This window comes from Neodiprion pinetum, chromosome 1 (assembly GCF_021155775.2).
Source record: "Neodiprion pinetum isolate iyNeoPine1 chromosome 1, iyNeoPine1.2, whole genome shotgun sequence".
NCBI lineage: Eukaryota > Metazoa > Arthropoda > Insecta > Hymenoptera > Diprionidae > Neodiprion > Neodiprion pinetum.
Genome location: NC_060232.1, coordinates 26,662,885 through 26,723,832, shown reverse-complemented (window position 1 = coordinate 26,723,832; position 60,948 = coordinate 26,662,885). Strand labels below are relative to the sequence as shown.

General features: G+C 40.6%; 2 protein-coding genes across 2 annotated transcripts; both read left to right on the top strand.

The window, feature by feature from the left end:
- Positions 1-1,440: 1,440 nt before the first annotated feature.
- Positions 1,441-8,324, top strand: LOC124224804 (ATPase family AAA domain-containing protein 2-like). Its single transcript, XM_046637008.1, has 10 exons — positions 1,441-1,594; positions 1,820-1,968; positions 2,941-3,210; positions 4,328-4,519; positions 5,666-5,851; positions 6,400-6,553; positions 7,003-7,101; positions 7,245-7,366; positions 7,458-7,945; positions 8,261-8,324. The coding sequence occupies exons 1-10, from the start codon at positions 1,441-1,443 to the stop codon at positions 8,322-8,324; spliced, it is 1,878 nt and encodes a 625-aa protein (XP_046492964.1).
- A 4,491-nt stretch (positions 8,325-12,815) lies between these two features.
- Positions 12,816-34,793, top strand: LOC124217488 (uncharacterized). The gene is made up of 4 exons (XM_046623188.2): positions 12,816-13,698; positions 24,230-25,453; positions 31,997-32,743; positions 33,137-34,793. Exons 1-4 carry the CDS (start codon positions 13,531-13,533, stop codon positions 33,953-33,955), a joined length of 2,958 nt encoding a protein of 985 aa, XP_046479144.1. The 5' UTR covers positions 12,816-13,530; the 3' UTR covers positions 33,956-34,793.
- Positions 34,794-60,948: the final 26,155 nt, after the last annotated feature.

Sequence of the window (60,948 nt, the reverse complement as noted above, 5' to 3'; positions counted from 1 at the left end):
ATTGAATAAAGAATTCAAAATTTCACCACGCTAATGGCAAATCAAGCCGGAACGTTATTGAAATCAAGAAGGCGATAGGTCGAATGACTATACTTCGAACGAACAAGACCTGCTTTTACATCTGTTACAGTGAGTGGAAGAGATTCACGATACGTGCGATTGAATAAACGTCCATAAGAAATTCGGACGTAACCAAACACGAAACTTCACAAACGAGTCCAAAAATCTGATGCATCCTTTCGTGCATCGCGTATCCAACACATTTGGCAAGAATACTGATGGCGCCAGCCGATGAGATGATAAATGAATAAGTGAAATGAAGTACGGCCAAGTGAAGTGCGCAGTCAACATAATTGGTTCGATGATTTCGGCACGTAATCTAGGTAGACACGTGGATAGCTCGAGCGTTTAGACGAGCGCTCCAGCCTCGCATTTAATTTCAAATTCCATTCAAAGAGTCAACTCCTCACGTTACACCGAAGCGCGTGTGCTCGTTGCATAATTCACGACCTCTGAGGAGAAGGTGGCTGCAATTAAGATCCGTCGATCGGTACTTGGCCGGACCATATGACGGTGTGGCTGTCTTACCCCATCGACCTGTGTACTTCAAATGCATTACTACGGCTCTTCAGGATGTAATATTGGAACACTACCTACATACCAGCCTCTGCTCGATTAGATATATGCCTCGTGAATATATTAATTAACCGGCTTTGAGTGCGAACAAATGCGCGTCATAGGTCGTATGTAACAATAACCCAACCTGATTGGCTACAAGGGGCGTGGCTCAGATGGTGGGATGTGATTCTTTGGATAAAAGATCGTCAGAAAAGGTCCGACGAATAATCTACTGGGGTTTATACGTAACAGCAGGTTTTTTCTAGCACAATATGGAACGATCTTTTTCCCAAGATTACTTACTACTCAGCTGCCATCTATGTACACATATGCAGCGGTGTGATGCAGCAACTGCTGCGAGTCTTTTTGTATAGGTTGCTTTGAAGAACGGTAAAAAACGAAGTAATTGTTCAAACCATTCGAATCAATCGGAGCATCTATCGATTTCTTTTATTCGAACTCGATCGTTTGATCTGACAATTGACGGCTTCACAGTGAAGATAGCCACTGGCGAATGATGCGAGAGTTATTATACCGCTTTGTTTTTTTTTTTTTCCCCACGGCTTCTTTTCACGTGTGGTATTACACGCACGTTTCACGAGTTGTCAAAAATCTCAAGTTCCCACCGTGAATATTGTAAAAATTTTTCGGTTTAAATTCAATTTGTCACGGTATATAGATAAGATACAGTGATTGAAACTCCTAATAAGTTTCTAATAATCACGCTTTCGTAAAATTAATTTTACGCTTAATGTATCATTATCGTTCACGATATTCGTGCCCCGTGCATTTATTGAGGTGCAATATCTACATGTGACTGCAATGGCAACGATAAAAGATTTCAGTTGCGTCGGTGGCATGGAAAATCATATAGAGACTCTAAAAGAAACGGTATTATTCCCGCTGATGTATGGAGAAGTTTACTCTAGGTTTAACATCAAACCACCACGTGGACTTCTGTTCTACGGACCTCCAGGTAATTTCAGCGATTTGTCAAGTGCACTTATCATTCTTCCATGAAACCAAAGCAATTTCTGCAAACGCGGAACAGCAAGAACCACGGGAGCAATTAATAATCCTACTGTAAGATCTGTCACTGTCACTCATTTTGATGAAATACCGGTGGAACTTGTAGATTAGTTCGGTATCTCATATCTGTTGCTTGATTTATTAATTACAAGGTTAACCGCGTTTTGCGTAGGAACTGGAAAAACTCTCATGGCCGGTGCTCTGGCATTCGAGTGCAGTAGTGCCGGGCGGAAGGTTTCCTTCATATCACGAAAGGGTGCGGATTGTCTGAGCAAGTGGATTGGTGAGAGCGAAAAAAAGCTGCAGGATATTTTTCTTCGGGTAACGAAAGTTCGTTTCTTCATGATTTGAAAACAAGTCAAACAGATGATGTGGGGTGGATCTGAGCGAACATTGTGCAAACAACGTATAAGTTCAGGTGATCAGCTATAGCGCAGAAAAACAGGGAAAAAAACTGCGAACAGCGGCTTCCGGATCAACGGTAAACGCGTGACTTTGCACGTGTCTGATATAAATCTGATAATATATACCGATACTTATATTATTTTGAATAATTTTAGTCCGGTGGCAACTAAATGGCTCTCAGTGAGTACCACTGGTTTAAAAGAGGCTAGTAATGTTTAGACGTGTGAATTTTGAAGCTGTCGAGCAATACTTGAAACATTTAATATAGTCGAGGACTGAGGAAAAAAAAAAATTAAAAAAATGATGGGTACATCAACAAAGTGTTTGCTGCATAATTTATTCATCGTTGAATGAACCGCGGGTATGGTTTACGTTTTCAAATGGCGACATTTGAGTTATCGTTACGAGATTTCTCTAAGCTTCTGGGTATGAGCGGTGCTACTCGTTTCAACTTTGTATATAGCAACGAGATTCTTTAACTGTTTCGGATGTATCGAGGTGGGAATATTTGTGCCGGTGTATCGAACGGTACTAAAATACAAGCGGGCACACGTTCTTCGTTACACGTTTAAGTACTTGAGCGACAGGGTCGAAGAACGATGACAGTAAAGTATGATAGATGTATAACTTGGTTAGTTTGCCTATTCACTTTTTGCAACGTTGAGTCGGCACGCCTTTCGAGACTCGACGTATCGGTTGTCTCGTCGACGACTGGCACCTGACAACCCGGGGTCACCGCGCGAGATTGATAACCGAGAGAATGAATAATTATTTTAATAGGAAGGAGATAGACGCCTCTTTCCCGATAGACCGATTACCTTTAATTAAACAACGACTTTCCCTCTTTTATCGTACGACCTGTCTGATCCGCATCGTGTAATTTACCAGGCAAAACAAACGAAACCCTGTATTATATTCTTCGACGAGATTGATGGATTGGCCCCGGTTAGATCCAGTCGTCAGGACTTCGTTCACACAAGCGTTGTGTGTACCCTCCTCGCCTTGATGGACGGACTGGATAACAACTCGGAGGTCATTGTTATCGGAGCTACCAACAGAATCGAAGCTATAGACCCAGCTCTCCGTAGACCAGGAAGATTCGACAAGGAATTGTACTTTCCATTGCCGTGTTTCAACACTAGGAAACAAATACTGTCGGTATAAATTTTCTTTCTCCCTACAATGCTTGATCTCACGATGCTCGTTCGATTCTACCGTTTCTATTCTAACTTCATGTGTAGTGCGGTCTTGCGTCAATTCTCAAAACGTGCGTCAGATTATTGTGCTGTTACGATATTCCTGCGATTTCATCCTCAATTTAATGGGTGCAGACTTATTTCAACAGCACATAGAATGCCTGAAAATATCAATTGTTGAATTCGCGATGTCACCGATTTTTCTCACGCTAGACTCATTATCAGCTTGGCATGCCTTATTGTTTTGAAATACGTATAAGATTCAGAATCAGGTCAATTTTCTCCAAAACCTTAGAACATCAGAACGAAAACGTACCCAACCATCCTTCATTAGTATTACCAAAACTGATACTTTTTTGTTTTTACCTACTTTTGTTTTTATTGTTTAGAAATAAATCCAGTAGATCTATTTGAGCAATGAGAAACGGTATTTATAGATAAATGGACATTCAACAACCGTGGAAGGTAGGTCAAGATTCGAAAATTTCATACGGCGGCTTGCGATAAAAACCGCTTCGTTATATCCGGGGTCAAATGTTCTGGGGTCACAGGCTTTCTGGATATATTCTGAGGATCCACGGTTATCCTAGTGTTGGTCAATGACTAACTTGATGTTAGACTAGCCAACCATAACGAGGATATCGAGGGAAAGTGATAGGAAATTGAATTAGCAAGGAAGCGTTCCTGCAACAGAACCTCCGTAACACGTCAGGCAATCAATGTTGAAACTTTCTTGCACCGATGATGTAACACTGCGCGTAATGGAAAATTCACGTATAATACTGCCACTTCGCGTATACTCGTTTCTGAAATGCAAGCTATGTTATCACAAGCATCCAGAGACGATCCATCGTGAGTCTTGCACAGCACAATTTCTCAATTACTATACTATTATTGTGGCGGTATAAAACCGTAGGAGTGATCGCAAGTTTACATGTAAAGGGAGAGATTGATTGTCACGATTTCCAAATAAGGTTCTCCCCGTGTATGTTGCTACGTATGGTTGATGGAAGACCCGAAGAACAAGAAACCCAAAGAAGCCTTGACCATGATTACCAATAACGTTTCATTAATTACAGGTCCACGTCAACAGCTGGAAACAGAAACCAGCCAAGAGATTCCTATCGTACCTAGCCTCGAAGACAATTGGATTCTGCGGTAGCGATCTTCAGGCTCTATGTGCTGAGGCAGTTATGTGCTGCGTCAGAAGAAATTATCCACAAATTTACACATCGAAAAAAAAACACCGTATAAACGGCAGGTTTCTTCAAGTAAGATTATCATACAAACGACGGAGTCTTTCATTAATTGACACTGCGCAGGCGAGGCAAGTGCCATCGAATAGCGGAAGTTAACTCCAAAAGTCTCATGTTACGCGTTTAGAGTCGAGAGTTAAATGAACCAGCCAAACTGATCGCTCGATCCCCAACGCCGCATCTCCGAAACCCGTCTCATACGCACGTGTCGTGTCTAACCGTTAGCATAATTAACTTTGGCTTTACTGCACGCCACGATCACAAATATGTCTAATACCATCATATTGTACCTATCTATATGCGCGAGCATCTTTCCACGTCGCGTGATCGAGCCACGCGTAGAATTCGTACGTACGGGTGTCAAAGATGTGATACGTGTTGATAAAATGAATTTCAAACATGCGTAAAAAAATATTATGTCCCTGACGGAACGCGTATAGGTGAACAAGCAAGACTTTTTGACAGCACATCGGAAAATTATTCCGGCTTCGAATCGGATCGTCGAATCACCGGTGAAATGCTTACCAAAAAAAATCGGACCTTTGCTAGAGCAAACTCTCTCACTCGTGATCGGAAGACTCGGAGTTCTCTGTCCTCGGGGGATGTTATCCTCCGGTAAAATGTAAGCCATCGATAGGATGTACCTACCTGGGGCTTGTGTTTATGCATGTTGTACTAACGACTCCATCAATCAACGTCGACGCTCGACTCATCGCAGTTGTCAATCAACTCGATTGAAATATAGTTTTTTGGGTGATTGTACTCGACTCTTTTTCGTACTCTAAATACTTTCGAACAACTTTACGGTTAGATAGTAGGCCTTACGTATGCATTTTCAGCACGGGAAAAGCCACCTCGAAGTCTTCCCGCTGTCCAAGACTAATAATCACTGGAAACGGTAATTGTCACACGCGGTATATCGGTCCAGCGATTTTACACGCGTTGGAACACCTGCCATATCACGTTCTCGACATTAGTACCCTCTACGAGGTGACTGGAAGGGCGGCAGAGGAAGCCATAATCCAGGTATTTTCTCTCCTCGGACGTTAGTGCGTTACTTCCGTTGACGCTTGTCAGCCATCAGCCGATTCATCTCAGTCTTTACTATTTTTCATTCGTCTCGTTTTACTTTCAACGTCCACGTTGACGTCGTCTATAAAGCGGATTAAGGAGGCGCGACGCACTCTTCCTTCCCTGCTGTACGTCCCAGATATCACGGCGTGGTGGGAACTGGTAGACGAACGAGCACGCGTCGTCTTCGCATCTCTTATGCGGGGGCTTGACAGAACCGTGACTATACTGATTCTGACAACCGCCAATTGTCCACACGCCGAGCTTCCCGAGGAGGTTAGTAATTATAGTTAATACAGATTAGACCCTGTGCTACGATCTTCTCAGGATACCAGAGGTTACCGAATTTTTTCTTTCTTTCTTCGGCTGCCACATTAGCCAGTCACGCTGTGTCAAATACGGGGAACAAAAAAAAACATTCATTGTAACAAACGTCATTAATCAATATTCGATGAGAAAGCTTTACCATTAACCTTGGCACCGTGGAGAATATCTGCCGAAGATTTTTTTCATCATTTTGTTACACACAGACACTGTAATAGTCGGCGTCGTTTACACAAGTACTACAGTCTCACTCTGATTGCAAACAGATTGTTGTTGTTTTTTATCCTTATCATGATGTAGCCGAACTTAGTGCCGTTTAGACCAGAGCTATTTGATTACATTATTTTATTGTGGGTCACGAACAACGTGCGCGCAGACATTTTTCATTAACCCAATAATCAGGGACCAAGGAAATCTTGAGTAAAATTAAATTATGATAAACTTGCGAAGATAGTTGCAACCAATTGTTTTTGTCATTACGCGAAATAATATTTTGGCAGATACAGCAATTGTATAATGAGCGCCAAGGCGAAGTGTTCGAGGTATCTGCACCGGAAGTCACGGAACGAAAAACATTCTTCGAACAACTGTTCTTTCCCTCTGGGTCAACAACGTCAATCACCGAAAATCGATCACAGGATTCGTCTTCTAGCGGTATATATAATATTCTTATCATGTACAGTTCCCCAACTCATCATCAAACAAATTATGCTGTCAGAGAGACCTATAATATACGGCTCTCCAATTATGTCCATAACCGTCTGAATAAATGCGTTGCTTACGACGTGTTGGATGTAAGCGATCTACGACCACTAAAGGTACCTGCATCACGTGCCAACATACATTTTCTAAAACGTGTTATACAACCGGATTTAAGTTGCATTCCAGGCTTTCAGCGCATAATATTTTATGATGCTGTGATGGGGAGCAAAAATATAATCACGAATCTGACACTCCACCGATTTGATTGACTGCTAAGTACGCCGAAGATGGTACCATTTCATGACTCGGCTATTTTCCGAAACTACGTTTCTATTACCGCGATCGATTGCTTCTTGCTTCTCATATACTTTTTTGCTATTTTTATCCGCGATCGAAAACAGATGTGATAGAAGTACCGCCGGGCAAGAGAGTTTCTACGGAGATCGACCTGAGGGCAAAGCCCAGCAGGGTTCAGTCTGTCCATTCAACATCACCGTTTGGTAAGTCAGTCAGACGCAAGCCACAGTAATCCAAGCTACTGATAAGATGCCATCAACTTACTCGCCATACTTGTCAGTTGAGAGTAAAATAAAAATGCACATCCCAAACACTCGCAAATGGATCAATGTGTTCCATTACTCAGTTACACCAGCTCTACCCGGACTGCAAAGACACCTGATAGAACATCTACTCTTACATCACGCGTGCATACTTGTCTGTACACATTTGACGACATCGCACACCCAGACACCAGATCACATTACAGTTCGCTAATAACTACACTTTATCATGTATCACCTAGAGAACATTTCGCAGGTGTTTCATCTTGCTTACCATATGCATACGAATGACCTAGGAATCAGGATATCCTGATCGAATAACCGATCTAGATCGAAGTTCGGAATTAATGACATTAGCTTTAGATAGGCTAGACAAAATAATGAGTCAGGCAATTCCTTTTGAACTTGACTTGCACCAACCTTCAGGAACAGCTTTGAAACGCGAGTATAGCGCAGCCGGCGAGGCCTGCAGGGCATCGAAACGTGCCAGGATGAAATCCGAAGCCAGAAGTATGGATGAAAAGGTGAAGCCAGGTCAAGTTTTGGAGAACATGCCGAGCAATCGAACGACGGAATTATTGCGTAGGACGGTAGCCGTGACCGCGAGATCCAATAGTCAACAACTCGAAAGCCTCTACGCGCTTCTTGAAAGGGCTATTCAAAACCATAAGAGTGATGTATACGCCACCGTCATTAGATGTTTGGACAACTACAACGGGAGTAGAAAGTTGAAGCGAAAAGCCCGCAAGAAAAACGATTACCCTGGGGGTAAATGCAGCAAAAAGTTGGTTTCAAATTGACGTATGCAGTGTAATGCTGGTCATGTAATCTTGTAAGAGACTGGTCATTTCATTGGCCAATAAAGCGTATCGAGTTTAACCGTGTATGTATATCTTCAACATGCTGCTTTCAATACTTGTATGTAACACGCCACGAGAAGTTCCTGCGGACAGAGCTGCAGAGGTTCGACTGATATTGACACCGGTTATGGAGTGTTAAATTTAAGAGTCACCTTTCATTGGCTGTGGTAAGCGGCATGGCCGAGTAGGCTGAGTTTTTGTTTGTTACTACGACAAAAATAGTGATTCTCTGCTCCTAGAAAGGAATTGATGGTGGTCTATGACAAAGCCAAGAACCCTGCAGGTTTTCCGAACAATGCTTGATAATTGTTCTTTTTCCCCATATTTGTTAACTCTTTCAGTTTCATCGTATGATTCTGTTTTGTTCGTATGGTTGATTGCAGAATATGTAGGTACGATAATAAACAAGGATAAAAGCGAAGACGCATAAATTCAAATGATTTATTATCAATTCATACTTGGTTCATATATACCCTTAATTGTCCATTGACGCTTGAGTCGGAAGAAAAATAGCTGCGTAATGCGAGTGTGAGAAACTTTCGAGCGAAACTCTTCTTTTCCGTTTACTAGTATTCTTAATTCGCCAGCTTTGTTACTCTGCTTTATGAATTATGATTCGCGACGAGTCGGCTTAGGTATTTACCGAAACAAATGAGTTTTGAACAACGATTTATTTTCTCGTAACAGGTTGCTGCAGTGTTGCAACGGTACCGGAAAGTTCGAGCTCGAGAACAATTGACAATGGATGCTCGATCTCTTCAAGTCTAAACTGCCCATTTTATACCCCTTGGTACTGTGTTAAATTTAAATCCCCGCTTACAGCTCTGCGTGAAAGTAAGGAAAAATTATTAATAAATAAAACAGCAAACGGTAGATTCTTGAGAATCGTGACCAAAATCGTGGCCATCAAGTTTACTTCTAATTCGTTCACCTCAAGAGCAAACCACGTGGGTAACAATGCGGTTTACGATCGCCGTATTACGTCAGAAGATGGAAACTGCGTGAGACTGGTGATGCGGTATAACGGCATTAGCTTAACAATGAAATTTCAATTAAATTTTTAACCGCTAACTCTAATGCCGTTCCGGAACGTGTAACATGCAATTAGTTCAAATTAATATTTGAATTAAAACTACACAGTTAAACGATCAAAAGTTACGTAATGAAATTTCGGTTATCATAATTCCTTAGTCAATGTACATTCCAAAATGTAAATACGCGCAAGTAAGTGACTGTGGTAGTTTAGATTTCTTGAAAAAAGTAAAAACAAACTCCTTTTCATTCGTTTGCAATTTTCCAACGGAAAATGTGTTGCGTAAGGAGCGCGTCGTTAATTGATTTTCGAACGATCCAAGGAAAAGTTGTCCGTCAAATTATTCCTTCGTTTGACTACCTCAAAGGCGACCCGAAGTCAAGTAGGCATACAAAGTTCCAAACTTGGTATGTGGCGTGGCTAGAATGAAAAATAAAGCAATCAAAAGAGAAGAGATGTAAGAAACTGGTTTTCTCGAACTGGTCATGCTTATGTCGTCAGCTATTTTTAATTACTGCCAAATAGGCTGTATCGTTCTCCGCTTGGAGTGCAGACTTGAAGGGTCGATTGTTTAAACATTAGCGTGCTATTCGATCTCCCCAACACAGACATTATACGTGAGGCAAAACTCGGACAATAAGTAAGGCGCGAGTTTGAAAGGTGCATAAAACGGTACTAGCATGAACCACGCTCGAAATAACATCGCACCGATAACCAGATCGGAAAACGCAAGGACGACTTGCTAACAAACTAACAGTGCCTCAACCAGCGCTACTTTGGCACGGTAAATTTTGTTCGGCACGCGATAAAAATAACCGACGAACGAATACATACGGTCATTGATTTGAAAATACTGATACACCATAATGAATGAACGAAACCAGGTTGCCCAGCTCTTCATGAAATTCAGATTCAATCCATTCTAACAGTACATGTTTTCTTGTAAGCATCTTTCAAGCGTTTAGAAACACAATTTTTAAGAAATACACGCACACGTGTGCCGTGATAATTGTCTTTCCTGGCAATAGAATTTTTTGGTACTTTCTAACATATATGATCAACATGCTTGCAAATTAAATATATAGTAAATATTTCATAAATCCTTGCTGCAATCTGTCTAAAACTCAGGTTCGATAAATCGAAGTTAGGATGAGCCAGACTTTATCTTCATCATAAAATCGATATGCGATGCTTGAAGGCATTTGTAAACGACACCGTTAGACTCTTATAGCATAAACATAACGCTGTCCGTTTATAGTTTATAGCCTCTTTGACTGGGATAAACCGTACCTTTGGTTGAACTTGACTAGCCGCCGATATATTCGCGGGAATTTCCTTACCTGAATTACAAGTAAAATAAACTCTAAACCTACCGTTGCTGTCTTTGATAATCGAATCACGATTTTTTGTGGGACAGTTTAGTTACAGAAAACGTTTAACGCTTCTGGTGAATCATAATTTCTCGCCTGAAATTTAGCTCGAGACTACAAACCCGTAATTATACATTCCATGACGATCTTGAAACGATAAGCGCTTTACGACACAAAGATTACCCAACGCAACATGAAACGAATATGTGAAGGTACAAATAAATAATGCCCCCGTTAACTTGCGTCCTAACGTAGGTAGAAGGCACGGTCTATATGTAAGACAGTTATATATAAACAAAATCAATGCGATCGAAAGAAGTGGTCAACGAAAGACCGCAACGAAATCGAAAGTACAATGTAACGCTTTTCGAAGTTGATTCAGCCACCTAATCCCAGCTTGAAGTACTTCTACGTTTTCATTTAACAAACAGAATCGGCGTACCGTGCATCGAAGTTTGAATTGAAATTGACAAAAGGTAGGATGAAGAGGATTGAAGAAATAAAAAAAAAAAAAAAACTCCTGCCGGCAACAAAACCAGAATAATCATTCGATTTCTCTTCACGATCAATTGCGGCAACGTGACTTCCACTCCACAGGTTACACGATTCGAACGTCCTTATACGTTACACTGTCTTCTGCGATGTTCACGAGAAATTTAAGATTCACGACAGTTACAATGGTGACAGAGGCACGACGCTACATTTTACGATACACGGGAATCCGTCTGCACGCATCAACAAAATTCCTCGCAGTCATCGACACGGTTCTAAAGTTTGCGCTGAATTTTTTTTATCGAACTTCAATATTCTGATCTCGAGGATGGAATGAGAACGATAGACACTTGAGAAGATCTAAGGCACTGAATTTATAAAGCGTACAAATTTTCAACGCTTCATTGCACGTGTCGTTCACATTCAAAGGCAGTCTTATCGGAGTAGCACATCTTTAAGGAGGTGCTCTGACCGATTTCGACGTTGACGTATATATCTCCAAATATCGAAGTCCACGTATCTTAGATGCGAAAAAAGGCTTAACAGCCTCGTTCTACATGCAATTCTGCACAAAGACACTACAATAATGTATTTTCATTTAACGCAGGAATAAAGAAAATTGCAATTGTAAATTCGTAGAGTTCATCTCATTTCTTTGTCTTTGAGTCAAATGAAAATGGGAAATGAAATGTTTTTGATCAGAATTGCATACAGAATGAACCTGTCAAGCCATTTTTCGTGCTTGAGATACATGGAGATTGGACATCGATATTTGAAAATATATATGTCAACGTCGGAATCGACTGGACACCCCCTCAAGTCCTGCTGAACTGACTTCACTGATGGATATCAAGTTAAGAAAGAATGAAAATATAAGTAAAAATTGCCAATTTGTATTTTTGCACAGATCTGATGAGACATACAAAGTTTGCAAAAATAAGTCCTGTACTGCTAGTACAAAATTGCGTAACTAAACTGAAAATTTTGAGTTTTCCAAAACGTCGTACGTACACTTTGTAGGGATGTGATACAAACAGACACTGCAGAATTTGTGCAGTTTCGTATAACTTCGGAACGTTTCTGTGTCACATATAAACAGTCGCGGACTTTTTTCTTGCCTCTTATTTTCTCCCAAGGCGAATTCGTACAGCAGTCCTCGTCTTGACATACCGCACCTAAAAGGTAAGTGACCATCTGAAAAAGGATAAAGAGAAAGAAGAAGAAAAAAAAAAAAAAGAAACAAGTTGACCGGCAGGAAATACCCAAGCTTATCAACTCATGAGAATTAAAGAAAATAAGAGTAAAAATCAGTCACGAAAAAGCTACTCGGAGAGAAAGTATTTTGGTGAGACAACAGCTACTTATTTCTCTGAATGAAATTTGGAGATAAAACAGTACAAAGCGAGCATATCTCATCAAGTAAACCAAACGTCGTCTAATTTGAAAATTAGTAAAAATATAAATAACGTTCGTAGGTATACGTTAAGACGTGATTTAATCAAATTCATCCGTAAATTAGTATTCGGTGAATTGAGCGAGTCCTTGTTTTTCGTATGTAGGTATTGTCATGGCGAAGAAACGGGCAGATACTATCGCGGATGAAGTGGAGGGGATACCATGCGGGCCCCGAAACTTCACAAGTGGTGTGATAGCCCGGTATAGAGGAGGAGTTGAAATCAAGCGACACAGGGAAACAGCCAAACGAGAGATCCGGTTCTGCTTTGCGTACGTAGCGTAGCGGCCGCGATGCGGCACTGAGAAAGAGGCACCAGGCATAGAGAGCAACAACAAATCACCGTGGAGGTAATAGGTACCTATCGCAGGTGAGATACACCAACTCCGGTAGTGGTGAGTGACGGTGGAGAGGGGGCCCGATATGGGAGGAGTTCTTTTTGTGTTTCCGAGAGAGGCTGCAAAGAGTAGAGGAGGACTGCTGCTCACCTGAGGTAGGTACACTCAGGTGGCAGTTGCCCTGTCGCGAGGCATACCGTGTCGGCGGCTCTTCGGGACTTCAATCCCCAGCTCGCCACTCCGTTCTGAACACTCCTCTCTCTAACCGATGTGTGTGAACCACGTGCGCGATGTCCTTTTTAAGTGCCGCAACCCTTATGGCCGGACGAGTTGCTCCGTCCATAGATTAACGTGCGGGGACGACTGAACCGCAAAGTAGAATAATTTCACTTCTATCAAGGAATGACAAACTATTCTTCACATTTATCAAAATACCACTGCGGCTCGATCGAACTTTTCAGATTAACTGTAGTGGTTGGTGTTCTCTACGTTGACACTGTAATCGAAGTCAACTCGAAAGTGGCTGTGTTTATGGGAACTAGAAGCAGTGCTCGGCTGTGAAGTTATTTTTTTTTTTTTACTTTTTACCCTTCAATTATCAGCTTCAGGAAGTTACTGTTTTTCTCAAAGTGAGCCGTATATGCAACAATTATAAATCGCACTCTGGAACGTTCGAACCGGAGAACGGATTTAAAATGACTTTGAACCGACCATCGTCTGGCCTCATCCACAAATACTCAGCCACCTTCGCTGGTCGACAAATTTCTATCAGCTGGATTAAATCATAACTAGTGTTCACGTGTTGTACACGACCCGTGTAACAATGATGGGGGAACTAATTCGCGTTTCCGGAAGAGCTCCAGACGTCGCTGAATTCCTTCGGGAAGCTATGCTGTCCCAAAGATTTGCCGATGTTGCCCTCTGCTGTCCCGGTGGTCAGAGGTTTCTAGCCCATCGCCTTGTACTCTCGGCTGCCAGCCCCTACCTTCAAGTGAGTTCTTCGTTCACATCATCTTACACATACCGAGGTGCTCGTAGTTACAACATTTTTATCATCCGCCGCGCCGAATATCGTCTTTCTACTTGAATTTTAACAATCCTCTATCATTATATTATATATATAATTATACACGGAGAAATTTGTGAGTTGCGCCGATGGTTTGGGAAGTACGTTTTGAACATATGTACCTTATGTAAACCGGGAATTTAGTTAAGCTGGTCACGTTTTATTATTTACGTCGAATCTGAGCTCAGATATCACCAAACCAAGGAGCTTGACTGACGTACCGAACATTTTAGACGGGCAACAACGTGGAACGAATAAGTTGAATCAACTCATTTGGTATTCGTGTACAACATTTTGCATAATTCTGGGCGTTCGACTGCTTCTGCAAGTATATCGGTTGATTGGACACATCTGGTTAAGCGTCAAATCAGTTTGAGACAAGTACAAGCTGTTCTGAATTCAGATCAATTAATTCTCGATATGATCAGTTCCACGTGAGTGCTGAGGGTCCACCTTCTTTCAAACTCTAAACGCGACTGCGGGTAATCCGGCGCTTCTCCAAGACTCTCGTCGTCGCTCTTTTTCTTTCTCTCTCATTTCCCGTCCTGGGCAGTACACCACCTGATCGTATCGATTGGCCTCACGTGTCGAGTTATCGATACGCCAAATGTAAAAGGAACTTCATCAGAAATTCAACGTCAAGAGCTTGTAAAAATCCCTTATACATGGTCACAGTGATTAAATTCCGATATTGACACTTCGTCTAACGTCTAGTCAGAATATAAACCTACACATTTGACAGATCGATCATTTCACCTTCGTGTAAGAGATTAGCTTACACAACTGGTAACGAATAGATCCGGAATGAAACAGTAAAAAAAAACAGTGTTGAACATATCCGAACATCGGATACGCGCTTTTACTGCATAGTTTCTTGACTCGTTTTCCGGATCAATGTGCAAAGTCCAACTAAAAACTCACCACCCGACGGCAACTTGGAATTATCCGAAACAATAGTCAATCAGCCACACCTTGATTTTCACCGACAAAGGTGACAAACATTCCGTTCATATCGATTCCGCGGAACATTCGTAGGCGTCTACCTCGTGAATCGGCTGTAAAACAGTTAATCGATGGATGTTCACCGGGCCCCACAAAGCTGTCCGTTTTACGTGGACGCAGCTTGATTCGACCACGTGCGAATTCGCTCTTCACTGGTACTGACAACGAGTCTGCAGTGGTCATTTCAATTCTGCACAGTTTGAAAATTTGAACGCATAACCCTGTAGATTTTCGCTACCATTTCACTATACTCTGACTATGAATAAAATTTAAATACCGGTAATGTATCTTAATTCATCACCAGCTGCCTCGCGTTTGAATACTGAATGAAAAAAGTGCCAGTCACGTAGAGATGACAATGCAGATAAAATGCTCTGTTGACCGAAGCAATCATCCCACTTGAAACCGAATTTACGCACGGACCTACAATCTGTGCATCAGTTTGAAAGGGCGTAAAGTTCAGCAATGAATACTCCAACAATGCAATATTTATGTCAATTTGATAACTGGTTACAACCACCAATTAACACTTGCGTTGAATCTTGTGATTTGTTAGCCATTCTGTAAAACAGTCTTAACGGTAATTCTATCCGGAGAAAACTCTCTCCGCCCACTCACAGTACAAATTATTATACACTTGCATCATAGGTATAATAATATAAAGTGCATGCCTCACTTATCAGATGGGTCGACATTCGAACAAAACTTGTGTTTACTAATCGGATATGAATATATTTTTAATTATTTGTCACATGCTTCCTTCGTATTCTTTTTTATTTTTAAATCGTATACATGAAGAAAATTTATACAGGAAAGTTTTCAATATTGCATAGTAGTCCTGCACTAGGAGGATCTTTACTTTGCCTGTACGCAATGCGTGTAAAAATTGTAATAAGAAAAATCGCCACAGTTCTGGTATAATATTTCGCGACTGCTGTGGAGTATATCTGTATATATGATCCTCCCGTACAAATGAATTCTCTCTGTGTATTAAGGCAATTGATAACCTGTCAGCCCCGTGGGTGTGGCGCAAAACTATTTAAGTTCAGTAATTCAAGATGGAAGATACGTTTTAATTAACAAGAATGTTCTGGTCGCAATGGCTGCACCTCGTGCGTCCGTTTTCCGATCGAGGAGTTCGATTTGAACGGCGATAAATTAAAAGAAGTTTCATTTATGAGCACGTTCTGTACACATACGGGTCTCGCCTTTTGAAAGGACTAGTGTAAACCGTTAATCGGCGCGTCGAAATATTTCCAACCGAAGAGCGGACAAAAAAGTGAGATCGATAGCATAAATCTTCTTCTAAACGTGGCTCACATCGTGATCAGTTGCTGAATATGAACGCGGAATACGGTGGGCATGTGATGTGCCCATCGCATATTCGCGCAGTCTTCTCTCCGAAACTCGCAAGTCATTAGAACGCCTCTCCAGTTTTGGGGTCAGGTTGGCCAGTGGATATTGCCAGTTCGACATCGATGGGCTATGACTTACGAGGTGCGTTACAAGACAGCATCTCAAAATTAATCACCAATAAACAGTACTCGAGTCTCAAATCAAGTTCCGGACGTTAGCGGTCAATTGGCCTAGACTCGGCTGATACCTAATCAACTCTAATCGTATTCATCAAACATCCATATGATACAATTAGGACAGCTTATGGTACAATTTTATTTTTGTTCAGTCGTAATTTGAATAATTCATCATGCATGTGACTTGAAGTGTCGTTTGGGACTGTGCAGGTGTACTCGAACTAGAATCCAACGGATGAATGCGAAAGAGTAGGACAGCAAGAAAAGAGAAGTGATTGATCCATTTATACTCAAGCTTCACTGTAGTTAATATCATTAACGTCAGGAATTGTCTGTTAAAAAGAAATGAACACTAATTTGCAACTTTGTCTTAAAGGACCCAGCAGATTCCTTATGGGAATTGGCTCTCACAATCTGTCGAATTAGCTGAAATTTTAGTATTTTGTAGTACATACCCTCCCAAAGAAAAGTCAGTAGTTGCATTGCATTGATTCCATCCATGAATTCGCTGGTTTACTGGAAAGAGGTGCAAGGTCAGATTTCGCCCGAAGACCGAGACCCTTCGTCTCTTGAAATAATCGACTTGTCCTGTTTTTCATGTGTGTGCGTAGTCTCTACAAATTGGCGGTGCATTTTGTCGCTAATATGCTTCATTTCCCCTTGAAGCTTTGTAATTCGTTAAAATCGCGAAATCCAGAGATACCAAAAAATCCGCGTGCCCCCCTTTCGAAGCCTGTATCGCGAAAACTGCTGATTTTTAACACTTGTGCCCGTGAGAATTTTTTGTCGAGAGGTTATGTACTACAAATTACTAAAATTTCAGCCAATTCGACCGAGAGCCAATTCCCATAAAGATTCTGTGGGGTCCTCTGAAGATGTTCAGTTGCTGAAGCTTCAGCAATAGTTTCATCACAGTATACTGAATTTCATGCAATCCTAAATTTGTGACATCACGATTTTTCCCAACAATGAATTTTTGCATTAACGTAACGAACTTGAAACTCGTCATTTTCTACCGTTTCTACCGTAAGGCCGTATCAATGCTTTGACCAGGAGTGAAACATTGCTTGTCATCCGATGTCAATGACCGCCCAATAACCTGTAGACGAAAGCCAGAGGGGAATGTTTATACGTATATTATATACGTATGCAAAGGATAAAAAAACAACAAAAACCAATGCCAATGAAACTGGACAAAGCACCGTTGAACGGTCATATGTGTAATAACTTATCGTTCGAAATCAGTTACCAGCATCGAACTGTTTGCCACAGTCCGTTTAACATTGACGGTCGCGCAAGGTTCAATGCACTTTATCGGAAAAAAGATCACAGGTGAGATCTGGATACTCTCAGAGCGATATTGCCAATTGCATATTTATATATGCTTCGAAAGAGAGGATGATACCGCGAAATACAAAAGACTCGTGAAAAGCTGGTTAATTTTTGAAGATGGTGCATCATATCCAATTAGTCCGAATACAAACGTTCGTCATGTGAAAGCAAAATCGACGAGGTTCTAGCTGAAACGGTAAAAAATTGCAATTCGCATGTTCGGTGAATGTGTATGTATTTATTCTTAAACAAGGTCAGCATTTGACGTTGTTTGTGTTTTGTGCCGGGTTGGCAGTGTGGTAAGAAACCGGTTGCAAAAATTTCACAGCCCACTGGTACTTGATGTCACCGTGCGTCACGATGGAATCACCGATGTATGATTTACACTTGAAATCAAAACGATTATCCCGGTTTGTTGTGCGACACTCGGTTGCGTCTTCGTCGCGGAAGCCGAAAAAAAAAAAAAAAACGCCTGTAGACCGTGACTGTGGTTCATATTTGTTTTATTCACAATGGAAAATTGTGAAAGTCTTAAGAAAGAAAAAAGCTAGTGCCAGGTGCGAGATTCGGTACGATGACTAATTAATTTTGGTGCCTACCGCGCCTTATTTCATCAGATATAAATTGAATGCTTCCGTTTACCGAATATGCGATGTGTTTGCGTGTAGGGGAACATAAAAGACCTCTAAAAATTGTTTCGTTCAACGGTTTTAGAATTGGGAGCTTATAAGCGATTTGCAAAAAAAAAAAAACAAATAGAGTATTTCGGGTAAAATGAAATACTTCAAATGTTTAAAAAAATAACACTACCTCTTTATCATTTTTGGAGGGGGTTCGTCGTGCCCGGATTTTTTTTTTTTGTTTGTAATCATGGCAATGTAACGATGAATTTCTTCAAGATAGATCGAAACAACTTGTACTCGGTGCTCAAAAACCACAAAAAATAATTAGCGGTTTACGGGGCTCCATCGTGTCCCATGTTCCCCGAAAGTGAAAAAAATTGCATCTTATGATTACATGGCGTTTACTTGATTTCTTTGATTTTTAAAAAATTTGATTATTTATTTGATGGATTCAAATTGGGGGTACTAAACTTTAACAATTTTACTAAAATCAACGCAATGGTTGTTTGATTCAATTTCCCTTTTCTGGCAACAAGTAATTAAGAAGTATCTAAATAATCATTTACACATTTACAAAAAAACATTTACTCGAATCAAATAAAAATTCTTCAATTTGGTTAAATTTTATTCGAAGTAAGTGATTATTTCGGCTATATCAAAACGCTTGTAATTATATGAATACTCTTTATCCGATATTTACTTGCTGTTAGAAAAGAAAAACTGAATCGAACAACCCTTGCGTTAATCTTGGTAAATTTATTAAATTCTAGTACGTCTTATTTAAATTCAGCATTTTATTCCAATGCATAATTCGAGCTAGACCACCAAACTTGTGTCAACGAACGTAACTAATTATCCACGCCTCATTTATCGTACACCTCGTGGTTAAGCTCCGATGCATACATACGGTAGCACTCGTGAGTGTGCTTATTGGAGTAGTTATCGTGCCTTCGAAAGGCTAATCCAAAGTCTGCGTGATACAAAATGAGAAGAACGATTGGACAGTGCAGGTCGGTGCTATTATAATGACGATACCGTTTAGAAAAAGATGCTTTGAACAGCAAGATATTCAATATCCAAATAACATTCAGGCCATAGTTTGATCTCCTATTTCAGAAGTCGATGATCGAATTTGAAGGTATATTAATAGTCAATATGACCGACCCTCCGGCAAGAAATAAAGTAAGCGTATTCAATGAAGATCTGACCGTTATAGTAAAGAGCAATTACAGAGTAATTAGAAAGAGAACATTGGTTATAGATCTCTATTTAACTTGCACTGACAGGTTTACTCAAGTACTCAAGTCTCACCTGAAATGCTTCAAAGACCCGAAATTTTCACCAACTTAATCAGATTTTATCTTATTTATATCAATTTTAACTTGAATACTTTTCCGATCGCCGATTATCAATCGACAATCTTCACGGAGTATTTTGACATTGCAGGTAATACCGAACCGCATAAAGGCCCGAAAGTACGTAATTTCGAAGTGATAATAAGAAAGTGAAAATTGACTAGACTTATACTCGTGACATACTGTTCCAAAATTGTATATTTCCATGCAACAGAAATCAGGTTGAAAAAAAAAAAAATCAAGCGGAGACTTTTATTTGAGCAATCTATCAGGCATACTATCGCCGAACCGACTGGTTTTCAATTTGCCAAGGTCAAGAACGACCGATAATTTATCTATACCCCGACGTTTCGGTGGCTGCTTTCGAAATTAACGAACTTGTCAGTCAAACTCGGACCGTCTAGTCTCGGATCATAGAGTAAAAACGGAGCACCTGATAATCTCCCGCTGCGATACCTTGTGTTTTCAAATTGCTTCGTTGTTTTGCGTGAAGTTATTCAATTTGAATTCACAGTTGGTTCTGAAACGTGGCACACACATGTTCGGCGAACCTATGAGGAATCGGTTTCATTTTAATAGGCGAATAAATATCACACCTCCCCGCCTCGCGTGTCTAACATAAGTAAAGAATTGGTGTAACGGTTTCCTTTTCTCTGCTCTATTACAGCCATGTCGCGTGGAGTGACGGGCGCTTTTTATTTGCCTTCGCCTGTGATCACGTGAATAAAATTGACGAATGTTGAGGTTCGCCGTAGGAGCATTACGTGGATACGATTTGTAATCTACATAGGAAAAAATACTTTCTACGGAAGTTTATTAAGAGCGCGGATCTCGTTTAATTTCTCGTTGTATATTTTACCGAGTTATCGTATGTACGCATCGCTGACATTTGCTGGATCGTAAAAGTAGATTCGGATGAATACTAGCCTTTTGTATTCGGGTAACCCTTCACCCCTGCTCTCGGATCCAGAGACCCCTGACCTCCATTTAGAAAGAATTCGATGGGAATAACGAAGTTGAGTTGCCGTACTTTTGCCGACACGAATACAACCCTGATATATCCGTCAAGTCAGTTTCCTCTGTAAAAGAAATACAGCTAAGGATAAAAATAAAAGTACGGTGAGACGAAGATGAGAGAGAAGAAATGAACCACCATGAGAAATAAGTACCCTGCAGTGAGCTGCTTCATTACGATCGTGTAGCATGGTCTATATAAAGGCACGTACCATTGATGTGTATAATTAAATCGCCATATTTCTGTGCAGCGTTCGAAGGCTTGCTCAAACATACTTGTTTCACTTCTTTTTATTTCCCCATCGTTTATTTGTTGCTTTGTCGGCTAGCGCCTATACAATCTTGTATAAAAGGTATGAAGTTACGCAACGAATGGCCGATGATCGTGTACCGGACTTCGCTCATCACAGGCATGGATCCATCGAGTGTAGTATCGTCGTTACACGTATAAGTATGCGCGTCAATGGACGTGAAACGCGACATCGTGACCGAAGCATCATGCCCGTTGCTCTACGCAGAAGTCAGGTCTCAATAATATAATCTCTTGCATAATTCAGAAAAGGTGCAGGAATACGGTTATATCTCGGTCCCAGCATCTTTCCCACACGAGAATCTCTGCTCTCCGGTTCACCGTTTACAAGAACTATAACTGTATCCAGGCAATTCAGCGCGTTATCGACGTGGTTGTTAATGTGCCATTACTATGTTAGAACTCGGACGTTCGCCCAACTGTCACGTATCAACTTTTCTTTTTTTCCTTACTTTTTATTTCTTCAAGTTGTCACGTTTTAACGCCACCAAATTTAACCCACACTTCTGTAACGTCTCGACAAAGCGGTAGTCTAGGATGGTTTAAGCATGTAAGCATAAAATTGTGTTATCCAAATATTTCCGTAATGGGGATAAAAAAAAAAGGACAACCAAAAACGCATTAGTGTATTCACAGGACGTCGTTAGGATCCATAAATCTTTCAAAAGCAAAACCCGCGTCGTTACGTTGCTATTTCACAGTGTTCATACAACGACCTTAATTCGGTTTTTCCTTTCCTCTCCTTTTTTTTGCAGATTGAGAATGAGAGCCACGCGTTAATGGTTAAAAGCAAGAATGTTAGTGCATAGACACTCAATACCAGATTGGTAAAAGTAGACATTAGGAGTAAGGTGAAGCATGACTAATCTGACTGTAGTGCTTGCGTTATTTCACTACTCACATAAACTTGCACGGGTCAATCATCGGGTAAACATTCACTCGAGTTCTAATATCACCCTCTGCATTATTGAAAATTGTAAAAAGCACAACAGTGTGTCCAAGGAATGACAATCAACATTGCCGGCAGGCTGTGGTCAACGGTGACTTTTCACAAGCGTACGATTGATAGATCACGTTCATAAATCTCGGCTGAAGGATAGGGTCAAAGCCAAGCACCGTGGCAAGCATATAATCAGCCACCATATCTAGCCTAAACATTAGTGAAAAATTTGACAAACTTATCACGATATGTACGGGTTACAGGTAGGTGTAACGTGAGATTAAAATGGGTGTAACAAAAATAATCGCTGGGAGATAAATTACAAACTTGTCTGACAGGCCGGCTTCAATTATAATACAGCAACAAGTTCCAGCGCAGACTGAGATGTCGTACTGTCCGCGGGGTAAATACTACAGCACATGGCACAAAACGCTAGCCGGATTTCGAGAGATCTATCAATTTCACGTTTAATGAGTTTAATAAGCATCCAAGAAGGAGAACGCGAGTCGGGGAAACGCAACCACTGAGCATTGCGATTTACGGTAACTTATGGTCACAGTGGCAATGACCTGGCCATTTACGATCATCGTCTCCCAACGGCAGTCTCGCTGATCTTCCGCAAGAAATTTTCTGCGCGCAGAAGTTATTTATACGTTGAAGTTCGCGCATCATCGATCTAAACGCCGATAGTTTCCGTAATTCTCCCGGACATTTTCGAAAAGGAAGTCTACTCTCGGACGTTGCTTACGTAAAAAACAAAGGAATTCCGTTTAGGTCATTACATTTTAACATCCTAGGATTGCGATTTTGATAAGGCGTATAAAACGCTGTATTAATACATCGCATCGATCTCCATTTTTTTATACAACTGTTACCAAAGTTGTACGGTGATGAATAAATTCCTTCCGTAAACGTATTTCAAAATAGGTATGATAAAACTTTGGACATCGCATACTCGACCAGTTCTTGACGATTTGTCTAAGATAACGAGATGTTTTTGACTAACAATTCAACTCGTGTCCCGTACAAGTAACAAAGTCTTTAAACGTGGGATGAAGCACTGATAAATTGGCAACACCAGTTGGATTAATTTAGTTTAGTTTATCTTTCGTTAGATCGTGGTAGCCAGAGTCTTCTAGCCCAATTTGTGGACGTGTAAATGATGCCAGAAGAGCGTTAGTATCCCCTAATTGAGCAGCCTGCAGCAGAGTTTACAGCGCCATTCCGTTTCTATCGGGCTCTTTTTCTCGCATAAACCACATTCTTAATTATTCGAACCGTTGATTACCGTACGCGCACTTCCGTATATCGTTAGAGTTCAAATCTCACCTTCAATAGCCGTCTCGTAACGAGTCACGCTCTGAACGATACACTATCTAAAAATATATTACAATGTAGGAATTTTGTTCCCCTTCAGTGAAAATTATCTCTGTTTCTACTTTATGACAACGAAATATCGATAACTATCAGAAACATCACCTCAGTCTTCGCAGCTGATGACACAAAAACTTTTTCCTCACATTTCCACGCGCACTTGGAACTTTGAGAAGTCAGTAAATTCAGAGATCTTGTTCTCATTCAACAACAAAGTGCAATAAACCTACCTAACTCGCATTTTCTCGTACACACTACGCCTAGAGCCTAATTCTCTGCGGTGATAACAAATTATCCATTTTTTGTTGTTTTTCTTTTTTTACAATTCTTTGACTAAAGCAACGTTTAGTGTTCGATCATCTTTCTAAGTCTCCAGGTGTTTGGGGGATGTAACCAGTTTACAAATCTACTGACCCAGACCCAGCGTAACCGAATTCGATTTAACGTATCCGTGATCCTCGCAATACAAAAAAAGGCTTGTCCATTACCTGAACTCAAGGGTTCTTTGTCCTTAATTTTCCAACAAGCGAGTATGGAAGCATAGCACAAAAACCGTTGGGTGTGCTAAAAGCGAAACGAGAAAACGATATAATGTAAGTTTCTCGTGCCCTCGAATTTATAGTTCGAGATATAATCTGTGAGCATGCGGCGACTGCAGCGCATACAGATGTTAAATCTTATACATTTTTCTTACGAGAAATATACGTGCGCATCTGAGAAGAGGAAAAAAAAAAACAGTAAATGAAATATAAAAAATTATAATTCAACATCAAAGACGGTAGCATTCGTAGCAAGAACGAGGTACCTTCTGTCGCGCCGATCTGTTCAGAGTCTAAATAGCGTGAGAAATTTCTCCCCGAACGATGCAATATTAATGCTTTTGTGTTGTTCTTTCGATCAATTGGCAACATCGGGATGATTTATAAGGTATGAAAGAAACGATTTGTGATTAAATAACGCATTCTCTGTTTCAGGAGGTGCTGCTAGCGCACAGCAGATCAGCAGGATTGTGCGAGCCAATAACAGTAATACTGGCCGAAGTGGAAGGGCCTGAATTGGCGGCAATTTTGGGTCTGATATATACGGGAAACGCGGCCATAGCGAGACCGAGATTAGACGCGTTTTTGAGGGCGGCGCAAACGCTTCGCGTCAATCTCCCTCCGCTACCGGAAATGATGACGTGCACCGACGACTGTAAGCCGGAAGATATAAAGGATGTGAAGTTGAACACGACTTATCTTCAATGTGATCAATACCCTCTGCTTTCGTACAGAGACTGGTTTCAGCAACACGAATCGAACATTCACTCGTACAACTCCTTCTACGAAGCGGGGCGTCACCGCTACGTCAAATCCCACGAGGTATCGGAAAACCCGAAAATCTACCCACATCGAGATTCCAAGATGGAAACGAGCCTCCCAACGAGTCCGGACGTTCACAGTGAAAACGGCGCATCGAAACTAACGGACAAACCAGTAGACGCGCCACTCGATACGAGATACGTCTTGGACCCGAAGCTCGACCTCGAGTCAATTCAGAAAACAAACGGGCATTCCGGAGTCGAGAAAATATCGCCCGCCATGACGGATTCCCAAAAAATACAACCGGAAGCCGTTGTCAGACCAACGGACGGATGTCCAGCAGAAGCGACTGCCATGAATCTGTGCAAGATATCGAGGAACACCAATGTGCACCAAGCCCAAACCGAAGTCGACGATGGTCTCCGAGCTTCCAGGTTTAGAGAACGTCTTACGTGTGTTGAAAGCGTGGCGAATTGTCCGACCAATTATTCGACGACAAAAGGATCCTTCGCGACAATTGAGCGGCAGGCGGCACGCTCAACGCAATCGACTGACACGAGGAGAGTTTCACACCACGGTGAAAAAGACAGACCACCGTTTCCGATGTCGGGTGAAAAAAGTCACGGATCTCCGAGTAAAAGTTTGGAGAGCTTGTTCGATCTCAGGGTACCTTCGTTGCATCAATCCGGACATACGGAGCCTCAGGCCATTGGGAAGTTTGGTTACGTTCCAGGCGAACAAGGCACCGTATGCAGAGACGCCTGCTGCAGGTGGAGACCACCCAGGAAACACGTGGCTAATCACGTCACGGCTTCCCCATGGCGGCAACTGACAAGACCCCATCATTCCCCGAAGATGCAACCGATAGTGATGCTTCAGAATCATACCGGCAATTGTGTAAGTTTATATTACATGCTTTCTTTGTATATACTATGAAATTTTTCATGCTCGAGGCGTTTCGCTACGCTCGTAAGTCCATAGAAGCGTTCATGGTAATTTTAGCAATTTTCAGTAAGATTGAATATTCCTGCACGAGTGGTAATAAACTTTGCCAATGTTGTTTTTTTCTCACTCTTGAAAAGTTCTTTATTTTTCTCAACCGTCTGCGATGGGGAGATGAATACCTAGTATAGATCGTTAGATACCTGTGAGAACAGGCGTTCTACACGGTACAAGTGATTGTGAAGTTTAGTGACACGCGACGGTTTCCCATGCCTCAAATAATGACGCAGGGACGCAAGTCGGAAAGATTCATCGGCGTTGTTTCAGGCGATTCCTACGTCTATTTTTACTTTTTCATAATTGACTTATTTTGTAGGTACTTTAGCTACGTGTAATTTCGTGTGACACGCAGGTCTTGAATTAATCGCTTATAAGCTTAGCTGAGAAATTTCGATACTGCCATAGTTGTCGTACACATTTAATTTTTACCTATATTCATTATATTCGGATTTCAACATCGCGATGTGAAAAAGTCAAGCCTTCGGTAACACGCTTTGTGTTTCTTGAGAAGGTATCTGAGGAGCTGAATTTGGAAATTATCGTAAAATCTGTTACAGGCCATTTGATAAAAGATTCAATCATCGGCCACGGCCTTTGCTCTGGCGAATGAAATTCACGATAGGAACAAGACACTGGAAGGTAAAAATTATAAGCTACACCGTCAAAGTTCTTCTCACAGGTTTCTTCGACACAAAAGTATAGGATCAATGAGCACTAAATCTCGAATTATTAGTGTAATCATACAAACGTTGAAATCAATTCTTGCTGATGTTCCTTAAGCGGCGAGTGCGAGGTTGACCCAAACACGATAATCTGCAATCTTTATGCAATATTAATGTATCGAATATTATGCCCAATATCATTGCCGTTCGATCAACAATTGGAATTCAGTAGCTGTCACGAAAGGGAGTAGCTGGAAAAAGAAGGCGGAAAACAGAACACATTGATCAATGACGATGAACCAACGGCTACTCAATTCGTTTGAATGGTAACCATTTGTCAAATGCTAGATTGTATACAACTGTTCGCGAAAGACAGAGAATCGCCGCGTGACTCGTAGGCATGCATCACTCGGTGCGCGAGTACCGACCATGATGAAGTGCACAGCCAGTTAGCTATTGTGTGCCATGGGCAATGAATAAATTACAATAATTCATGCGAGTCAATTAAGTGCGCACAGAGTCAAGCGTCCGGTGCAACAAGGTATGACGTATACCCACACAGTGGTTTGCGTTCGTCCGTTTTTACTTGTTAGGAATGACTGTACGAGACCCTATAACGTTATATGTGACTTGAGGGATAATTTGTTGGAATGAGCGTTAAAATTACAAGAGATTGATTTGCGTTAACGAGGAGGAGATATGTAATGCCGTAATTCTTGGTAATCAGTTATAATCCTTACAAACGGCTTTCCTTTTATTACTTTCGCCAAGGCGACAATTTTCAAAGAGTTAAAAAAGTAGTCGATTCAGTGAAAGGGAATCCATCAACCGAAATACCCAAACCTGGCTTGCCGTAAAGTCCTTTTAAAATATTCAACGATGGTAAATTCACCTGGATGGTTAATGGAGCAATTACATTACTCTCGCTGTTTTGTTGCGATACCTTTAGACTGCTCCGTATTTCCGTTATGAAATGCTCGTGCAAACTACAAAAATTTTCAGTAGCACGGCTCATCCCGTATAAGTCGTAAAATAACCAGACGTAATATCTATAATAAATGAATGTACATATTTCGATAATTTTCTAAACTTCGAACATAAATTTTATTTGGATAGTTAAAATCACATAATTACCGATACAGGTTAACGACGTAATCTCCTACACCGACTTCGTAATTGGGTTAAACATATACTCGCACTAGAAATATGCGGAGTAAGCTGAGGAACGTTTTCTATGGCTCACATTTAAAATATCGTTTTGCAATCGGTAGCAATTTCTGTCGTTTCCAGTTATATTCATAAAATAACGAGTGTTTGTCTTTCTCTGTAATGGTAACTATTCCCACGTGTAAAAGTATCGAGCTAAATACTGTTATGGGCACGCTGTTCGCAGGAATTCATAAACTGTATGGTTTCCGTACTTAAACGAAACGCTTGAAAATTGACGATCTAAGTACGCTTATACCTGCCAGCGTTTTGTCGGCTTTTGAAACAACGTGATAGATTTACTTCTAAGTACTCTACGTGTAAAAAAAATTACTTTCAGAGAAGCGTATTTGCCGTCACCGCACACAGTTTGATGTAAATAATAATGCATTCTGGAAAAAGCCCATAAAAAACGGAATAGGTTTTAAAGAAAAAGTAATAAACCAATATAATTTAAAGCTGAAAGCTGTTGTATACATTCCTGAATCATCTCAGGCTGTCGATATACTTTTACAACGTTCGCAAGGCACTGATCATCATTTTTCTTAATTTCCGTGTGCCTGTAATGTACACGGGGTTTTTCTCACTTCTGAATTATGAAGCGCTCGCGGTTAAATTGAAAAACTTGGTTACTCTGCAACTTTCAGTTCGTAACCAGAGAAGCGCAATAGCAACTTTTTACAGCTCCATTGTCAACGCCTATTCAGCTGTAACACGACTATTTCGAATAATCGATCGTAAAGAAACGCACCGTCAGATTTTATGCATTTTATTGGATGCGAAATTGTAAAATGTAAATTTAAACATGCGACGAAGAGAGTGGTTATCAGTTTTAATTGAAATTGATACGACTCGGAGAATCGTTGGCAAGAACTCTTCTCACAAAGAGTATACGGCGCTGGTACGACCGTCAAACTTATCCCATGTCATAGACTTGGTTTTCTGCATGAAAATCCATACGAGCAATCTACACATCACGTTATTCCTACCCAAGTACAAGTCAAAATGAAAGTCGTGTATCATGTTCACCATAAATGTTGTCGTCGCGAAAAGTAATAACGGTATTAAAACGGGATATACGGTATGGTTGTAAAACAGCTTTAGATGTGAAATACTCTCTCGCGAAACCAGAATTCTCGACTTTTATTATTTTATATATTAGAAATTCCAATCAGCTACACCGCCATCCTGAAAATCATCATTAATTTGCATTCCCACAATTTAGTCGCTCAATATTCATATACAGTCTTGAAATATGTCAACGATTAAGAGTTCACCCAGAGTTCAGCCAAGAAGTAGAAATCAGTCGATGCTGGCAGCCTGGTATGCTTGGCTCAATCCAATCAAAGTTATGATTAACGTATTATACAGTCAAAGTATCAACATACGGTCAAAGTGGCGAATGAAATTCAGTCAATACAGCACCTAAGTTATTTCTCCTGCAAGGGGCATAAGAGATGTACTGGCTATACATTCCCAACCAAAAGTGAGACTCGTTGAGAATATTGAATCCTTTACGATAAGATTAAAATCAGGAAAAAATCAACTACAATAAAGACGGTAAGAAAATTAAATTTGAATAATAATATTGTCCAAAAGTTATCAACAAATTGTTTAAAGAAAACGTTGTTCAACAAATTTGCAGAGATTGTTTTTCTTTGTTATGTGAAATGAATTCATTGATTTTCCTGAATACACATGAATTTTTAAAGAATTTACTGTTGTTTTGTTTAAGCAATTTATTGATAACCTTTGGGCATTATTATTGTTCAAATTCAATTTGCTTATCATCTTTATCGTGGTTGATTTTTTCCGATTTTTATCTTCTCATGAAGTATTAAACATCGTCGAGGAGGCTGACTTTTGGTTGAGAAAGTACATCCTTAAATCCTAGCGAGGTAACAAGTTACATATACCTGTTTCCGATCAGGCGGGTCACCTACGAGTCGCTTGGTGAGAAAGAGCGCGCAGGTTGGATAACTGATTGTGAGTTAACCTAACCGTTAGGGCGACCCTGAGGAACTTGTCTCGGTGCAATTCACGCGATTAAGAAGGGTACGGAGTCGCCTCGAGCGAAAACTAGAATACGACATACGAAGAAGAGCTCCCCAGTTCCGTGCATGCTGGTATAAACGGTTACCCGCGTTTCTAAGGTCAGCAGTCATTCGTAGTTGCAGTAATTCAACCGACGTAAAATGGGGATTCAAAGTTTAAACGAAGCTGGTAGCTGCGCTTCAACGAAAGAATGAACGGTACATACTTCAAGAGATATTTGCGGACTGTAGTAAGACGTATGTAGAGTCGTTTTTAATGACTTCCAAACGTGATTAATTTTCGAATCCTAAAAACATTCGAGGAGTACTCTCGAGGTGTGGCGATGTAAATATCACGTGCCTGCACCGCAGGGCATTAGACTCGGACTCCCGCACATAAGTATTAAAGTATACGGCAGTGGTCCGAGCTGTCTGACTGGTAGGTAGGTAATATCGTTGATTATTTGGATGTGACGTATGATTCACGGTCAGTGCCAGGAACACGAAATCGCATTAGCTCATGACCTTATTACAAGGCATGCATTGTGAACCGATAGAATAATGACTAGGTAAATTAGATCGAGTTTTGAGGTAGTCGCGCAAGGAACTATCAGACGTCACAATCTGAACGCCAGGGGCTGAATCAGATAACGTCTGGCCATACCTCTGACGGAAGATATTCAGAAAAGTTATCCAAGTGGGACACAGTCGCTGCTGTGTGAACCGGTAAAGAAAGGACGCGACTCAAGATCGGCGCGCGCAAGCGAGAAAAAAACTTAACTATCGGCCAATGACTTTTATGCTATTTTGAAAATCACAACATTTTAATACTACTGAAACTTTAAAAACCTTTTGGTGGGTTACCGTTAGTTGACATTGTTTTTCAGAGCAGCTTTCTAATGCGAAACATGTTGACAAAAAGATCTAACCGTTCCGTTTGGTACTGAAAGAATCCAATTAAAGTACAGGCACGATATACAGTCGTCACCAAATATAATTTTCATTTTTTTTCTCAACTTCTTTTCATTCGTCCAAGAGTTACCGGGAGTTTCTCGCAAACTTGTGATCAACTTTCATATCCTTGAGGTCTGATAATGAAGAAGAAAAACAAAAAACCCCGTTTGAGACGCATGAACACGATTCTCACTTCCAAAGACGAAATGTGATGGGTTGTCAGGTGCTGGTAAAGTGCTGTCGAATGATAATTAAGAATCTGGTTGATGCATGTTAATCGTGTCAGCTGACTATCCAAAATCGTTGGGCGTTGGTTGTCTGTAACGTCTCATCTGGCATTGATTATACCCAATTCTTAACGAACAATTAACAGGACATGGTTTCGAAAAATGTTATAGTCTCATTCGAATCACTGTACCGTTGATTCTGCCTTGAGAATATAAATGCGTTCAAAAAATAACTCATTTAATGATTCGCAACCAAAATGACCTACCATAATTAGAATATTTGCGTGACGTTAATAGGTTGTAATAATATAATTGAATTAGTCAGTTGGTAAATTGAACCAGTGACAACTTAGTGTAATAAATGTTACCGACGAGTTGCAGCTCCAGCGTAACGTTAATTTTTTCCGACCACTTAGTTGTCATATCCCGTTATTTGAATCTCAGAGAGTATAATATCCGCCCACGATCTAATTTAAATCCCTACTTGATGATCCCCTGAATACGTTGACGTAATTCAGACTTGGGAATAACAAAGTATTTGTACCCATTATGGTTTAGCATCGTGGCTAATCATTGAATAATCACTTCCCAAATCGTGGTTACGCTTATTCATAAATCTCGTTTGTCCTAGAAAATGCTATCATCAATGCTATTATAAAAATTCCAAGGTGCTAATCAGATTCACTCTGATAGGTGTTTACCAAGGTGTGTTTATACCACGTGGTACATGCTTTAGCTTGTAGCAATCACCATTAGACCCACGCTACTCTCAGAGCCAGTTAACGCATCGAAGTTAATTGATAATCGAAATTTCTCAAGACGCTCAAACTACGAAAAGGCTTTCTTTGATAAAGACGTTTGGGAGATCGACAAGTAAACAATCTCTTACGCTTACAAGGTAGTATGTACGATAGATATAGTAACCGACTGTACAAGTAAGCAAGCATTCGAGTTTACACAATGAAAACCTGCGTGGGCTTGCATAAGCGGTATAGGTTATAGCCCTGTGTAAGTCGTATAATTGAGCTCTCTATCAACGAAAACTGACCTGCAATGCTTGGCACAGTTATGCGTGCACAACATTCATTCATGGAATTTTTCAGTATAAAAACGGAGAAAGAAAAAACAGTTAGCTCAACGAAAGCGGCACGTTAGTCCGGCTAGGTCAAAGAGAATACCTGGGCGGTGAAAAACTATGCCTAATCTCTACGCATCAATTCTATTCATATGGTTAACGGTGCTTGTCTTACGGCGGATCCTCTGCACTGTAAATTTCGAACCAGTAGTAGTGTTCTGTGTTTTTGTTTCTCAGCGTCTCTCCTTTCTACTATCAATCATGGTAACGTCATGTTTTAGGAGCCAAATGGAAGATTGCAGCGACTCTTGTCATCGGAGGTAACCCGAATAGAACCAGCTATACCTCCAGGATGTCAGCCCGTCGTAAACGATCAGTACCCAAGGCCGGTCGAGAGCACCAGCGGGTTTCAAGCTTTTGAGATTCCTAACACGACGAATATCTCGTATCCGAGCGAAATGGAGCTGCTGCGTTTGAAAGAGAGAAAATTGGAGGAATTCTACAGAGCGCAAATGCTCTTTCCCGGTCCTCAGCCAATCAGACCGTCTCCGGTCAGTTTCGCGGTCAACCAGACTTACTACCAGAACCAAAGCTCTCCACCTACGCTGCCGCCTCCGTGTGTTCCCATACATCCCACCCCAGTGCCAGGTCTCACAGCCGGGATTCCCATCACCCTGCCAACCGTACAACCCCGCCCACCCGTCGAAATTGGTCAGAATTCCTTACCATCCGCCGGTAAACCGGAACTGTCTCATCCGGTCAGCAGGCTTTGCGATTCCATGAGGGACAACGAACCGCAAACTAATCATTCCGCGAACTTGACGATGAGCGTTGAAGAGGAACCACGAACCTTCTGCACTCTGGGAGAAAAGATCAGCAATTCGATTGATCAGAGTGACTCGAATAATAACGACCCCATGGTCGTTGACGGAGGACAAGGTCGCGTTGTCACGGAATCCCAGCTCACCGTTGACGATCACCGCTGCGAACAGTGCGGAAAAACCTTTGTCACGAGAGCGTCTTTGAAAGTGAGTTTGATAAATCGATGAAGTGAACTTATATGCACGGGTAGCAGTCATTGGTCGTAGCTCTTATTGTTAGTCGCGTGTTCAGCCTTCGGTAGTTCGAATCGAATCCATTCAATCATGATAATTATGAATTTGTCGATAGCCGATAGTCAGGGTATACAAGGTGTGTCTACCGCTATGCAAAGTAAGAGCGAACTTCTTTTATACCCGTTTGAAATATTTACCGAAAGGACACATATCTCCGCTGTTTCTAAGACGTCTATCATCCGAGTAGACACATCGTACGTGGCGAAATTTTCAACGATTCTCCATGCCCGTTTCCGCAGCCGAAGAACAAACCACTTGCATGTTATCACGTGATGACTATAGGAGCCTGCTCATTGCCTGTTTCAGGTTCACGCACGTACCCACTCCGGCGAGAAGCCTTTCCAGTGTTCGGACTGCGGCAAGCAGTTCTCCCAGCTGCGCAACTACAAGTATCATCGTAGCGTCCACGAGGGTACCAGAGAGTTCGCAGCAACTTGCCCCGAGTGCGGAAAGTACTTTAACGATAGAGGATACTTGAGTTCGCATATGAAGATCCATAGGAATCGTAAAGAGTACGCGTGCGGTGAATGCGGGAAGAGTTTCAATCAGAGAGTGGCGTACAACATGCACGTGAGGATTCACACGGGTGTGAAGCCACACCAGTGCGAGCAGTGTGGCAAAGCCTTCTCGAGGAAAATGTTACTGAAACAGCACCTCCGGACTCACTCCGGGGAGAGACCGTACCAATGTCAAGTTTGTCACAAGGCCTTCGCCGACAGGTCCAACATGACCTTGCACACCAGATTGCACTCCGGACTGAAGCCTTACCAATGCACCCTGTGCTCGAAAGCGTTCACCAAGAAGCATCATCTCAAAACTCACCTGAATTACCACACCGGCACAAAACCGTACTCATGTCCGAATTGCGGCCTCAGGTTTTCGCAGAGCAGCAACATGCGGACCCACTTCAAAAAGTGCGCGGTAAACAATCCGAATTCTAATCAAATCAGTCCCACCGCCGATGGAGGCGCTGGTCAAGGCTCACGGGAAATCAAAGCCCTCGCAACCTTGAATGGCGTCGGTCCAAGAACGCCATCAGCCGATCTTACACCGCCTAACTCTGACCAAGAATCTAGCGTCTTAACACCGGTATCCTCTAGGAGTTTACCGTTAGAGATTACTTAAACGTAGCGATTTTTGGAAACGGTGATTGATGTTACATCGTGGTTTGCGGTACTCCTTTGAAACCCGCAATCCGGTTTCAACATCCGTCCCAAATCATTTTACAGGTATAGTTATTTGAAAATAATAGGAATTGTATGTATATGTAATATACATAAATTAGGTAGATATTTCAATATCATGACCGCGAGTAATCCTACTACATGTAGGAGCGGAACAATGAAGAGATCGAAATTCGAGTATCACCTTCGATTTCAAATTACCGTAAGGAAGGTCATGAGTCATAAATTTCGTCTTAGTGTCGCCTTCTCAACACGATGCTCGCGTTTCTCGATAACTCATAGTAAGATAGAGAAGATATAACGATAAACTCACGCATGCAAGTTGTGAGCATAGTCCTATTCATGCAATATTCTTTTCTTCGAATTTTAGTCGAAATTTAGAGATTCACAAAGTAAAAAGTATCCTTATCTACAGATACGTTATACATTAAACTGTCTCTTCGGAGTTATATGATTCAAGGATTGCGAAAAATTTACCCGATTCCTGCAACATAGGAGGCTATTTATTATGTATGTCACGTTACTGGGAATTACAAGACGTAACGATAATTACACAGATATGATAGGCATATCATTTCGAATCAATGATAAGACGATCGATTATTTAAATTATAGATTTATATGTTACTATGTACAGTCCGTGTATAAGTATAGCTGTAAGATATATGACTTTTTGTGCAAATTATGTAATATAATATATTTCAAGCCAATTTTAATATATTTCAATGAAACCATTCGCACAGATGTTTCATCCGCAACGTTGACAATAAAAAAAAATTTTGATTGCAAAAAAGATATCCAAACAATATACATCCACAAATAGAGAGTCCCCTTCATCCCGATCCTCAAGATTGTAGGTTAATCCACGGTTATCTTTTTATATCATAGATAATCGTACAAGTCAAGGTAAGAGAAACGCAGATATAAGTTATTAATCAATTTCGAGAAGGTTTAGAACCGAGTACGAACGAGATGCGATCGTGTTACAATATCCTGCACAATCCATATATTATTTCTTCACTTTTAACTCGCAGCGCGTTATACGGAGAATAAAAAGACCACAAACAGTGAACCGTGAACGATCGTAGCAATATTTCTATCCTGTTGGGGAAATGTTACCGCTGCACATACATACATACATATGGATATAAAGTAATAGGAGAGTTGCCGAGATGGTGTCGAGGATGCTGCTAGTGACGACGATAATGACGATGATGACGATGATGACGATAATGATAGGGCAGAGAGTCGTTCGTGGCAAATGAAATACATACATAATAATAAATCGTAGATACACGAATGCCTCGATTTCAATCCGGGATCTAAACAGCATCTCCAGTCGGAATACTGGGTGAGTATAATAAGACACGATTAGAATTTAACGTGAAATACACCAGAGCAACGTACGTAGGATTCCTGCCTTACTGCAGACGAAGCGTAACGTTCAGACGTTTCCAGGTGTATCAGATTACGGTAGTGAGCATGGTTCATAAGATGAGTACGATGCGACGGTGAAAACTATCACCACCACAGGCAAAGTGTATCTAGCATCGGAGCTCACAACTGAACTCCCGGGGTATTTATTGTCGGGAGTTAAGGAAGTTTACGCGTAACGCGTCTACGTGGGCATAATCTACGAAGGAGCATTGCTAATGTTAAATGGCGCAATTCGTACCTCAAACCGGTATCAAAACCCTTGTCACAATGTACGGCACTAGACCGTGTAAATCGGTGCCCGCTTGTCCATCACCTCGAGAACTGCGAGTAGCTATCTTTGGCATTTCAAGCTCGCCGATATGACACGGCTTGGTACTTGACAGCGTCACAATGCAATTACGGTAATTACAGTGTGGCGCGGGAATAAGCAGAGATCTGCATATGTCGCGGTACGGAACCAGCGCGAGGTGGCGAGGTGCAGCTATAGTCACGAATGCGTGTAGGTGAAGAATGCTCAACCTTAATCCGTACGTTCAGTGTCTACGCCCACCAACGATATCCGTCGGAATACTCGGGTGCACTGACGCCATTAGTAACAGAACTACTGTTAGGAGAATTGTCGGATTAAAATTTCGAATGCTGCAGTCTTACGGACGCGGCGCGACGTTTCGATGGATCGGATAGCCGCCGGATAGAACGATCGTGAAATCGTTCTCGTTGCAAATGAACAACTTGATCGTTGAGAGAGGATATGAAAAATGACGAAGACCGGCGAGGAGATAAATCTAAAGTCTACCAATGACGAGTCACAGAAGACACGAAGAACAAAAACTCAAACCTCGTTGGGGGAAAAAAGTACATTCAAACCCATGCGTCTATTCTGATCCGAGCAATTGTACTGTGACAGTCGAAATGCGATGATAATACCGTAGCATAGAGGCGATAAGATCCTTCTAGCAAGTAATGAACCAGTGCCTACAGCATCATCGGCGAGCAAACTATTACCATGAAGGAAGAAACGAGAAAACAAACACCCCGCACTTACATATCGAGACAGAGATGTTGAAAGAATGATCGGCGATCAACTAAATCACAGGTACCTAAGGCAGGAAAGCCAGGTTATATGTCAGTCACTAATTGGCAAAAAGCGTGTATATAATTACATATCTCTTATCAAATGAATTGAATGTAAGGTATTTACATGGGTTATTACTTGATAAATTGGGACGAGGTACCATCTCGGCACAGTATTCCACGGGCATTAGCCACGGCCTGACTATCCTAATGGTATAAATTGAGGTCGGTATACCTTTCGAGTTGAACGCGATTCGCGACTCCCTGACAAGGCGAGGATACCGATAGGCGATTGGAGTAAATTGCAATATAGCCGGCTGGCGTTCGCACACGGAAACGTTAGCGATTCTGTTTGCGCGTGGAATTGATTATTGCGATTATGGGAACAAATCGTTGCACGGAAAACCCGGACACCTGATCCTACATTAGAGATTCGGATCTCGCGTGGTAGCCGCCGACCCTTACGGCTGCAGATAGAACTTGCGGCGTGACTATCTTTCACTTCGACCACGTCGCACCGAAGTTGCCTCCTCCGCTATTTCGTTCACGATAACGCGTTCACCCGGGTCATAGATAAGAGACGTTGCATAGGCGCGGGAAATAATACCGCGTATGAGACGCGAGGCTCGCTTCGTCAGAAATATCAAGTAACAATTCGTGTCAAGACCCAGACGTTGATAAATTCAAGGGAATCTTGATTCGACCGCGTACCTACTGCACCTCCGCGTACACTCTCTCTTTCTCATGTGTGTACCTACGCGTTCGCAAAGGACCAGTCGCCAGACAACCCCGTCGACTTCAATCAGTGATCAATCTTCGAAAACAACTCCAACATTTGACTACTGTGACATTTAGTCGCCAGACACAGGCGCTGCAATCAATACCGCTTCAGTTTGATCCGTCAAACAGATGACGGATTTATTCTATCCGCATGATGCAGGCATAAACAGACTCCGGGTACATACTGTCCTGGAATGCAGTTATGCCAATTTGTGCATTGGGCAAATGTTCCTGCCTACATCGCCATCTTTGGCAGGGATCGAGGTGCAGGATAAGTGGATAAGCACCTATAACGTACTCGAATTTCGCCACGAATGACAAGTTTTTGCTTCAATCCGGGGTCGTCCATGCGATTTAATCTGAACGCTAATCTGGTTCTAGTCGTACGTGACTTTTTTGCTCCAGCGTCCTGTTTGTTCCTGCATCTATATTATAACCTCCAGACTTGTAGCGGTAGTGGGTATAAAGAGTTCGCGGATCCAAGAGGCAATTATAAGCATCTGGATCGAGAAGCCGAGTAATGTTAAAGCGGCGGCTCTTTGATTAATTATGGCGATTGTGAATTAATGGTATTGTCGTTTTTATACACCGGAGATAGCCTTTGCGGATACCTCAATTGTCAGGCCGTAAGGCTTATCTTGTGTGACCGAATATGCTAATATGCATCAAGGGAGAGTTACCTGCGTCCTGTCGCAGCTGTCTTACGTCTTCCGTTGCAGCCCAGTGTCACTACATCGATGCAAATTTATTTATAGGCCACTATTAATTTAGATGTGTAAGAGAGATACAACGGGGGACCAACTTTCTGCCACTGGGTTTCATAACCAAATTGTTGTAATTATCGCACCCGATCCTCCCCCCCCCCCGCAAATCATGAGATAAAACAAATCTAGAGAAGAAATAAAACAAATAATTCCCAAAAAACGAACTTCCGGATTGAACATAAAACAAATTATTTACCACGAGTAGGCAAGGAACTCAAAAAACTGTCGAGACGAATCAACACGTGTATGTTAATAATTCGCACACGATTTGATCAAGACGGTGAGTCCGAAACAACCGAGAGATCGATCAATTATCCTGCTGGCAATTACCGATCAAATTGCGTAATATCGATTCGCTTTCTGGCCTAAAAATTTTCGAACGGTTATAAAAGTTGACTTTCCAAGCGAAAGAGTTGTTCTACCTTCTCCCACTGGTCGATTATACTGGGATACGATGGTGCACCTATACACGTCCACATCCTGTACAATCTCTGCCCGAAGTAATTAATAGTCACAAACTACCGAATTACTCTAGCTCTTACGATGGAATGAGTAAATTATTATTTCATAAATCAGGCTTCACGCCCACTCAATCATAATATCGTAAAAATTCTGCCTATTCAAAAAAACCATGTTACAATTCTTTCTGATTTAATTTTTTTTACTATAATAATGACGTATAGATTGTCTCGTGTTTTTGCACAGATCAGTTATTACAACCCGTAAGATACCGAGATTTTTAGTTTTTTTCTTTTTTTATTTCTTGTTTTACTTTTCATGTATTCAACGAATTATTCTTTTGTTGCAATTTGTAGAAAAAGAAACACTGTCCGAATTTGATTTGAATAGAATCACGAACCGTAGAATAAGCAAGACAATTCTTATACCAGACATGTAATTCGTTTGCATAAATTGTATTGTTGGTTATTTGTAATATATGTATATTACACGATAACGTAGATGTATAATATCTGTATACTTCATGGCCGATAGCCCAGCAAAAGGTTTGTATGCATACGTAGGCAAATTTATCAGTAGATCTACACGACGGTGACATCAATAACGAGTGCATTGTACAAGGTGTATCCCGATCGGCTGCTAGATATTCTAATGTATATCTACGTAACGATATACGACCAAACTCTGTTTACGTTAAAGGTCGCGGTCATGTGTGTTTTACAGGTAGGTGAGAAAGCGATAGATAAAAAGAAACGACAGCTAATGTGACACTAATGCCAGGGTTATGATGTTGATATGCAGATTATTCAATCGATGACAGGTGCAAATCTAGCTATTCCCTATGAAATTCAACCCGACATTATACAACTGTCCAAAAACTGTGCATCTACTACGACTAACCGTGACATAATTTGTCAGTGCCTGAGGTAATCACGTGTCCACACAAGTACATACAACACTTCGCAACAAAATATTTCGTGTTATTCTTTTCTGCTAACAGGTTTGAAGAGTTGTGTACAACGACCAAACATAAGGAACACCTCGATTTGATTCAATTGATAAAAGTTTGGAACAAAAAATGGTTATAATTGATTAAATTTGAACCCACGCACGTGCAGGTGTTGCATGTATGAATGTTTCTTACGTTTGTTGTATAGAAAAGTGTTATTCGTAAAATATAAAACGTGAGATGAGTAGGTACGCTGTGACACATAGCTGTGCACTATAAGGTTCAGTTTCTCACAGCTATGTATTATTTATCCATAAAACTCGCGATATTGGCTGGAATGCTTCAACATTGTAGCAATTAATCGGAAAGGTAAATAACTGAAAAATGCACAACTAGGCCATGTATTGATTTGCGATAAATAATAAATTATCGTAGCGTTTCATCCGCGGATATGGCTGTAGTACCTACGTGCTGTTCACAGCAGCGAAATGATCGAATAACTATAATCATTAGAACAGGTTATTCTAGTATTACGCGAAGCATACTAATCGGCGAGAGATGCGTACATTAATTGCACGGGTCTCGGTTTAATACTTGCGCACTTTACTGTATCATGCTGATGATCAATTGCTACAATTCCTTGCTGCAATCTTGACATGGATATGTCAATACCATGAATAATCCAAGAACAGTTGACTAATTAAAAGCAAAAACTTGTAGAGCTTTGCAATTACGCTTCCACACGTAAATAGTGATGTAAATAGTATAGAAATAAATGTTGGACGTTCAGTGACAAGGATGAATATCATCTGTATATTGTTAAAATCTGACTTTGTAATACTTTGGACATATTCATTGCGTCGTTCGATCTCTCAAATATAGCGCTAAAAACAGTATTCTTCGTGAACCCAAAAGCAAATCACTGCACCAAGTTAAAATGGAATACATTCAGTGGAATATTTGAAATCGTTCTTGTCTCAAAGTCACGTTACGGACGTGATAGATATTTTTGTGCGCTGAGTAAGGTTTGATTATCGCGAAGCGCGTCGAAGGATGAACATCTTGAGAAACTCGTTCTCGTAGCGTGTCTGATTTGCAATAATTCACACTTACGTTTGCATGTCTCGATTGCAGTTGCAGCGAGCAGCAATTTCTTGTTCAATGACACGTTAAGCCGCAATTATGTAAGTTACAGACGTAGAATCCAACATGTGTGACACTTCGTCGTTGCAAATTAAGACTTACACCTGTGTACCAATGATGCTGATTTGTCAATGTTGTAGAAGTGTTGATAGGAACGAGACTCTCATACACAAATAACTGCAACACTGCGGATTCGCTGCTCTATTTTCTGACTCCTGCTAAAAAGCCAACCGTTGCAACGGCTCCGTTTACGGTATGTAAGTGCGGCTAATGCGAGCATAAATTTAGACTGACATTTACACCTAGAATTTTGTATTACAGATAAGTACACCGCTGTAACTAAAGTAATTGCGAGGCATGCGTAATAAAAATCAATTGGCATTAGCTGGGTCAGATTTTCACGAGCATTCAATGTTGGAAATTGCCCAATCAACGGAAGGAGTTACATCAACTTTAAGGACCTTTGGACCGAATTGCACACTTCTTTTTCTGTTAGCTTATCAAATCATAAAGCAAATTTTACGCAGACCAAATATTATGTTCGATTATGAATAAACTATTTCAGACCTTAAGGACTAATTATACACCAATCTTGTAATTTTTAATCGATGCAGATGATCATCTTGCCGTGAATTCGTGTGTAATGTGCCGACGGTTTGATCTTGGGACATGTTAATTCGTGCAATTTGGACGAGAAATGATTGATGTGCCGTATTACTGATAATTCGACAGGCGTGACTGCTGAGCACAACGCATAAAAATCCTATTCAAGACTTTCGGATTAATCGCGCCAGAGTAAATACCGTTTCAACGAAATTGTATAACTTTTGCATTCGCTACGACTCTTGAAAAATGAAGAAGAGAAAGAGAAAAAAAAAAAAAATAGAGAAATATAGGCAGAAAGTGAAACTAAATTTTGTAACATCAAGATCGAGGTGGGGCTGAACTGCCATGCTTGCGTATCTCTCGGATCAGACGTTTAACAAATAATGTACGTATATTTGATTGACTGCAATGACGAGCCATCCTGAATTCTTCATTGAAAAAATAAGACATCAAAAAATCTAAATAACACACGTACAATTGTTCGAAGAAAGAAAGGATCCAAAATCCACTTTCTTCCTGTTCGCTTAGATATAATATACCGGATAACTCCTCACTGCGTTGTGAGTCGTTCATGTCCCAAATTGCCATTCATTCCTCACATTGAAACTCGAGAATGTGCAGATGGCAAGTGATTCATAGCGACTTTTACAGATACCATCGAAGATATCACCAATGCTGTCACAGCTAATAAACAGCTTCGTATATGTAATGTGTTTGGAATAATTGAAATATCGCATCTCCTATTACCGTTAGTAATGTATCCTATCTAACAACTCGCGATTCGGAAGTGAGAATAATTCTTCAATGCCATCGAATTCAAATTTTGTCATAAGCGGTGCGTTGATAAAAAAAAAAAAGAAAGAAATTCAAGTAATAATTATCATAAATATATTACATAATACAGATCAGTGAGCAGGAGATAAAAGCGTATTTTTCACGGACACATCAATCGTTTGTCCGACGTCTTAATTACATATATCAACGGTATAGCGTAGCCTATAACATACGAATATCGCTGTGCGACTGCCCGATATTGAAAATAATATTAGCTAATCTACCGACAAGCATGTTTCATCGGAGCATGTGATCAGCGCTAGGAGGATAAATAAGAAAACAAATAAAAAAATTGCAGCTGTCCGTTCCAGGAATTCATCGTTTGCCCCTTCAAGGTCGATGGGTAAACTCAAAAAGAGAAAATACCTAGCTTGATCAAGTGACTGAATGAACAAAAACTTTACGACCTTGCATGGCCACCTATGGGATTGCATAAGATCAGCAAAAAAAAAAAAAAATGCAAAATAAAAAAAGCATCACAAATAAACAAAAACTTCCAATCGTAAAGCACGTATGAGGATATTTGAATTTAGTTATGACTACAGCTCGTCCAACGTTTAGGAATTGAAGTTCAACCATAAATTTCGAAAGTCAAACTCTTGCTATTCGCTTTTTAAACGCGCAAGTTCCTGGGTCGAATTTGCTCAATGGATCATCAAAAGTTGCCAGTAACGCCTGGAGCGAGTGAATTGATCGTAAGGAAAATACCGGGGTATTATACCGGAGTAAATGTAGCATACCGAGGAAGCAAGGAAACAATTTAAAGGCGCAACAAGTGCTGAGTGTGGTTTTCCCTCCGTGGTCGTTACGAATGTCTAGGGAGTTAATTATACGGACGGAAACGCGGGCCGATGTTGAGACTCCGCAACGAGATAAAGCCACTCTGTCGGGGTGGTAAACGCTTCCTGAACAGCACACCTATCCTAGAGTCGAGAAAGAAACGAAAAGTAACTACGCTTTAACAGGCTCATCGAGAGAATTGCTTCCGACAATGTAAATCTACTACAGATTCTCCTCGGGTATTCTGCTCTTCTGCATCCTCGGATGACTGGCACCGACCATTAACGGGGTTAACGGTCACCGCTTCAGCCTGTAGGTGCATTGGACGGTAATAGAATATTACTAGAAATTTTCAATATGCATTACGCGGGGAACAGAAATACGAACGTGGGTATAGAATGCCAAAACTATAAAAAAAAAATCTTAGAATAGTACGGAGAATTTTTGAAAGCAGGTAGTTTCTTCCACTGCGTTGACTTCGTCGTATGACGGCAGAAATTCGACGAGTTTGTTGTATGACTCGGGACGTATAGAATCAGGACAAAAAGAAATAAATAAAATGCAGCCAATCCGCATGTGTGTGTGATAAATCACAGTGGAAAATTAATCGTCGAATGTTCGGATCCGAAATGCAAAAGACAAAATAGATTAATACCCCGCGTTCACGGCACGCCCATGTTTGCTACTCTAAACTTAATGTATAATCGTTGCAAAAAGAGAAACAGAAAGAACGCACTACACGAATACCCACGAAACCTAAGCCACGTGATAGCAAGTCGAGAAAAAAAAATATATCGTTGAAAAAAGTGTTTCATAAGTCGATGGTTTATCTCGAGGTGACAACTTTTGAAGGCAATAAAGCACACCAGAATTAATGGATTACGTTTTCAACATCCCGCAAAGTATACGTATCATTATACAATACTATACTCCAGTATTCGGTACTGATATACCCACACACTAAAATTTTGCCGTACGTATTTTTGGTGTGCAAGCTGAAAAAAATTGTTATTCGTTTACGTCGACTTTTACAACGCTATCACTATAAAGCTACGATTCGACGAGCCAAGTGCACGTCGTTAATCGATCAATTCGGATACACCGCTGTGCCATCTGAAGCAAGCTGCGATCCAAGGTAAGACGTATGAAGGCTTAAGACCGGAGAGAAGGTCAACCCGTGTTGAAATTAATTAAAAAAGTAATGAACAGGTAGCGCGCCGTACAAAAATAATTAGAAATTAAATTAGCTCGTTAACTTATTTGTTTCAGGTTTTATGTTCCGAACCTGAAAGTGAAGTTGTCATAGCTCGTAAGCACACATCGTATGCCTTTATTTGTTTTCACAAAGTGGTGCGAAAAAATAAATAAATAAATAAATAAACAAATAAATTTAAAAAAAGAAATAATAACAACCGCAATACCTTGTAAGTCAAAACCAAGGTAAAGTATTCAAGCCGGTCACTAATTTCGCGAATATTGTTCATTTAATTGTGGAAAACAGGTTGACACGTGCGCCGAACTTTACTCTACATAGATCGAATGTGAGATAGAATTGTGATTATTGTCAAATGAAGCTTCAAGCCAAATGTCACAGAAGCACAAATTTCGTGAATCTGTATCGTTCTGACGTCATTGTCAATTTTGCAACATCAAGAATGAATCGAACAAGAATGACGGTCCCTCATTGGGAACTTTGCATCATAATTTACGTACTCTGCAGTACTCTCTTAAAATTCGAATATCACCCGTAAATAACAACGAACTCTATGGACGAAAAGCCGTATAGATATAATTTTTACCCAACCGTGTATACATGGAATATGAGCTGAATATGAAATCCTTCGAAAGAAGTCGAGAGTGACGAAGAGCCGAAACAGGAACCAAGACCACGATCTGTAAGTATCACCGAAGACAAACCGCATTCAACGAGTCGACAAGATACCCTCGGGGCGTTGGCTGCACCAAATATTACGCTCGCGTAACATTCGGAAGGCCGATTCCAGTTTTCGAACTGATTTATGCCGTGCGAAACTTTCGCCTTCGTTGCGTTTCGGCAACGCCCGTTTATTCGTGCCCTGCAGCACAAAAGTAACGAACAACTCGTCTTTTGCAAAGAATTATATCCCATGCGTACATACCTATTCATCCATCAGAATAACCCGAGACTAGTAATGATAATCTTAGGAATGGATCTGGGTCATAGCGGCTGTACTTGTAGTGCCTCTTCGTCGCCTTTGAAATGAATGTCTGCGAAAGTTTGATATGTGCAAGTTAGCTCATCAGTGCGAGCTTAGAGTCGGTTGACTGCACCACGCGGCAACTAACCAAACGGTTGGATGGACGCTAAGTTACCTCGATTAACGTCTTTTTCAAGTACATTATAAGGGGTAAGCAAGTGCGTAAGGAATCAACGAAATATCTTAGATAACCGTGATTGTAGATATCGGACTTGAAGTTATGTATAATTTAAATTGTATACAATATTCCTGTACACTTGAGCAAATTATAAGTCATGGGCAAAAAGTGCTAAGTTTTCTGTCGCCACGCCCAGTTGTAACTCTACATTAATTAATCACGGCAAGTTCTCTAAACGAAATCAGCTAAACGAGCGCTACCGCATACCGTGAAGACGGAAGAAAACAAAACTTGCTTCAAATTTGTGACAACGGTTCTAAGCGTGACATTAGATACCCTTTAAATTTTAGAAACATGAACACGCTCACATTTTCTTTTCTCTTTATCTTCTACCAGAAATAATTTCATAGGTTATACGTATCTATAGCTGTGCGAAACTTGGTCGGCGAATGTTGTGATATAGATATCCAAGCGCATAAGAATTAATTGAATGGTTTACGGTTGTACGCACCGCATACCAATATCCACCAAGATAAATATTAAGATAAATCTGAAAAGCACCAGCTCTTCAGGCCGGTCGAGAATTTTTCTTCCTAATCGTCTTCTTCCGCTTCGTCCTATATTTATTTTTTTCTTTTTCGTTCTCATTTTTCTCCGTCTTTTAATTTACAACCAAGTTGAGATGAGCTTCTTTACCGAATGGATCCCATAACTCGGCGCTCATTACCCGGTAACTAACCTGAACTCGGCCCTTTTTACGCGCCACTTGACATTCCCTCGACATTTTTTTTACAGCTAGAACAGGTTCACGCTCTCGGAACTATAACCTGCGTAGGTAACTACGTTGTATGTACAACATACGTGTGCGTAAAGACGATACGTACGCGGGCTTTGCCCGCTGGGATGCGCGGACTCTGATATGCTGCGGTGCAGGAAGATGGTGCACACCAGAGGCGTTGCATCGTGCCTCGATGCCACGGCATCTTGGACGAGAGGATAAGAGATAATAATCGGCTCAGCGAGCTCTCCTTCCCCACTCGGCATTACACTTGTTTTTCATTCTCCTCCTCCTCCCCCTCTTCTTCTTCTTCTTCTTCTTCTTCTTCTTCTTCTTCTTCTTCTTCTTCCCCTTTTCTTGCTCCTTTCGTCGTCCCTGGGCGATCTCGGAGGCCACCTTGAGCTAAATTACAAGACCGAAGGCAACGTAAAATGCTGTCTATATGTCGTATTATAAATGTGAGAAACCTGAAAGCTGACTTGCGCGGAGTTTACCATCGTTTCTCATCCCGAAGGATTCCTCATAATTATATTATTATACTTGCGGGTAGCTTTGACGATCGAGCCTTCGGCCACATGCCATGCGGCATTAGTCATCGAGTTATCGGATAGTTCATTGCCAGTGACGAAGATTCGTGAAAATTGACAACAAAACAAGAAGGAATCCCAGCCAATGTAACTACGCAATACGTGTATAATGTATTTACATTAAAGTTGGAGCTTACTGTTAGTTATCCGATTTATCGCTACATGTTGTTGTTGTTGTATGGTTCTTCATTTTTCTTTTTACAACCTCAACTTAAAATTAATCACTCCTTGACGTAGGTATACATTATGTATATGCAAGTCCAGCAATTATCGATACATGCATGGGACGTCAAAAAATCGATTTGTCTGAAATTTTTACCACTAGTAGTGTGTACTAAGATTGGAAAGTTCACCAAGTTTGAACCTTCTAAAAATTACCGTTCGCGAGAAATGTCACATCAAAATTTATCACTTCGCCTTAATTGAGGTTTAAACGCGAATTGTTTTTATATCGTTATCAGGATTAAAAAAAATAGGTATCTTATGTGAAAAATTCTCACCTTTCCGAATATGTTATTCATTTTTAGAGAACTTTTCGAAATCAATCTAAAAAACACGTTATCAGGCCAAAAGAAAAAAAAACCGCTTTTTTCATGCGCTACCAAAATTTAACTTACTTTTGAGTTTTTCGTGTGAAAGCTGAGATTTTTTCAGTAAGGAAAATAAATTTCCAGAGTGGGACAGCCATTGGATCTCACGTAAGCTACGTTCAATTCGTACATGTCTGTTAATAATACTCTTTTTTTGAAATTCAACAGAACATTTTTGTTTCTTTGAATTGTAGACGGTCAGATATATCAAACGGCAGTTAATGAGGCGACTGCAACATCATCTCTCAGATTTCTATTTATTTATATACAGCAAGGATACGGTGAAACTTAGCAGGCTCAAGGACTGATTGCGCAGGTGCGAGCTTTGTCGTCTACTCATTGGTAGGTGGATGAAAATATCGCCATACTAAAACCGATGAGAGTTAAACTATACAGCGCCTCTCAAAGAAAAACAAAATTCATCACTCTTTGACGTGTACATTATGTACGAGTATATAATATTTAACGACCAAGAATTTTATTGATCGCGATCTCGCTCTCCCACATTGTCCACAGATTACAATATTCCACGTTCATCTGTCACTGGACTCACATTATACTAAAGTGACTATATGTATACATAGAAAAATATCGCAGGATGATTCATTTCTTATTCGGTCAGTGTGGACCAGAGGATATAAATTCCCGCAGAAAATGTATAAATATTACTGTAAACATGTGTAACCATAGGTCATTCTCACGCCTCAGATACAATCTCGTTAATGAAACATGTTCGTTTCATCTCTCTGTTCTCGTTTTTGATTATTCGTCTTTTTATTTCTTGTGTTTCACCTTCGTGCCAATTTCAAAGGAATCCTTGTAGGCGGCTTTAACCCGTTTTGAAGATTTTTTTTCTGAACATTCCGCGTCGACCATGAAACGACCATAGCCGCATGACAAGTGGGAGGTGCAGAGATCGGCATTGAGACTTTGATTTTATGCTAATAGCATAATCAGCAAAGCAAAGAAAAATAAGATCGTTAAAATTTGGCAGAAGAAGTCTGGCGATCTTGCGAATAAATTATTGTAACAAAGTAATACGTACGATACGTGTGGTTGGTACCGATCATCGTTAGCGTTACCAGTTCGCGAGTGAGAACGCGAAAGAAATTTTTATCGTATCCCCAATAAAGTGGTAATGAGTACAAACGAAGCGATAGGAACGAGGTATAACCGTGAAGACCGGGACTATGAGTTATTGCGGCATCGCGCGAAGAGTTTAATAAATAAATTCCGAGGAGCTAATCCCGTTTGATTAGCAAATGAAATAAGAGATTTCTACTTTTAATGGGCCGAACCGATTTACAAGGCACGCGGGTACCCGGTCGAGGGACGCGATGTGAGAGGTTCAAGTTGACGATTTCGTTCCGCGAGTCTGTGACACCCCGAGGAGAGATGAACGAGATCCCGCGATGCTGAGAAGCTAATTAAAAATCTAATTTATATCCCCAGAGCGGACGGTCGGAATAAGGTTGTCGCACGGTCGTGTGACAGTCGGTCCAGGCTCCGGGGACCATGGCAGAGACCAAAGACCGAGGATCAAAGAATCCAGCAAACCTTAACGGACGGACACCTTTTCCCATGCTCCGTACGGAGAGTCCTCTCGTTTATAAGCTTAATAAAACACCGGGCTTAATTGTCCCAACAATTAACTCGAGAAAATGGTCCGGGAAGCTGACGAGTGTCGTACTCTGCGTACAGAAGAATGCCGTGCAGGACACGGAAGATCGTCGCATTCATCAGCCACAGCACGGTTGTTGCTTTGGAACAAAAAAGGATCGGTATACACACAGGTACCTGTTCGCGTCCGCGCTATGGGGCTCGCTGTAGGTGCTCTTCTCCTCCGCATTACGCCTCCGGGGTATTCCTAGGTCAAGCCGTGATATCGCCTAGCATCATCGCGTCTCTACGTGTATCCACGTTGCTATGAAACGCTCCATTTTAAACGCTGAGATCACGAATGATACGATCGTTGCAAGTCGAGCTGTACGGTTTAAGGATGAATGGAGCCAACGGTCTGGACGCAGGATCAAAACTTGAGAAAATCGAGAATAACCGTTCGAAATGTATTCAGAATTGTCATTTGCCCGAATTATAGCCGAAGTGGACGAAGTAACGTTGCTACTTTGCGATAAATATGAAGTTGAGAAAATACCGACAAGACTAGCTAACCATTCATCGACAATTTGAGAAAGTGATGATTTGTATTTGGAACATTTAAAGTGATTAAAGTCATTTTGCTTGCGTAAATAGGTACAAACTGTCTGATAAAGACGTTTGAAAAATCGTTGGTTTTACAAATTTACCATCAATTTCATAGTTTCTATAAATCAACGTAAACGAGTTAAAATTCCATGAGATTCAAAAGTCGAGAAAGATTCCCTAGACACTTGGTGCGAACAGCTAGTGTAGACTCCGTTTCTTTTAGAATCTGTAAATTTTATGAGCACTAAATATTCATGATCGCTAAAGCAAGTACGCTACCAGTGATTTTCGGCCGATATATCAAAATTAATTGACACAGGCGTAAGTATTGTGTAAGTGACTGCAATACACAAACGTGATCCTGGAACGCTTACCTGAAACAAGTTGCCATCAAAATACTTGTATAAAAAATTATAAAATTCCGTTAATAAATATAGAGGTGTCCCGGATACCTCGCAAAAATATATTCGCAACGATATCATATTTACAGCTATAACTGCAGATTGCTTGTTCAGTTCTTGTCTTAACTGTTTCGATATTTCGCAACTTGCGGTGAAGAGAAATGAATAAAATAAATTCATTGACTCGGCTGAATTATTACAACTTGTCTCGTGACCTAAAAATATTTATATAATGCATCCAAATTTCGGTTCGTGCAACTACGATAAAGACGACTCTACCTACCCATTATTTAATTGCGCCACATTTGCACTGAGATTAATTTAGGTCAAAGCTCAACGGATCAAACGAATATATTTAACAAATAGAAAGAAAATTACTATGATACGTTAATTGGTAACTAGTTGATACATTTTTTTCCTCAATATATATTGGCGATAAAATATGATAATATTTCTTCATACTCAGCGACAGTTTCGTTTTGGGGCAATTTACGTTTATCATGCGCGCTGTACACCGTAAATTACACTCGTTTAGTTACCCTCGAGGATTGTGATGTTACGTAACACGAGAATGAGCTCGTCCCGATTCATGTACCTTGGAGTAGAACATTAACGTCCACGGATATTTGCAGCAAAATAAACTCGCGACAAAATGTGACCTGATGAAACAGGCGGGCTTGACTTTCAAGATGAATTATTCAAAATATAAATCACTCGACCCACGCAGAAGCCGCTCGAGAGACTATGAAACGGGCTACAGATCCGCGTGCATTATACAACTTCGTCACGAGCGTTGCATTCCTGTGCATGCTTTATTTAAGAGTAGACGAATTTAAAAAAATGATCCGCAAATAAAATTATCATGCGCTGTTTTTGAAATTATTTCTTCAAACTTACACGAAATTTTGGGATAATTGCATCGGCCATTTTTCGTTTTTTCGTAAACGACGCAAAGGCCTTTAAGACGTGAGGATTCTTCGATTTCGGGAAGAACGTTTGATATTTTAATTTTTTTCAAAAAATAATATCAAACGTAAAGGTATAAGGTCGTATGTGGACACATGCAGTGACCTTACAGGCTTACACCATTAGTGAACGTGATCATTTTAAATAAAGTTCGTGATGAAAGCGCATAAACGACAATACTTACGGCCTTTTGCCATGAATCGATGCATTTTTCAAATGTCAACGTTCTTTAATGTATCCTCATGTTTTTCGCCTGAATACAAAAAAAAAGAAAAGAAGAAATACGCCTTTTCACCTTCATGCGTGGTGAAAGGTCGTATAATGGCACATGTGTCCTTATACCATTAGACACGCGATATTTCCTCGAAATAAGAAGTGAACAAATCTTCAAGTCGAAGGTTAACTGGATTTTCGTGTTTCAGCGAAACCTTTTTCCCACTTCATTCACGAGTTTGTACTTGACCATTTTACGGAAGATTATTTCAGTCCCACGCTTAGGCGTGTTATAGAACTAATGGGAGAATATAACGTTTTCTTTGGCCATCGCTAGGTTATAAACATACCTATGCGTGCCTCTGTGTGTGCGTGTAATTTTGCCCAAATGACGCAAGAATTATAATAAACACATAACTAGTAATACAAATTTTCTCGGTTTACGCAACCAGCACCTACTTTATACGATTATATTTATATATACATAATAATATAATAACTATTGGCTTCCAACGCGTAGCGAGAAATGAATAAGATATAATAACGTACACTTTAATAGAACTACTGGACGTTCGCAGGCTCGATGTATCGCGTTTACAATACGATATGCGGTAATCACGCAAGGCCCGGGTTTTCTCAGGGATTCACGGTATAATTTCAATCAAGGCTTATTCCACCTGCATGTGTGTACAGATGCTAACCGACGATAAATTCGTTAGAAACGATAAAATCAGTGATTATAAATTGAATTGCAAGAAGGATAAGAGTTTGTTTCTTTCAAATCTGATTTACTGCTCGATTGGAGTTGATTTTAAATATCAAGAAAACAATTAAAACGTAAACGGTCGGGTAATTCCATTTATAATGCTTGATTCACCTTATAGATCGTATCATCTTTGGTTTACAATATCCACTTGAATATTGATTTCAATTCAATTTCAGCCATCATTTCGTTTGGATCCTCAAATTTCTGTTATACATAAGTATAATTGTGTAATATGATTATGATTCGAGACATTTCGGAAGATCGGTAATAAAAAATTTAGACATCACGTACCTTCTACTCGTGTAATGAAAAATAAATTAAGTCTCTCAGGAATTATTTTCAACACCACTGTGTTTGAATACATTGCATTAATACATATACTTATCGAAGGAGACGTATAGGAAACGATTTACGTATACATGCCGCATTGTAACACGGCTTTGAGCAAGTTTGTCAAGGACGGTAATTACGCATCCGTTTTATTACGACGAATTTTATCGATTTTGTGCAGTTGAATTTACGCACGCAAACATACGTAAAATTGTGTCCTTTGGTACAAGTATTACGGGCCTTCGGTCCGATCGTTCCAAACTCCTCAAAACCGTCGTTGCCAATTAATTAATTACGTTACCACCGTTGGGTGTAGGTAAATAAAATACAATAATATACTATATTGTGGCATGAAATGTGCGTAAGGAGGCCTTTCACTATCGGAGCACCTTGACATTTCGAGTACATTACAGATATATGTATTATATCAGGCCCATGAAGAGGCGGGGATGAACAGACCCGACGGGTAGCCAAACGGCTGCATCAGGACCTTCCGCAGGCTCACGCGTGATCCTGTCTCGGCGATTATAAATTATAATGAATTGTTAACGAGACGAAACGAATTCCTCATATTTGTTACACGCGCCCGCGCGTTACAACGAGAACAAGGAAGAGAAGAACGACGAATCGAATACCGTAGACGTTGTAGAGAAAACGGAGAGAAAGAAGGAAGAAAAAAAAAAAAAAAAAACGTGGGCATCAGCTACGCCTATTTTCTGTCCACCGATCGGGAACAATGAGCCTGCTACGGGCCCCGGAATCTCTTGGTTTCGAATTAAAATTCATTAATTCGTTTGTCGTTTCTGAAAGGGTGCGGCCGGTGCTACCTGCAGCATCGCAAGCCATATCGGTTGGTAGGTGCCATCAGCGGAGAATAAACATGAATGCTGCTTACCATAAAATAACGTAACCTGCCTTCTATATTATAATTTCACGCTGTAATTTCTCGGGATTATTATTAATCGCCGCCTGGTCGATAATTCCAGCGGCATAATCGCGTCGCGTTTCTCCTCTCGAGCTGGAAACACTGCGCTGGATGTTTAATATGCATAATTGAACTGTGTAACCTGTACGAATATACCAGACTTTGCTGAACTGGTGTGGAATTTTGGATTTGGAATTACAGCCTGATCCGGGCTGTTTCAAGTCCGAAATTTAGCGTCATTACAATGTTTGGAAGTCATTCTGGCGAAAACTTTCGAGGAAAGCTCGACTCTCGAAGTTATTACTCGTCCTTCTTGTGCGAGCAATAATTTTCGCAACTCTGATTCATTGTACAGCAGTTAAGGTGTGCAATCAGCTAAAGGTCAGAATCTGTGATGTACGTCGCCTACTCATGCAATTGGACATCGAGTCAAAGTAAAAGTGCTTGTTGCACCAATAAATGGTGCTGCAGGACCATCAAGAACAGTTTATTGCAGTCCTTTAAAATTCGGTAGCAGTATTTTGCGATTACAAATAATTACAACGTAAACCCGAGTCGAAGATTATATTTCCATGTTTTTAACAATAAAGTTTTTACAATTTATTAGGGAAAAAAAATGGTCGAGACACGAAATCATACAGCGAAATAAGGATTGAGGATCAAATCGAAGGACAGTAATTCACAGTTTCATCCAAAGTTACTTGGGAACATGAAATGCGTTTAAAAGAATTTCAGAGATCTTGATTTTAGCCTAATTGTGAAAGAACCAGTGAATTTTCGCAGCAGTAAAACTAACGAATAAGTGTACAATGGAATGAAGTAGAGAAAAACTAAACAGAATTTTTTTAAAAATACTTCCTTTCTTAACTTGAACAATTCAACGACTGGATTCACATGTGCACCACCTTCTCGAGAAAGTCAAGATGTAGTCTAGAATATTGCAGTGATGCTGCATGAATAGCGAGTTGGTTACGTGAGCAACGGATGAAATGCATACGGCGTAATTTGGCCAGCATAAACGCTGGCGTTATAGAGGCTGCGATGCAAGTGCGGTAGCGGATATAAACAAGAGCAAGAGAAGAACAGCGTGATGTAAAATCGCGTGAAATCGGGCATAAAAGTAGCTTACTTTCGAAAACTAATCCGTAACCCGAGACACATTGAAAATTGACTGATTTTCACATCGAGGTGTTACCTAGAAACATACGATCCTGAAAATTACCCTAGCATAAGACGACGTGGAACTGCGACAAAGTCGCATTTTCACCGTGAACACTTTAAACGTCAGTAGATTTCCGCAACTGTCTGAAATTTCAAGTACCTGTACGTAAACGTGTCAGCGTATAATTATCTCGAAAATCATTAGAGTCCAACTTAAAGTTACTCGAAAAAATCTTGCGAAGAGAATTTCATCCCGTGGCGCATGCTCGGGTGATAATTTCGAGGTCGTCGACAACTTGTACCAATTACTTATACCTGTAATCCTGGGACAAAGTGATCGTTCGATACGTCGTAGGGACGAATTCGGCCGTTTACAGCGGCAAAAACCCGATTCAAAGAGTAACCCAAGGTGTCTTGTTTTAATTTTATTTATTTTCTTACGTTCCACGGATTCGAACCTTGTCTCTGGTCCGCGAGTCGTTTGTTACCGTTCAAGATCGTAGGCCGATTTTGGTCCGCTGATATAATTTAGAGATCGGGTCGTACGTGCACCGACAAATCCTGAGAAACAACCGGTCCCAAGAGCTGCACACAGTGTAATAAACATCGAAATTTGTTGCGGAAATCGAAAGTACGCGTACACGATTCAAATAACAAACAAACCGATGTCGAATGAAAGGAAAAGGATCAACAAAAATCTCGCTGTACGTATAAAATGAATCGGTCCACCTCATGTACCATTTGCCGCGGCCATAAATCCGATCATGCGAACAATAAATCCTGACTTCAGTATAGCTGTCTTATTAGTAGGCAGCAAAAGAAGGCAACACTCGTGTATTTGTTCGTGGTTATTCATTTTGTCCAGGTCCTTCTTTTCTCTTTATTCTTTTTTCTTTTCTTTCCTGTTGGCAAATTCGAAGACAATTCGCAAATTAACACGGTAACTGAAAACGAGATTGGTACGCGTCACCAGACTATTCATATCCTCTTTGGGTATAATTATACCCACTAACGCGAAATCTTCCAAACGGAGAATTAAGATGTAACAACAACTTGATCCAACGATTCTATATGCCATATAAAGTTATAAGCACCGTTCAATATAGTTACAGACATAAAACCAAAACGATCTGGTTATCGTATTGCAGTCAAGGTTCCAGGGTTTAATTACATCTGAAATAGGTCGTTAAATCCGTGTACGTGTCTACTACTTTCGAAAAATATAATGTCTCCCTCGATTATTAACGATATGATTTAGCAATATCGAAAATATTTACCTCGCTTCTTTGGATCTACCGTACACGTATACACATCACACGTGTGAACGTAGCTCGTCTTTAGAAACACTTTGCATTTAATCTGGCCTCCTTTAATGAGGTCAAGCAATACATTTATAGAAGGTTTGTAATAAATTTCATTGATTATATGGTTCGTTTCTTGCGACGTATTATTTTGGCTTCGAAGACAAATCTTGATATATCCGTAACACGAAGCGAAACTTGCAAATTGTCGTAAAGATTAAGTAGGTATATACGCGAAAACGGAAACAAAAATTATGCACAATTCATTTCATTATTTACGCTTCGTTGTTCATTTAATTGCCAAGAGTTTTAACACCATCCGTAGCTCGGATTAAAGGTTATCTGGCTGACAAATGGCTCTGGGACGTTACACGAGGCTGCAGAGATTCAGTCTTGCGGTTTAGTCCGAGCAAGCCTCTCACAATCAGTCTAACTCAAACTCGACAATCCACATTGTCAGTCACTTAAACCTCTGAGAGATGCGCGACCTTCTCCTCATTGCATGTGATCCTCGTTTATACCAATCTCTATCTGCATCTTTATCTCAACATCGTCCCAACCTTATACAGTAGGTAACTAAGTTTGGTTAAATCACCGGAGAGAATTTTCAATATTCATCATGCGCACGAACCCGTGCCGCAGCTATACTTTGAAAACTTAATTGCCTAGCGTCTAAACGTTCGAACGAATCTAACTGTAACAGGAGGCTTGAATTTATTCTCTGATTCAAAATTACCAAAAATCTTTCCTTGCAAATTATAACGTAACAAGTGCAACGCAGAAGCACGCTGGTACGCGAAATCGAGTCACGTTGATCCTGGGGGGGCGATATAATACGTAATGTAGAACATAGAAGTTTGAACAAGTAGAAGTTGTGAAATGAGTTGTTTTTTCTTCCTCCCTCCCTTTAAGTTGCTGATATGTACATGAAAAAAAAAGAAAAAAAAAAACACAGCCAACGACCATGAAGAATAAGATTAACTTAATTGTAATCTTGTTCGTTTGAGTTACATCGGTAAAACGTCCGTCAATCAGTCTCCGCGGCAATACGGATTTGATCATTGAAACGAGACCGCGTTCGTAAATCGGTGAAACACGAGTTCTCTGTAAAACGTAGCAACAACGTTGCCTTTTCGTTCACAATGGGTATTACACACACACGTTCGTAAATGCGTACACACATGCATAGACACTAACGCACATCTACATGCTGCGGGCTACCGTCGCGTAATTCCGTAATATATCCTTTAAGACGAATCACTGTCACTCCTTAAGTCATTTGTTTTTACACCCAATCGTATTATCCGATGATTGACGACTCGCCTGCCCTTTAACGATCGATTATACCGACACAATGCGTACCTACACCGATTCATACGTACATATCGAACAGTTTAATTGCACATCGTTTGCACGCAAGCCCGCTACTTATATGCCGGTATTATTCGATGCCCATGCACGTTGCACAAAGTAAGAAAATACCTGCCTGCACGCGGTTCAACATAAACAATCAACCGCACTTGCGAGCCCGGTTCAAGAACTCGTTTCATCCTCATGTGGTATACACGTGAATTTAATTGTGATTTCTGTTAGAGACGGATACAGAGATGATTAATCGGCTCGTTAATTCCACGCAATATCCCGGCAATACGTGTCGTATTATCGGCGAAGTGAAAATCTGCAGCTGTGCAAATGCCACGCTGACTTCATACGGTTCGAAAGATCGTTAAACGTTTCAAGTCCATCCTCAGAAATCAATTCGCTTCAACGCGTTAACTATCCTCTAGCAATAAATTGCTGATACCAAGCTGGAGTACCGATAAATTTGATCTGGCACCGCCGTCTTGTATTGTACATGTCATAGATTGCACATAAGGTGCAATTGGAGCAGGAGGTAGAAGTCCGTATGCCTAATGGAATATTACGGAAGAGATCCTCGCTGAGGTAAGAGTTTACGCGAGAGGAGCTCGTTTGCGTGGGGAGTGAAAAGAAGGCTGGTGAAAAAACAATTTCACTACGCGAATCTGGCGCACATATGTATCTGACTCCGTCTGGTGCAACGGAAAGATTACAGCATCACCGTTAACCAGACCTGCAGGATGCTGTATATATGTATGTACATACATTGCAGGTACCCTGAGAGCGATGGTCAATTGCGGTGCATAAACGCGAGCTCTTAGGTCGATAACCAGACGATTCGAGAGCGAGATAAGATGAAAATTATTATGGCAAATTTCTTTATACTTTCAATCTGCGTCGCAGTCTTTTTTTGTCATCCTGCAGCTGCAGTGCTTTCGTTTTCAACTAAAGACGTGAGGACATGCTGTGCGTGTAACGATTTTTCAGAAACAGCACAACTACCTGAGGATTTCTCACGAATGCCTCTTGAATTACTCGTAAAATAACTAATTTCACTTTGTACTCTGGAGTAAAAACGCTAGTTTTTTTTTTTGCGTTTAATGCGAGCAAAATCGTGAAACTCGATTATCTACCAGAGAATACAATCTTTAAGGTGCGCTGCATCTACAACATCGAGAACGCCTTGGAGTCTAGGTATATTATATATGTAACGCGTAAACGCTCGTGGCATCATCAGTTCGCCTTCGTATATACACATGTGTTATATATATGATATACATATATATACATGCATAAATGTTACGTGTATCACCGAAGCAACGTGTTATTAAATGTTATAGCTCGTGAAAATTATGCAACAGAGCGGACAGACAGTCTCATACATCGAGAGTAGCAATGGATCCCTCGAAGAGTTGTTGTGCACTCTGCAATCTGTAAGAGAAACATTTTACAGTTTACAAAGAATGAGTTGCAAGTGTGGTGCTCACTGAATAATACCTCTACACCTATTTATATATATAGTAATGGCAAATGGATAGCACAGATACAAGCATTATAAATGAGCCGTGCAAGTGTGTATGCAACGATGTAAAGAGAAGCATTCTTGCAGCTGATGATTCGTCACGATCCGGGTGAACGTCACTCAGTTGCAATATTCTTGGCCGTATCCAGTGTACAAGTACGGAACGTGAATAAACGTCAGTTCTTCCCGAGGGTACGTAACACACGTAAGACGAATACGTGGAGGAACGATTTGCTTTAGAAAATTGCACGGCTCGATAGAAACAAGTTTTACGAGTATTTCAACTGGTCGGAAACCAAACCAATTGCTTCAGGTATATTTTTCGATCGCAGAATCCGAATCTGGCTATGAAGTGCCTTAGGTACGATTAGTCTTTGATCGATCATAATTCCGGTTTGTAACATGCTGGGTAGCTTGAGAAAAAAAAATCAAAATATAGTTGAAAATTTCACCTAAATTTTCATCCTCGTTTCAAATTTCCAGCATTTTTCGGTCCCGAGTTGTACGGAACAAAATCTATGTGAGAGATTGTCATAAATGGAGCTCAATATTTAGCTCAATCTTAATGTCAATTAGAATTTTATTTCTTAGAATGTGTGAAAGAAGCTCAAATAGTAGCTCGAAACTTGAACTACAGGTTGACGTTTGTTTGAAACCTTCAGCTTGATTCTTTTCCACATTGCATAATAAAATGTACGGGAATTTGTAGCACAGCTAGAAATTTAAAACTAGCTCAAAATGTAGTTCAAATATCAAGTCACCGAAACGCGACAACGTAACATGCTACAGATAATAAGCAAATTTAAAACAGTTTGTAAAAAAAGAATCTTGAGCTTGAGCTGCAGTTGCAGCGTTGTTTGAGCTCTTTATTACACCGTAAGAAATTTTGCGGACACAGAGCTCTGGATGGGGTCTTTTATGAGCAGGTTTCTGATACAGCTTGTAGAAAATTTCCGAGAACCTCTTGATTCGATTCTGGTGACGTTTGTTCGTTGACCCGACGTGTTACGTGCATCCCGTGATGAAATGTGGTATATAATGTACAAAACGAGTTAATCTTTAATGACGCGTGAAATCCTTCCCTCATATTATATACTGTACAGCGATGTTGATATACCCTAGGAAATAAAATGACCCCAACAACCGATTATAGTTAGCGATCGGAGCCTTAAGCTCGGTTGGAATGGCACGTAAACGAGTCTTATAGCGATCCGAGTGTAATTGCCAGAGTCCGAGAGTCTCGCGTGCCTTCCAGAAACGAAGAAGGAGCTTAGCTCAACTTTTTCGCACGCTCTTACGGCAGGTTGGTTGTATATCCTTTGCGCATATCGGCTCGTGCACGCAGGCATCAACACCATTTCGTGCAATCTATCGCGAAGATCGCGTATCGCCCAGATCGCAAATTCTAAATCACACTAATTCGTGTTCTTGCTTTTTTTGGCTCTTAAAAAACATTTTTGCAACCGACTTATATATACCATCGCAGTAACGGAATCCGTCCATCCGCAAATGATCATTTTTAGTACAAAGCATCCTTGCGGTCTTAAGTAAATTGTTACCACTAAGCGTGAACAGAAAGTTGGACCGTGGAGATGATCCGTTTTAGCTTCAGCAACGTACGATCAACCCAAGGGTAATTCGTCGTTGCGTAGGCAAATTTAACGATTCCCTTGCAAATTGAGGTATGCACTTGGGATTCTCACCAGTTGCGAATGGATGTTCAGTATAAGCGTTTTACGATCAGTTTCTCTCGCTTTGCTCTGTACCCCGGGGAATAGCGTATGTAATATTGTACACGTTTGTAAGTCAAACGTGTCTCTAACAACGGCTAAGAGCACTCGTCTGTAATGCACATGTACAGACGCTTGTCATTACGTACCAATTGGAACGAGCTATTCGTGGTGTATGCGTATTGCGTATACAAGATGAAACGTCGAAAACAGTCACTTAAAGTCTCCGTGTGTTTTTACGATCCCCAGATTATAACATACGCTGTCGGTGTGGTGGTTCGTAACACGTTATCTACTATTTTGTATGCGTGTAGTATAATTTTCAGCTTCTTTGTACAGTCGTCTGAGAATCGTTGAATCGGTTAAAATTAATTTCAACAATATTGAATTCTTTGAGATTTTCATACCTCGCTTCTAGAAATTACAGCCATTTGTTTCAACCCACTTGCGTCTTGGACGGCCCAAGGGTTTCAAGTTTCAACGTCTGGGTGGAAAAAGCAGCGAGTGATTTGAGAAAGAACAGAAAACGATACATCGTCAATTTACGACGTTTAGAGAAAGAGAATTCTGCAGTCACCGCTTAGCTAGCTAGCAAACACTAGCAACGAAAATTCAAAACACTTTATAAAAAGAAGCCAAGTGTATCTCGCCCAGAAAATGGCGAACCAATAGAAGTAAAAATAACCCTCTCTCTTGGCTCGTTGTATCCGTAAACAAGTCCTGCATCCCACTTATTTGAAAATTTTTATAATCAGTTAGAACCAAACTAGTATCAGGTCAGCATTAATTATCCACAGTACATATATCGCGACTTATATACTTTACACATTTTCCATGAAATTCCTTATTGAATTCAGATATTCATCGAATATCGAAACACCAAGAACCCGCTACGCTTATGTAAATAGTGGAATATCTC

Excerpts from the sequence above, each read along its gene's own strand:
- LOC124224804 (XM_046637008.1), top strand. The coding sequence starts at position 1,441 with ATGGCAACGATAAAAGATTTCAGTTGCGTCGGTGGCATGGAAAATCAT. Across the intron at positions 6,554-7,002 it reads ACAGGATTCGTCTTCTAGCG|ATGTGATAGAAGTACCGCCG; the intron begins GTATATATAATA and ends GATCGAAAACAG. Across the intron at positions 7,946-8,260 it reads GGGGGTAAATGCAGCAAAAA|AAAGGAATTGATGGTGGTCT; the intron begins GTTGGTTTCAAA and ends CTCTGCTCCTAG.
- LOC124217488 (XM_046623188.2), top strand. The coding sequence starts at position 13,531 with ATGATGGGGGAACTAATTCGCGTTTCCGGAAGAGCTCCAGACGTCGCT. Across the intron at positions 13,699-24,229 it reads CTGCCAGCCCCTACCTTCAA|GAGGTGCTGCTAGCGCACAG; the intron begins GTGAGTTCTTCG and ends TCTCTGTTTCAG. Across the intron at positions 25,454-31,996 it reads AGAATCATACCGGCAATTGT|GAGCCAAATGGAAGATTGCA; the intron begins GTAAGTTTATAT and ends GTCATGTTTTAG.